General features: G+C 34.8%; 7 protein-coding genes and 1 pseudogene across 14 annotated transcripts; 5 read left to right on the top strand and 3 right to left on the bottom strand.

Moving 5' to 3' along the window:
* The first annotated feature begins 1418 nt into the window (after window positions 1–1418).
* Window positions 1419–6176, top strand: LOC133697669 (proteasome subunit beta type-5-B-like). 4 transcript variants are annotated; one of them, XR_009842906.1, is made up of 10 exons: window positions 1419–1576; window positions 1824–1949; window positions 2053–2182; window positions 2638–2744; window positions 3837–3971; window positions 4051–4154; window positions 5047–5147; window positions 5255–5380; window positions 5830–5880; window positions 5967–6176. XR_009842906.1 is itself a non-coding variant. In XM_062120387.1 (8 exons), exons 2-8 carry the CDS (start codon window positions 1827–1829, stop codon window positions 5377–5379), a joined length of 825 nt encoding a protein of 274 aa, XP_061976371.1. In that variant the 5' UTR covers window positions 1419–1576; window positions 1824–1826; the 3' UTR covers window positions 5380–5538. The 4 variants fall into 4 exon arrangements, 2 of the variants coding, with proteins under 2 accessions (XP_061976371.1, XP_061976372.1); XR_009842905.1 differs by having other exon boundaries at window positions 5826–5880; XM_062120387.1 differs by lacking the exons at window positions 5830–5880; window positions 5967–6176 and having other exon boundaries at window positions 5255–5538.
* A 2218-nt stretch (window positions 6177–8394) lies between these two features.
* LOC133696030 (receptor protein kinase-like protein ZAR1) lies at window positions 8395–14415 on the top strand. Its single transcript, XM_062118045.1, has 2 exons — window positions 8395–10025; window positions 13438–14415. Exons 1-2 carry the CDS (start codon window positions 8516–8518, stop codon window positions 14073–14075), a joined length of 2148 nt encoding a protein of 715 aa, XP_061974029.1. The 5' UTR covers window positions 8395–8515; the 3' UTR covers window positions 14076–14415.
* Window positions 14416–17822: 3407 nt separating this feature from the next.
* Window positions 17823–23227, top strand: LOC133696361 (uncharacterized). Of its 3 annotated transcripts, none has more exons than XM_062118535.1 (6): window positions 17823–18013; window positions 18095–18178; window positions 18255–18361; window positions 20417–20451; window positions 21587–21674; window positions 22921–23227. In XM_062118535.1, the coding sequence occupies exons 2-5, from the start codon at window positions 18176–18178 to the stop codon at window positions 21652–21654; spliced, it is 213 nt and encodes a 70-aa protein (XP_061974519.1). In that variant the 5' UTR covers window positions 17823–18013; window positions 18095–18175; the 3' UTR covers window positions 21655–21674; window positions 22921–23227. The 3 variants fall into 3 exon arrangements, with proteins under 3 accessions (XP_061974519.1, XP_061974518.1, XP_061974517.1); XM_062118534.1 differs by lacking the exon at window positions 22921–23227 and adding an exon at window positions 22478–22911 and having other exon boundaries at window positions 21587–21684; XM_062118533.1 differs by having other exon boundaries at window positions 17824–18013; window positions 21587–21684.
* Window positions 23228–28555: 5328 nt separating this feature from the next.
* LOC133695948 (uncharacterized protein At3g27210-like) lies at window positions 28556–31067 on the top strand. The gene is made up of 3 exons (XM_062117933.1): window positions 28556–29207; window positions 30213–30290; window positions 30420–31067. The coding sequence occupies exons 1-3, from the start codon at window positions 29000–29002 to the stop codon at window positions 30857–30859; spliced, it is 726 nt and encodes a 241-aa protein (XP_061973917.1). The 5' UTR covers window positions 28556–28999; the 3' UTR covers window positions 30860–31067.
* LOC133695949 (receptor-like protein EIX2) lies at window positions 31043–33600 on the bottom strand (annotated as a pseudogene).
* A 1035-nt stretch (window positions 33601–34635) lies between these two features.
* LOC133697625 (mannosyl-oligosaccharide glucosidase GCS1) lies at window positions 34636–43544 on the top strand. The gene is made up of 22 exons (XM_062120315.1): window positions 34636–34961; window positions 35046–35119; window positions 35237–35488; window positions 35658–35832; window positions 36001–36087; window positions 36217–36285; window positions 36362–36458; window positions 36717–36799; window positions 37541–37648; window positions 38320–38441; window positions 38524–38631; window positions 38788–38861; window positions 39254–39379; window positions 39734–39801; window positions 41220–41369; window positions 41456–41506; window positions 41637–41693; window positions 42190–42327; window positions 42492–42583; window positions 42665–42774; window positions 42945–43008; window positions 43137–43544. Exons 1-22 carry the CDS (start codon window positions 34662–34664, stop codon window positions 43273–43275), a joined length of 2544 nt encoding a protein of 847 aa, XP_061976299.1. The 5' UTR covers window positions 34636–34661; the 3' UTR covers window positions 43276–43544.
* Window positions 43545–45023: 1479 nt separating this feature from the next.
* LOC133695835 (nuclear pore complex protein NUP54) lies at window positions 45024–49618 on the bottom strand. Its single transcript, XM_062117795.1, has 9 exons — window positions 48992–49618; window positions 48828–48881; window positions 48566–48625; window positions 48354–48464; window positions 47482–47547; window positions 47319–47405; window positions 46172–46273; window positions 45928–46077; window positions 45024–45583 (listed from the first exon to the last, which is right to left on the bottom strand). Exons 1-9 carry the CDS (start codon window positions 49409–49411, stop codon window positions 45488–45490), a joined length of 1146 nt encoding a protein of 381 aa, XP_061973779.1. The 5' UTR covers window positions 49412–49618; the 3' UTR covers window positions 45024–45487.
* A 4277-nt stretch (window positions 49619–53895) lies between these two features.
* Window positions 53896–57342, bottom strand: LOC133696547 (F-box/kelch-repeat protein At1g67480-like). Of its 3 annotated transcripts, XM_062118765.1 has the most exons (5): window positions 57151–57342; window positions 56581–56667; window positions 56407–56489; window positions 55453–56307; window positions 53896–54712 (listed from the first exon to the last, which is right to left on the bottom strand). In XM_062118765.1, exons 4-5 carry the CDS (start codon window positions 55980–55982, stop codon window positions 54085–54087), a joined length of 1158 nt encoding a protein of 385 aa, XP_061974749.1. In that variant the 5' UTR covers window positions 55983–56307; window positions 56407–56489; window positions 56581–56667; window positions 57151–57342; the 3' UTR covers window positions 53896–54084. The 3 variants fall into 3 exon arrangements, with proteins under 3 accessions (XP_061974749.1, XP_061974748.1, XP_061974750.1); XM_062118764.1 differs by lacking the exon at window positions 56581–56667; XM_062118766.1 differs by lacking the exons at window positions 56581–56667; window positions 57151–57342 and adding an exon at window positions 56966–57136.
* Window positions 57343–60948: the final 3606 nt, after the last annotated feature.

The raw sequence follows: 60948 nt of genomic DNA, 5'->3' as shown, positions 1-60948 counted from the left end.
TGTAACTTGAAAATGCAAATGCCTCTACTTTCAAGTTTCAACTAGGAGCCATCTCCCCCGTTGAGAAAATTGAATTTCCTTATTTATTTATTGGATATAGGGTTTGTTTGTTTACGCGGCTGCAGCTGCGACTGCGTTTTAATTAAAACGCAGCCTACAACTGTTTGGTAACAAAAAATACATAGTTTACTGTGTATGAGCCCCACATGTTTTTTGTGTTTGTCACACAGAAAAGAAAAGGCAGCATTTTGCTGCTTCGTGTTTACTGTACATGCTAATTGCACTGTACTGTACAATGCAATTAGCATGAACAGTATATGCTAATTACACTGCTCCTGTGAACAGTGCAGAAAGTTGCACTGTTCACTCAAAAAACAGTGCAATTCACTGCACTGTTTACAGGAAATTGCACTGTTCACATGAACAGTGCAATAGTTTTTTTTTTAGGGTGTAAATTATTTTAATATTTTTAAAAAAACTAATTTAGATTAAATTACATTCATTCACACTATGATATTAACAATATTTTTTTTGAAAAATTAGTGTAAAGTGAATTAAATTTACTCGCACTGTAATATCAATTTTATACCTGATAATATTTTATATAATTTTATTACATGTATGAAAACTGTAGTTCTTATCAGATGAATTTTATACATATTAAAATTATAAATTGTTTAATAGAATAATAAAAAATATTTTATATATAGTATTATTTATTTTATAATGCAATAGGAGTAATTAATTCTACAATATTTAAATTTAAAACCATCAATATTAATATATATTTTTAAATTATTTTATAACCTCAATTTCAAAAGCATTCTTAACCAAACACATTAAACTAATTTTTTTCAACCTCAATTTTAACTACAGTTTTAACCAAAGACCTATTTTTTCAAACCAATATCAATTAAAAGTATTTTTTATAAAATAACTTTTTTCAAACCACAACCACAACCACAACCACAATACCAAACACACACATAATATGCTACCTATATGTATGTAGTCTGTTTACGTATTTAGAGGAGCACCTGCCTTGATGCTCATGTTTTATTGCGGGCTTGATTATTATTATTGTTTTTTAAAAATAATATTAAACACTAAAATAACATAAAAAATAGCTATAATAAACTTGTAATTTTAATAATCAGGATTAAGTTAATTCTAAATATCCTGTTAAACTAGCGATTCAAATCATAAAATTCAAATAATCCGATAAAAAATTCTAGATTATTGAAGTGCTCCTAGGAATGACAAGCCGATAAACTGAGAAAAGGGTTTTACACTGGAAAGCATAGACTTCTTTCTAAATAATTGGGTGAAAACCCAATTCCAAATTCAAGTCCAAGTCCAAGTCCGCTTAGACTCGGTCCAAAATCTCAAGTTACTGAATTGCAAAAGGCCCAAAGAAAAGCCAGGCTCAGAGTCCCCGCCCTTGCCCTTTGAACAAGAAAAGGTTTCTAGCTTTATAAAACCCAGCAATCTTAGTACTATTAAACTTGAGATCCAGTAATCACTAATCATACTCGATCTCTGCACATATTTCTTCTCTTTCTCGCGAAATCCGAAGGTATGTTACACAAACATGCATCACTTTTTTAGGGTTTTACAAAATCCCAATCACATTTTTTAGCGCCTTTAGCGACATTTAATTCGATAATTCTAAGCTTTATATAGCTTTGATGTGATAAAACAAGAGATTAAAGTTTGCGATCTCATGTTTCTAAATTTGTGCGGTTAATTTTGACGAATTGATTTTTCAGTGACGGGAATTAGGGCTTTTAGTGCTGAAGTTATCGTGTTGCTTGCTTTTTTAGATAATGAAGTTTGATACTAGTGGTCTCGAATCCACTGCCTCGGTCTTTGGAACGGCCGGTATGGAGCTTGTTGGTGGGTTTTCTGCTGCTGCTGCTCCAGCTTTTGAGCTACCCACGACTAAGGATGTAAGTTTTAGTTTTATTTGTTATACTATTCTATGTTTGCGATTTGTGTGGAGAAAGTCAGAATTGTTAGTGGGTTGAGTTTTATTTTGCGTTTTGGTTCCAGTTTGATGGCTTCCAGAAGGAAGCTGTACAGATGGTGAAGCCGGCTAAGGGGACAACTACGCTGGCCTTTATCTTTAAGGAGGGTGTCATTGTTGCAGCTGATTCTCGTGCTAGCATGGGGGGCTATATTTGTATGTTTATTCATTTGTTTGTTTGGATAAAATTCTGGTTTATTGTTTTGTTATATGTATGTGGGGGAGGGTATGTTTGTATGTTTATTCAATTTATGTTTGGGTAAAGTTGTGGTTTACTGTATTGTTATATATATGTGTGGTTGTTTGTGGAATCTTGTTTTTTTTTTTTTTAGATTAAATGCTGCTGGTGTAAAGTGTTCCATCAGATCTACTAGCTTTAGTAATAGGGAAACCTGGACATGTTGCAAATTTTTTTGTAGGATGAACATGCATTCCACTTGGTGTTGGTCATTGTCTTGGTTTATTTCAAGTTATGTTGTGTAGCCATCCTCATTGCTTGCACGCCATTGACATCGCTTGCATGCCATCAATAGATGTTTCCAGCATTAATATTGATCTTCCCATGGTTTCTCCAGTGCTACTTTTTTAATCTTTCCTCGATTTTTTTTCAGCATCTCAGTCAGTTAAAAAAATCATTGAAATCAATCCCTACATGCTTGGTACAATGGCTGGTGGAGCTGCTGATTGCCAGTTTTGGCACAGAAATTTGGGCATTAAGGTTGTATACTTGTGTTTGTTTCTCTACATTTTTCCTACGTCCATGGACCTGTTATCTATTAGTAAGAACTCCTTCAATGCTAGAATTGTTAACTAATAATAGATATTCTCGTGGGCAAGGCAAAACCTCTGGGCATGAAGAATTCATAGGCAAAGTTTTCCTGTTTATAAAGATTTTGGAGTTATGTCTATTGACCTGATAGGAAACAGCATATGTGGTGTTTTAAATCTTTGGTAATAACCAGGCTCTATTGGCCAAGCCACCTCTCCTTTTCTCCTTAATAGATGCATTAAGTACAGCTCACTAGATTGCTTAGTGAAGTTGGTAGTGGTTCATGCTTCACTGGGCTAGTCTTGACAGCTTCATGGCTTTTTATGTGACATTTGCATTATCATATTTTCTCTTGTTTGCACATTCAATGGTCTTACAATTTTGTTACTAAGTTTGTGTTCCTCAGTCACTCAAGGACTGTCAAGACTGTAAAACTAGTTTAAAATATCTTTTGAAATAAGGGTGTCAAATAATAACATCCCAGCTAGATGCTCTCCACACGTAGCCAATCTATGTTAGGAAAAATGGGGAAGGCGGTGGAAAATTTTATTCATTGATCTGATAATGTTGTCAATTTTATCGCAGAAAATTTCTATCAATGCCCCATCCAATGCTTTCAATGTCCAATGCAAATGTAACTAAATTATGCTTAGAAATTTTTAAACTGAAACCTGTTTTATTTCGCTAATACTTTCCTGTTTCATAGTAGATGAAGTGAAGTTGTACGATAAAGATACATGTTTTTCTCTAAGTGAAAACTCCACATTCAATTAAATTATCTATTGAAAACCTTAGGCAAATGATTTGTCAGGCTAGGCATAGGAATATCCTTCCAGAATACTTATTGAGTAGCCAAGTCTAATGAAGTATAGTTACATAATCACAAAGTCGTGGAAAATTAGTTTGAGTGCTTCTATGTGCTTGGATGTATTTGCTTCATAACATTGAATCTGCGTTAGGCTACATAGATTGTTTGATGTTCATTTGTAATTGTGTGCTTTTATGCTCATTGCTTATTGGATTTTTTTGGGTATAATTCAGTGCCGACTACATGAATTGGCAAACAAGCGTAGAATTTCAGTTACAGGGGCATCAAAGCTTCTGGCAAACATTCTGTTCTCTTACCGTGGAATGGGCTTGTCTGTTGGGACAATGATTGCTGGTTGGGATGAAACGGTAATGACATGTGAATGTTACCTTGCCATGTTTTCCTTGAGTAACTTGCATAACCTCTGGTATATTCTCTTTGTTGCAGGGTCCTGGACTATATTATGTGGACAGTGAAGGTGGAAGGCTGAAAGGAACAAGATTCTCTGTTGGATCTGGTTCTCCATATGCATATGGTGTACTGGATAGTGGGTGAGTGCACTTTCCTGTTAATGATTTTTTCTTATTGTTGACTGTCATCTGACAGAAGTATTCCTGGAAAATAAGTTTTTAAGCATTTGTTGATTAGATAACTAGCCTTTAGCTTGAGTCTCTGTCTTGTTCGAACATCTCATGGAAACACTTGGAAAATAGGACAGTGAAGAAGAAAGAAAAGAGCAAGAAGCGCATGCAAATGCTGAAATAAATGTTGAGGATGATTAATACCCCTGTAAAAATTAAGTGTTGGCTAAAAAAAGAAACAACTTATAAGAGATGCTCAAGAATTGAGAAGACAAGATTGTAGGATTGGCTGTGAGAGCGTAAGAAGCATATTGTTCATTGTGGACATTTCACTCATGATTAAAAAAAATGATTGGGAAGTGGATTGTCTATGGTCCAACACATTTCATCCAGTGTTTAGGCGGTTATATATGTATCTTTTTAGCCTCCCTCCCCTTTTCCGCTGAAGAAAATGTTGTTGAGTAAAATGTAAAAAAATTTAAATATGGAGCACATAGGTGTTGGTACAGAAGAAAAGAAACTCAAATATAAGTAGAAAAGTCCTCAGATGCCTCTGGATATCAACTAGAGAAGTGCCTCTAAAGTCTAAAGGCTCCTGCTGCATTACTCTGGTAAGAAGTGAGAAACTATGTGATCCCAACAATAGTTTTTGTGCTTGTGATTTTTGATAATGTATCCTAGATGTTAAATAAGTTGACATGGTGTTGGGTAAGACATGGTGCATGGGACAACAAAACAACACCTTCTATCTTTCTTTCATTGCTTCAGCGGAGCAGTGTTGTTGAAGTTTTATGCCATTTCCCTGCAGTTCTGTAAAATATAGTTCACACTTTTTGTCAACATATTCTTACACTTGTGCCAGGTACCGATTTGATATGTCAATTGAAGAAGCTGCAGAGTTAGGTAGAAGAGCTATTTATCATGCAACGTTCCGTGATGGGGCCAGTGGTGGAGTTGCAAGCGGTACCCCCCCCTCTCGAGTCTCCTCACATTTGTTTGCTTGTGCATGTCTGTGTACATGCATGCTTTCATGAGCTAATTTGTGGTTTCAATTTGTGCTTTGCAAACAGTTTATTATGTGGGAGCAAATGGATGGACGAAACTATCTGGCGATGATGTCTCAGAGCTCCACTACAAGTACTATCCAGTTGTGTCAGCTGAAGCTTCAGAGCCGGACCAGATGGTTGAAGCATAAAGTAGGGGCCTCACTGCTCTTGTTTCCAAAATGTAGCTCTGTTTCTATTTTTTGTCGATCGCATTTCAAATTGTCAAGTAGACTTTCCTCATGGAATCCTGGTATTTTTAAATTCTCGTGTGCTTAAAATCTTGAAAATGAAATATTTTGGATTCGGTACTTGAGGAATGCTATTCTAGATATGCCTTTATACACACTTGAGAAGTTTGTGCTTAGACTGTGGGGGCTCCTCGGCTGGTGTGTGCTATTGTGTGTGCGATGAGTGTTAAACTGAAACCTGTTTTGGGGTAATAAATGGCATCAAAGTTTCTCATGATCACATTGATTAACCAAACCAAGTGCTATTTGAGGGAAAGATTTCATGCCATGCCACATCAATCGCATTCCTTCAATGCAAAGCAAAGGATTCTGTAATCCAATCCTAACTCTATGTTCATGTTCTATAGGCAGGAAATTGCCGTCACGCGCTGTTTACATTTTCGTACTACAGAAAAGAACAAGGTATTTCTGCTTCCTAACTCGAAAGGCAAGCGATTTACTACTATAAATTATTCATCTCTCTTGATGTTCATTTCGTGTGTATGAAGGGACCAGTTGGAGTAAAAATCAACGGCCGGCATATTATTGCTGTATGAGCTATCACTATAATACCTGCCTTCACTTGACATGCAATGCAGATGTGTAAATTATGTCGTATTTATTCTCAAAATCAAGCTCGATCACTCTTGATTTCTTGAAACAAGTCACAAGAAAACAATAATAGGAGCTGGAAAGAGCATCTGTCTTTCTCTTTATTAGCTTCGAAGCATGCTTTCATGATTGAGAGTGGGATATAATCATTCAGCTCCTTCTCGAGAAAAGAATTGTAAAATAATACTAATAATGCCTCTACTGGAAGTTAACAAATCGGACAAGTACATGAAAAATGCGAACCAGGAGTGTCAGTCAAGTTATTATTATCATTACCATGTTAATTTTTTGTTAGTGTGGGGGAGTGGAGGTGGTTACATGAAAGAGATTGATCCGAGGAGGAATTTAGAGATGGAACGGCTTCGTTAATCCTTGGACGGATTGTCAAGGATTATACTTTGATTAGTGGCACAGGAAAATCTTACCAAATGCATGTATTTTTGATAAGAGGCTAGACCAACCATCTACCAATCAAATCAAGTATATTATCTTGTTTCTCATCGACATCCTTTTTTAATGACTCAGTGACACCTAAGGGTTTAGAGAAATTAAAATTCAAAATATATTGGGTTAGTCTATGGGAGTTGGGTTCATTTTGTAAGCAAACTGAGCTCTTTTTCTAGACTTTGTTTATAAAAGTTGGGTCAGGAACATTGACTTATAGGGCATTTGGCACTGTATTTGTGAAGTATTTTAAAAAAAATTTAATTTTTTTTTAATTTTATATTAATATGTTTTTGAATTATTTAGATGTGTTGATTTTAAAAATAATTTTAAAAAAATAAAAAAAGTATTATTGACGTACTTTTCTGAGTGAAAAACCTTTTAAAAAACAATAACAACCAACACACCCGTATATTTTGCGGCATGGACCATACAATACTCCTCTTTATCTATAGTATTTATTATTTTGGATAATACAAAGACAACAACTTAAAACACTGTAAAAACAAAAAAGTAATATGAACAACAGAAACAGTTAGCTAGTCACTATGTTGTATGTTTTCTGTGTTGTTTACGTTGTCTGTCCTCCAAATTTCCAGTATAGTAGTTGCCTACGGATGAAGTATTTGTAACTTGACGAAAAGTCTGTACCTTACAGATCGATCGTAGGTCCCTTTTAGTTACTTGTTAAATCTTGTTTCTTCTCTTCTTGACAAGGATGGGAGCAGATTAGGTAGGTCTCTGTCAAGAAATATAGGCAAAGAGACTCACTACTTGACATGATACAATGCCGTTTATCTCTGCGAAAGAAGACTCCAAAATTCTTGCAGATCCCAAAACTCCACTTGAATAGACAACAAACACTACTTGTTTCTGCCCATTACAATGATACTGGAAACTATGAAGCAGACGTTCAGCGCAAAAAAAACCATTCGATTTAAATCTCTTATGTGTTGCTGATCGCTGCGGGTTTTTTCAAATTATATATATATATATATATATATATATATATATATTTTAGAAATGTATTCTAATAATATATTTTTTAAAATTATTTTTTATTTTAATAAATTAAAATGATATAAAAACATAAAAAATTTAATTTTAAATAAAAAATAATTTTAATTTTTTTTATAAAATATCATTTGAAATTCCCTAAGTTTTTGTATTTATAAAATTATTTTTTAATTAAAAAATATATTAAAATCTTTTTATTTTTATTTTTAATACATGTTTATCAAAATTATTAAAAAACATTGAAAAAATATTTATTTGATTTTTTAAATGAAAAACACTTGAAAAACAAAATAAATCACAAAAACAAACATTTTTAACTTTATAGGTTAAGCTGGCCAACATTAGAAACTTAGTCCAAAATATATTTAAATCCTCTCTCAATTCTCATGAAAATAAACCTTTTTGTGGTTTCTCCATTAAGAGATTAAAATAATTAAGGATCAAACTAATTGGTGATCAAGCAATCAAAAACACCAGCTGGTCATCAAGAATTATCTGTAGTCTCGTAATAATCACCTTCAGCTCGCGAATTCTTTCGGCTAACAAATCACTCGAGAACAGGCCATGATCGGTGCACCCCCATGAGTAGCTCAACAGCAAACTAAAAGCAGGCCTTAAAAATGGCAGAAAGTCACAAAAAAATTATCCAAGGAAATTTCCACCGTTTCCTCCTTCCAGGTCATGGAGACAAGAAGAGAAACATGGACGCATAAAAACATCAGTGTCATGCATGAGACCAAACTCTCTAATCACAAAGCACTTGCGTCATTGCTTTTCTTCTACTCCCCTCGGAAGTCCCTTGTCAGGTGGACCCCATTTTAATCAAAATCTCGTCTTTCTCAAGTCTCTTCCTATCATAAATCTCTCACTACCAACCACCTCCACACCCTCCAGCATCACTTGCCTTTCTTCTCCTTCTTATAGTTTCCACTGTAAGTATATCCCACTCTCTCATTTTACTCCTCTCCGAAACAAAAACGCCGTGATGAAGAGAAACCTCTCGTTAACGCTGCTCTTTCTCTTCTTTCACTTCCTATTCAGCACCAAACCCAGCCACTCCCTCACAGCTGATGGCTTATCCCTCCTGTCCTTAAAATCAGCCGTTGATCAAAGTTCTGCTGGCTCTGCTTTCTCTGACTGGAACGAAGATGACCAAAATCCATGTCGCTGGACTGGCATTTCCTGCATGAACATAACCGGGTTACCGGACCCTCGTGTTGTTGGCATTGCAATCTCCGGCAAGAATCTCCGCGGCTACATTCCATCCGAGCTTGGCACCTTAATTTATCTTCGGAGACTTAATCTCCACAACAACAACTTCTACGGTTCAATACCTGACCAGCTGCTTAACGCTACTTCACTTCACAGTCTTTTTCTCTACGGTAACAATCTTTCTGGTTCTCTCCCTCCTTTCATCTGTAACCTCCCTCGTCTTCAAAACCTTGACCTTTCCAACAACTCGCTGTCGGGTTCTTTGCCTCAAAATTTAAATAGCTGCAAGCAGTTGCAGAGGTTGATCCTAGCGAAAAATAAATTATCCGGTCCAATTCCAGCTGGGATTTGGCCGGAATTGGATAATTTAATGCAGCTTGATCTTTCTGCTAATGATTTCAATGGATCCATTCCTAACGATATGGGAGAGCTTAAGTCTTTGTCCAATACTTTAAATCTTTCTTTCAACCATTTATCGGGTAGGATTCCGAAATCACTGGGAAATTTGCCTGTTACTGTGAGTTTTGATCTGCGAAACAACAATTTCAGCGGCGAGATACCTCAAACAGGGTCTTTTGCTAACCAAGGACCGACTGCTTTCCTCAGCAATCCTTTGCTTTGCGGGTTTCCTCTTCAGAAATCTTGCAAGGACTCAGCACATAGCTCGTCTGAAACTCAGAATTCAGCACCGGTTTCTGATAACAGTCCTAGAAAAGGATTAAGTCCCGGTTTGATAATATTAATCTCAGTAGCTGACGCAGCTGGTGTGGCGTTTCTTGGTCTAGTTATAGTTTATATTTACTGGAAAAAGAAGGATGATTCTAATGGTTGTAGCTGCGCTGGGAAAAGCAAATTTGGTGGCAATGAGAAATCACACTCGTGTTCACTATGTTATTGTGGTAATGGGCTTCGAAACGATGACTCTGAATTGGAAGATCTGGAAAAAGTAGAAAGAGGGAAGCCGGAAGGAGAGCTGGTGGCGATCGATAAAGGTTTTACTTTTGAGCTTGATGAATTGCTAAGAGCATCTGCTTATGTGTTGGGGAAGAGTGGGTTGGGGATAGTGTATAAAGTGGTGCTCGGAAATGGCATTCCGGTAGCGGTGAGGAGGCTTGGCGAGGGAGGAGAGCAGAGGTACAAAGAGTTTGTAACGGAGGCGCAGGCTATTGGGAAGGTTAAGCATCCAAATGTTGTCAAGTTGAGAGCTTATTACTGGGCTCCAGATGAAAAGCTTCTCATCAGTGATTTCATCTCCAATGGCAACTTGGCTAATGCTCTTCGAGGTCTGTATTCCTTTTTCTCTCTGTTCCTTTTACAATATGTCTAAGTTGCATTATCTTTGATCCTTCATGAATTATTCATTGCTAGAGCCTAAAAGCCATTGACTTTTTGTATTAGACCAAACCTTTTCTTTTAACCGAAAGTTGTAACATCAGGTTCAAGTTGGATCACATGTTTCTAACATGTTGTCCAACTTTATTCCGATACCTTTGTTTTTAAACACAATATCTTTAAGACCTTCTGTTTCATGAAAAAAAACCAGCTCGAACTTGAGATTTGTCGATAAACTAATTGACTTGACGGCTAATATAACTGTTGTGGGACGGACGAGGAGGGGAGTTGTAAGCACGAAAAGCTAGAGTCAAGAGGATGTTTGAGAATCAAAGTGGGTGCGTGCGTGTGTATTAAAACTCCCTTTCAAACAGTTAGTAGACAAGGGAGGTACTGGTGCAATAGTTATTGTTCCTTTCAGTAGAGGGAACATTAATTAGGGATCCCATAAATGGGCTTAAATAATGGGAATGGGAATGGCCATTATGACTCGGACATTATTGGGCGTGTGGCCTACCAGTTGGGATGTAAATCACCCACTCACTCCCCCTTGGCCTCGTCTCAAGTAGTCAAGTGCACTGCTTTTTACAGGCCATGCTTTATGTAGGCAGGCAGTGCCTCTCGCTCACTAGTCTCTTTCCCTTTGTTAATGCAATGCCGGGTCTCTCCTTTCCATTCACAAATAAAAGAGAAATACTGTTCCATTGCATTCGAGACTAGTCCCATCTTGCTGGATTTAAACTTGGGAGAGGAATTTAGAGTAAAAAAGGGGTTCGAGGGCTGAGGGTTTTTATTTTTTGTTGTCTATTACCTAAATTTTTCAGTAATCAATGGAATGGGAAGTGACAAATCTTGGATTTAGAATCTCAAAAACTAGTATTTCATATTTGACTTTATGCATTGAGCTAGATGGAATCTAGGAAAGTCAGATCTTCGCTTTTGGCGCTGTGGATCACCGCCATGCTCCCATGGTGCATGCCCTGGGTTTGAACCCGGGTGTTATTGCGGGTGTCTAGCTATTAAGTGTGTGTGTTTTTTTTTAAATAATGTTTTTAAATATTTTAATATGTTAATTTTAAAAATAATTTTTTTAAAATAAAAATATATAATTTTAATGTATTTTTAAATAAAATATATTTTAAAAAACAACTACTACTACACTTCTAAACACCTTAAAAAAGGAGAGAATTTAGGGGAATCCCAAAAAAATGATTAGACTACATTAAATTAAATATAAAGTTAAAAGTCGTGGAGTATTTCCTCACATCATTAGTAATGTTGATTACAATGGTAATTTATATTGTTTTTTTTATCTTTTTTTTCTTTGGTTATTGATTTTTTTAACTTTGTATTTATATTACGTGTGTGATTGAAAATCGAGTTTCATAATTTGTTTTATTTTATTTTCTATGAGATTATCATAATCTTACAAAAAAAAGTTTTAGTATTGGTTTGACACTCAATTTCACGATCGTCTATTTTTGTTATCATATAGTTAAATAAACAATATTTTAGAAAAAAAATAAGTTATTAATTTCAATGGAGTCCATTACCTGGTTTGTGAGTTTACTTATTGACTTGGGTTACCCGATTCATGGGTTTGACGGATTTACCTATCAAATTCGATTTGCTTTATTTTATTTTTTAGTTCTTTAATTTTTTTAATTATTTTTTTATTTAACTCTTTTTCAATATTAGATTGAATGGAAAATAAAATTCATAATTTATTTTTGTTTACTTTTTATAGGGTTATTACAATTTCAAATAAATATTTTTTTTTAAGATTGATGTTTGATTTTGCAAACATCTATTTTTACCATAAAATTAAATAAAAATAATTTTTAAAAATAAAAAAGTTATTAAACTCATTGAAGTCCATGATTCAGGTGGGTGATTGAGGTCAATCCAATCTGGTATCGTCTGAGTATTTTAAAAAAATATCATCTTAAAGTTTTTTTAAAATTATATCATGTTTTTACTGGTTATTCAAGTTTTCTTTAAATCCATTAAATTAATTGATTCATTTTGAATCAGTTCTTATATGATTTAATTGAAAACTTGAACTAGGCATGAAATCGGATTAGCAGATTTTAAAATTAAATTACTTGATTAAATTTAATAATATTATAAAAAATCTCTATACTTTTAATATATATTTTTTTAATTTTTAAAAATTTATTTTGACCCAACATAGCATAAGCAAATTCTCACTATATAATACTAGTATTAGAAAGGATATGATTCTCTCTTCAAGGAGTATTTCCATTTGTCGTGGGTGCGCGGGTTAGGATGACACTGTAGCTTGCCTATGAGATGCACCGAATTGGTAGGTCCCTCATCATTGGCCACGCATTACCTGAAGTGGTTGACGGAGTACCGATGATGGTGGGGGATTTAGCATTCCAATCACAATGCGACGCGTTAGTACAGTTTGACCCCACCGATTCTTCTTTAGGCGAGCATTCACCGAGATTCCATAAATGCTAGCATGCAGTCAAAACTACAGTATGTCCTCCATCTTGTTCCTCCTGTAGGATTTTTTTCAAAGCTCATGTAATTCGAGAAATCAATCTCGACGCCTCAAGTTTCTTTCATAGGTGCATGCTTCAACTTTGTCAAAAGTTCCTTTTTCTCTTCCACTTTTATCTGAATGTTAAACTTTATCCCAAAAGAGTGATCTTTATAATCTTTCTTGTTTTTGCTCCAAACAATTGGTAGAAGTCCCCTTTACTGTAAATTTGTGACTCATGATCATTCTCTGTAGCACCTTCCTGGGTGCTCTGTGCTTGCTGTCAGAAGAAGTAGAAGACATTTAAGATTCTTAACTCTGATCAAGACCCATCAAAATAAATATGCAGTATACCATACATTCAGCTAGTAGTCTGCAATTGCATATGTTGAAGCAGATGGCATTCATGATCCATTACAGATTTATGATATAATATATAGTACCAAACATGGTTTATTTTTTTCCTGTCCTTTTACACTCGAGTTAACAGTGGCTCCTCTGCATCCAGCATCCACATGGGTGATCATTTTTGTTCTTATATTCTTGGCATGGTCCGTAAAGGATAATAAATGTTAGAAAAATGAAGAATAAAAAACTTTAACAAATTAGACATTGATTTTATTTTCTTGATATGGGTCCATGATTGTAAATAAATGCCAGAACAATGGAGAATCTGCATTTCATCTTATCTGGTTTATCTGCTATAGCAGGCATTGATGACACCTTCTCTAGGTGTTTGTTATAGTTTTGATTATTTTGCGTAATCTCTATGTTCTGTAATGATCATTTTCTGAATCCTCACTTACAATTTAACCGTGAAGGTGTAGGCACTAATAAACTGCATTAATTGACAGGGAAAAATGGTCAGCCTTCAACAAGTCTGTCATGGTCAACCAGGCTGAGAATTGCCAAGGGGACAGCCAGGGGCTTAGCCTACCTTCACGAATGCAGCCCGAGAAAATTTGTCCACGGAGACATCAAGCCATCTAATATTCTCCTCGACAACGAATTCCAACCTTACATTTCTGATTTTGGCCTCAACCGACTGATCAGCATCACTGGGAATAATCCCTCCTCTTCCGGCGGCTTTATGGGCGGAGCACTCCCTTACTTAAAATCAGCTCAAACAGAGCGAACAAACAACTACCGTGCTCCAGAGGCTCGTGTTTCGGGCAACAGACCTACCCAAAAATGGGATGTGTATTCATTTGGAATTGTTTTGCTCGAGTTGCTTACTGGAAAATCTCCTGAGCTTTCACCAACCACGTCCACTTCGATAGAAATTCCAGACCTGGTGAGATGGGTGAGAAAGGGATTTGCAGATGAAAACCCTTTATCAGACATGGTTGATCCAATGTTGCTGCAAGAAGTACATGCAAAAAAGGAGGTGCTAGCGGTTTTTCATGTTGCTCTTGCTTGCACCGAAGCTGACTCTGAGGTTCGCCCTAGGATGAAAATTGTATCTGAAAATCTTGAAAGGATCGGAACATAGGAGGAGGAACGCTGCTTTTTCACTCACTAGGTGTCCTATTCTTTGGAAAAAAAAGTTCTTGATTTTGCAACGAGCACTTCATTTTTTGCTAAGGTGAGATTTTGAAAGGTCAGGTGGGTTAAAGATTGCTTCGGATTAGACTCCCATTGACTCCAAAACCTGGCCTAAAATTTTTGGGCAGGTCCAGCAAGATTTCATAGCACAGATGGAATGAGAAATCCAATTTCTTTTCTTTTCTTTTGAGGGAAGTAGCTTAATTTGTAATTTAAAAATTTATATTTCCTGTTTCTACGGGAGATGTTGTAATAAAAAATACCCTAGTCTCTCTCTGTGTTCTTCATTTCCTTGTCTGCTTGGCTCCTGAGTTTCTTTCGGCATTCTCTTGAATGGGTTTTGGTTTAGATCAAGAAAATTCAGTGACTCAAATTAGTCCATGCAAAGCCTTGACAACCAGACGGTGTTCTTGTAATCAGTTGTCGTTTCATATAGGACAGTACTCCATTGTCGGGGCTCAGGATCAACTAAAATTCTCTTTTGCCTTTAGCCTCTGCTTGGCGGCTCCTGGAGCAATTGCAATTTGCAAGTGGACTTGTCGGAGGACAGATTGTCCGTTGGAATTGGAGTCGGAGCGAATATGATGAAAAAGGGATCCGATTCCATTTGTGTCAAGGTTCCAAGTGTTTTTACTGTTTATTTAATAATTTTAAACCTTATTAAGCAAACCTAATTGTTTAACCTTTAATTTTATTTTATAAATAACAAAAACTTGATATATATAATTATTATTTTGATATCATATTTCAAATTCTATAAAAATATCTAAGTTTCTAATTTTAATGTATGATTAAAGTTTAAGATATAATTATAAAAATATAATAATTATATCCATTGATGATTATAAATTATGAATATGTAAAATTACCATGTTGTATTAGTTGATAATAGATATAATATCTATTTGTAACGGGAAAAAAAAACAAAAAACAGAAGGTAAGAACATTGTGGCTAAAGGCTTAGTATATTATTCATTGTGATAGTATAATTATTTTTTTGTTTTTTTAGAAAAATAAATGAATTTTTTTAAGGGTAATTCAGTCTTTACACAAAATTCATTCGTTAGTTATTATAATATTGACTGGGAAATATTTAGTCTTTTCACTTTTTAACTTGGTAAAATTACTTAATTATTTTTTTTAAAAAAAAAACTATCATCCAGGATCATTTTTATTTTTTCTTCTTATTTAACATAGTGAGATGACAATGATACCCTTAAAAAGAAAAAAAAAATGAAACTCTCACCCAGTGGTTATTTTGTTTTTTTGTTATATTTATGTTGACTTAAAGAAAAATTTAGTCTTTTAATATATATAAAATATATAAAAAAAATGGTTGACGCATGCATAGTTCATAGGCACTTCTTCGCTTTCGGGTGATGTGCAAAGGCTTGTGACAGTCAACAATGGATTTTCTTGGTGTGATTGGATTCGTCTCGATAGCCTTTTCCTTTCACATAACTGGATGTGGCTTTCTGAACTCTTGTTTGGCATCGATAAACTTTTGCTCCCCCTTTCTTTTGTCTCTTCACCTTGGTTTTTATGTGTGACACTTTAGAATTTCAAACCAACCTTCAGAGTTTCAAACCAATTCTTTAATTTGTTTTTTCTTCAAATTTGATCTATATTATTTTAATTATTATTTTTTAATTTGAAATGGTTTATACAATTGGATTTGTTTTTCAATTTTATCTTCTTTTAATTTTTTTATCTTTTAGATTTGGATCTTATTCTCTTGATTGTTGCATATTTTATTTTGAATAATTTTTACTTATGATTTCATCATCCCTCAATATTTTTTCCTATGTGAATTGATCCTTCTTGTTTTTTTTTTTGGCAATCCTTTCTGTTTTGGATTTTTTCTTATGATTTCACCCTCCAACATTAAATTGGTTGGGAAATGAGTTTCTTAATTGAATTTAAGTCTAGGATTTTACAGGTTGTAAGTTTGAGGGATTAATCTAGGTTTAGAAAATTCACGTGGGTTTGTGTGGTCCCCCGTTTTTAAGCTAATTTATTTTCAATTTTATCCTTTAAAATTTATTTATTTTTCAATTTTATCTTTCTTTTATTTTTTTTATTTGTTATATTTGGTTCACATTCTTTTAAATGTTATTTGTTTTGTTTTAATGATTTTTAGAATTTTTTTATCCCCCTCCGCTTTTTTCTTATGTAATTTGATTCTCATTCTTCTTCTTCTTTTTTTTTTTGCAATTCTTATTGCTTTAGCAATTTTATATCAATTTAGATTTTTTTTTATAATTTTATCCTCTAACATTAAAATAAGTTGGGAATTGAGTTCTTTCTTAAATTTGAGTGTAGGATTTCATGGGTTACAAGTTGAGATGAATGACCTCGACCTAGGAGGTTCACCCGAGTTAGCTTATTTTTTTAAGCTAATATTTTTTCAGTTTTATTCTTAAACATTTATTTATTTTTAAAACTTTATCTTCATTCTTTAATAAAACTTGAGGTTAGTTTAGACCTAGTCAAGACCTAGCCTGAAAGGGAATAAATGAAGAAAAAGGAAAGATGTAGATTCTCCAATCAGATTAACTCACTATGGTTTTATCCATTACCCAGTTCATCGATTTTTCAGGTTATATAGGTCAACTTCATGTGTTACCGTCTTTTCATTTCACTCCCTGATTTTATTTTTTTTGCGATATAAGCTTTTGACAATTCATTGTTTTACATTTGCACTAGAGTTAGGTAATGGTTAAAACAACGACAACATTGAGAATTGTCGAGATGATGTTGACAATTGTTAAAAGGGAGTTAAATACGAGTGTTGTAACGATTCAACATACTATGAAGAAGAATTATGGGCATGGAGTATTTTAACTCTAGCTTGGGTTAAAATAATGACGATATTGAGAATTTGTTATCTAAGTGGCTTGGTTTGACAACCCTATGTAAGTGTATTGTGGATCAAGACGCAATCCATAATATACTTTCATAATGGATTTTCCAAGCTCTAAAGGCTTGGGATGGGGTTAATGTTATTTTTTCATATAAAATTAAATTATTATTTTGTCATTTAGTTGAAAAAATTGAAGCCCTAGTCGTGGAGGTATTTCAGTATTTTTCATTGGCTCATTAGTCATTAAACATTTGAGCAGGGGTATAATAATCTTTTCACGATTATTTGAATAATAAAAGTACTATTCTACCTCAAAGATTAACAAAATTAAAATATGTTATCCAAGGGTTTTTTGACCTTTTACAAATTGTTAAATAATTAAGATACATATTTAGCCTTAGAAAAGAAAATGAATAAACTTTGCATATGATAGTATTTTTGTTCTTTCACACTGTTTTTTGTGTAATTTTCTATAATTATAGGGGTATTTTGCTATCATTTTATTATTTTTAAATTTAAAAAGTTATATCAGACACATGTTTACTTGAGTCTGACAGATAAACCGAATCTAAAGTTTTTAAATCTTGCATGATTGTTTGATCTAAGGAGCTTGAATCTGATATGATTATTAAACCCAAAGCACTTGAATCTGATATTGGTTTCAAACTCAAAATGCTTGAGTTTGACATGATTATTAGACACATATTATCTATCTGGGATTGACAAAAAAAAATTAAGTATATAATATTTTTATATATATATATTTTTTTAAATTATATTGATTCAGTACGAAAGTACATAATATGGGAATGCATGCTAGACACGAATTATTTTTTAAAATATGTTGCTTTACCATTTTTTGAAAACATAAAAACTCCATTCACTTACTGAACTGATATTTCTGCTGCTGATAGCCCGTTCCAACACCTTTTGGCTTTGAATTGAAGCAAGAAAAGCGGTTCCTCGCGGTTTCTTATTAACGACTTTTCTGAAGATCCATAATCTGGAAAATTTGCTGCAAGGTAATCCTAACTGAAATATCTCTGTCGCAAAGCCCTAATCTAATCTGCCCAAACATTGATGCTCTTCGTTCATTGATTTAGTTTGCTAGGCAGCTGCACTGTAACTTTTAGATTTGAAGGAAGAAAAGCCATCAGCGTCAGTTCAAAAATAAGAAGCCAGACATGGTAAATTAAATCAAATTTTGTTATTGTTAACCTGTTATTTCTGTTTTCCTGACGTGGGTTTTCTTTCTTTTTTCAGTCTGCACTGTTCAATTTCCATTCGTTTCTGACAGTGGTGCTGTTGGGGATTTGTACATGCACATTTGTGAAGATGCACTTTCCAGCAATCCTTGAACAGAGAAATGGGTATGCCCATTTTTTTCACTTTTTTTATTTTATTTTGTGGGTTTATTAAATGTGTAGGGGATGATTGAAGAGTGTTTTGCTGATTGCTCGTTAACTCTAAAAATTAGTTGCATTGCATTGCAACGTTGTCTAGCTATGTATGTAGTTTAGAAAACTTATATTATGTAAAGTTTGGTTTTGTCGGCTGTTTTTTCCCTCTTTCTTTTCAACATTTTTTAGAAATCTAAGATTATGCATATACTTTTGTTTTGGTTTTTTAATGAAAATTTCTCTTTTTGATAACTAGTTTCAAGTGGGTGGCACTAACCTCCTGAATTCTATCAATTTTCACCATCAAATAGTACTAGGTTTCCATCAGTCATTTTTTATGCTGTATAAAATAGATGCACATATAACTGAACTTCTCCTAGCTTTGGACACTCTTATCTGCTAAATCTTCTCATTTAGCATGTGATAAGATTTGCAGAAATGTAGTGGCACCAGTCTTTTGTGTAGTTGGAGCATAACCCAAACCAATGATAGCTTAACAAAGATGAACTGAAAGTCCATTGGATCTTCCAAACTCAATAATGTTACTGGATTTACAATTTAACCATCCCCATCTTGAAACTGTTATGCTGTTATATACTCTTGCTCTGCTATTAGGTTTTACATTTTCATAATGGTCTTCTAAGTCCACAGTAATTATTTCAGGCATGTTAGCATCCAGCAAAAACGATAAGGTTTGAAGAGGAAGTTTCAATCAGCTAAAACTACACCTCTTGAAATGCCAATCACTATAGCTTGTAGTGTCTGCACAAAATAAATGTTGAGCCTTGGTGATGCAGGTTCTATGAGGGCACTGCCCAAGGGACTTCTAGGGTCTAGGATTCACTGAGACTTTAGATCTATAGCATCAGTTTGAAAGCATAACGCCTGCTCAGTGCTATTTCTTAAGTCGTGCTATGTTGTCCTCAGTGAAACATGTTTAATAGCAGTGCCCAACCTGCTGATTATCTGTTCTTGTGGTGAACATTTTAAATTGAGTCTCTTCGGTAGGGTAAATTTCAGTGAGTGGAACATGAGAATCCCCATTACTTCCTTTCCACCAGTCAATGGGACATGACAAAATAAGTGGGGTTGTTAACATGTTGGGAATCATTGGAGATGGCTCTGGCATCTATGCCTCAGCTAATAATTTTGTTTAATCCCTGCTCCTGGTGCTGTGAAATTGGCTGGTATCCAATCCAAAACAAGAGGTGAAGTAGGAAAAGACACTTCTTTTTTAAAGCACTGTAAATTAATTTGTTCTGTTCAAGTTCATTCATGTAATAACATTGTATGAAAATGGGAGCACTTGATATATAACACCCGATTCCTTGAGCTTAAAAGTCTACCAATGACCATGATAAAAAAGAAAAAGAAAAAGAAAATTATAAATGACAACTTCGACAACCATCACAGATACCATAGCTAATAATATGCTGAACACGACCCTGTTTCACACGAAACAAGATGGTTTGGTTATTTTAGAATCTGTTACAAGAGATTAGAGAACTGCAACTGTAAACAAAGCGACAACCAAGAGAGCAGATCTTATGTACTTCCAATTTTCTGTCATCATCAAATGATCATAGCATTTGGAACCTCATAATCAAGCATAGGTCATGGGCATGAATGAATGATTAGTCTTGCTTGAAGTTAAAGTAATTGCCATCCTTGCTTAGCCTGGGAAAACTTATGCCCAGTCCTCTCCACATAAAACAGCAAGGAGGGCCCTCCAAAATCTCTGGAATATTACCACCCCTAGAAAAAAAGTATCTTCTTTATCTACATGCTTAACTGATCGTATTATCCTAGAACTTTGTGAAATCAGTTATCTCTAATCCTCCAGGTCATCATTTGTTCTCGTTTCACCCAAAATACATGTGATTATACAATCGATATATTCTTTTTCTATGTATGGTGCGAGTTAGCATTGTAAAGAGATAATTGTATTCACAGGAGTTTTGTTGGTGCGTTGCTAATGTGTATCGATGATTATGAAACTAACCAGTGTAATATACTTTTTGACAGATTTCGTGGTTTCTTTTGGAAGGCAGCTAGAATAGGTAGGCTTCCTTACCAAGATTCCTTACCATCAATTAGTGGAATATTCTTTTGCTTTCTTTGGGCATAACATCTCATTATTTTTCTCCATTTTCAATTAGTTAACAGTATGGATTTAATTTTTCAAGAAGCCTTTTATATATATAACGAAGTATATAAAGAGATTAATGTTGTTCTATATTATTCTAACAGAGATGAAGTGTCATATGGAACATTTGCATATTGGACTTTGGATGCAAAAACAAAGTTCCCTAACAACATTTTTTATAAGGGGAAATGACCCAGCCTGTTCTTATTTATGGGGCAGGAGAGGAAGAAGGGGTAGAGGGAACAAATAAGAAGAAGAGAAAAGAAGAAAAAAATGGGTTTGGTGCTTGTTCTTGGCTGGATCATGCAACAGATCACACCTGATGATTTTACTAGAAAAAAAGTCATCATAAAGATAGATTGGAAACTCACTTAATATATAAGGACATAATTGGCTCATTTAGTATATAATGACAGATTAGGCACTTACCCCATTATATAAGGATAGGCTGGGCCATTTCCCTTTTTAAAAATTAAGAAAGTGCAAGCAAGATAAAAATAATAATTTTATTATCAATAAATAAAATGAGGGAAATTAATCATGTAGAGGGTTAAAGTATCGAGGTATTGGTTCACCTTGTAAAAGTTGGGTGCGAATAGGGATAGGACTCATAGTAAGGAGATAGAGATACAAGCAATTGTAATTTGATGATTCTGGTAGGGGGATGAAGGAGTATTGGAGTGAAAAAGAATGGAAGGGAATCTTGATAATTGGATCTCTTAGCAGTTGGTGTTAATCAAAGTGGGTTTCTGGCACGGTTACTAAAACTTTTCAAGTTCACAGCATTTGGATTTGGATTAGGATTAAAAATCAAGTGTAAATGTTTTAACTTTTAAGTTAGTTACTTTGAAGTTGTACATTTAATTGTTAAAACTGTGGAGCAATATTACAAAAATCCTTATTTAGTTGGTGTTGCTGTGAAACTAATGATCATGCAAACCATGAAGAAGAAAATTAGAACGGCAAATAAATCGTTATAGGTCTTTGGCAATTCAGGATGTGATCAACTATCTGACATTCTGGTGCTTTCTTCGGTGATGCTGAAATAGGTGAACGTTTGAGCCCCTGGGTTGCTGTAGGATGCTTCACGATGGGCGTGTCGATAATCTTTTTCTGAGATAGAAATTTGTTGCCTCTGTATGTGGAAGTAAGCTCCATCTTTCTTTCTTGTGGGTAAAATGTCACCCATGTGATGAAATTGTTTATGTGATAAAATTGAATGATAAAAACTGTTTGGCATCATTTTATAAACTTGTTTTCATGGCTTTTTTTTGGTAAATGTCTATTGATGGTACATTCTCTTTCATAACTGATTGATCGCCAGATTCTGAAGCACTTTCTGCTAAAATTAGTTATAGAAAAGCATCGATGTATGCCATATCACCTTGGGCTCTTTCTTTTATTTTGTTGAAATTATGTCATGCCTTGAGCAGTGGGAGGGGATTTTAGAAAGTGATTTCACCTGAAAATTTTAACTTCTAGTGCTGTTAGGTATGTGATAACTTGTGTATGTTACCCAAAAGTAGTATGAGACTTGCTCTCACTCACTGAACGATGTTTATGTGTGGATTTTTTCTTTCTTTCTTTCCCTTTTTTTCCCAGACTTCTTTCATCTATACATCAATGATCGAGAGAGGCTGCTGCTAATGAATAGAGGAACCCTGTTTTCTGCACGTGTTGAGAAATTAGAGATTCTGTATTGATGTTTGCATTACATGCATAATATATATATTTTATGCAAACAGTATAGTTTTGAAGAAGACAAGGCTGAGAATACTGGATTTAAACTGAAATTAGGGCCGTAGGGGGCTTAAAGCTGACAGGCATACAAGCTATGATATAAACCTGGATCTTATGCTTGAATTTCCTCAGTACTAGAACCTTCCCTTCACCCCAATGAATTACTGATATGATCATCCTCTTTATGGGTTTCTTCTCAGTTTCCTTGTTTGTGGCACCGATCATCTCTTCGTTGGTTGTCTCATCTTCTGCTCCATGATAAAGAGGATAGCTTCTCAAAAATGCCCTTCTGTTGCTATAATCTTCATCACGGAAGCTCCTTGTCCTCATCTCCGTCCCATTTTCCTCCATATCCTTGCAATCCATGCTTATGATGTTACTGATTGCAAAGCTGGCTTTTATAGGATTGCGTTGAGAAATAATGAGTAGGGTGGCTGGGGGAGAGGGGGAGAATTGTCAACAGAGGGCAGGATGATTCTGGGAGTAGAGACATAGGAGTACGATTAATTAATTCACAGTGAAAATGATTTTGGGGTGTTGTATTTGGCTTTTAATATAGTCCAGATGAATAGTCTCTCTTCAAATATATTTTATCATTAATATTGCTCTTTGGTTATGATATTTTGTTTGGGTGTCCTCGCAGAATTTCTTGATTGAAAGGTTTTCCTCGCGCAAGGTGTTGATGACATTCTTGGACTGCCTGCATGCTGCTTAACCGAGCTTGTCACCATGCACAGCAGTATGCTATAGCAACAACTCTTAAATTATTTCTTTATTTTTTCTGCCATGGATCATATCAGTTGAATATGCTCCTCATTTTCTTTATATTTTTTTTTTGTCTGCAATGGATTTTATCTTGTTTTAATCCAAGAAATATGGCGTGGAAATTGAACAGAGTAGAAGGTTTGAGGTGACAATTTGGAAAGTATTAAGTATTTTCACAATTTAAATATTTGCGGTGAAATTTTTTGCTGCATCGCATAAAGTTCATCCGTAAACTCATTTAGATTACTCAACACTTAATTAGCACGCACACGGCCACAAGACAACCTAACCCTATCATGGTTAGGAAAGTGTAGATTGTCTCTGTTGGTGTATATTGCTATCAAAACTACTGCAAAACATATAGACAATCATATCTGCCATATTCAGTACTATTCTTTATATCGTTTCATCCTTTATTTATTGTTTCCTGAAAGCTATGATGCCTGTAGAAGACAGAATAGATAGTTTGCCGTTAGGGGGATCTACATCCATATGAACTTTCATTTTCAAGTTACTGCACAGGAATACTGATATCCCCGTGAAGGCACGTCAAAAGCAAAGACAGAGTACCGAAAGGACAGAAGAGGTGAAATTGTTGATGAAACGATGTTGATTTGGTCGAGGTTTAGCAATGAAACATGAAAAGGACTTGTATTATTTTGATTACTTAGTTTCGAGAAATGCTTGTGGCATCTTATTGCTATCATAGCATCTCTTTGTTCTGGTCATGGATTTTGAGATTGTTTGGAAATATGGGTTAGCTTGTGTTTTTAAAAAACTCAATTTTTTTTATGCAAAAAGTTAAAAATTTTTTTTGTATGTTTTGAATCGTTTTGATGCGTTGATTTTAAAAATAATTTTTTAAAAATAAAAAAAAATATTATTTTGATGCATTTTGGTAAGAAAAACACTTTGAAAAGTAATCGCAATTATACTTCTAAACATGCCCAGTTGTGTGCTCAGTCCGGTTTGTTTTTGCATTTCAAAAGTGTTTTTGAAAAAATTTGAATTTCATTTTATTTTTTTTCTTTACTTTAAATTAATATTTTTTTAGTGTTTTAAATTATTTTAATTCATTGATATCAAAAATAATTTTAAAAAAATAAAAAAAATGATTTTGATGTATTTTTAAGCAAAATATTTTAAAAAACAATCACAATCATACTCCCACTAAACAGCTTTCCTGAGCTAAAAGTTTGTTGCATGGAAAATAAAAATTTTGTTATTTTGTTTTATACATGTTTCTTAATTCATTTAATGATTACATAAGTTTTTCAATTTATATTTAATTTTTATGCCAAAAAACACACAAGCTTATATATCCAAAAACTTTATTGAAAGAAAAAAAATACAAAAGTAACTAGTAGGAGTATTCAATTGGGGGTGAAGATTCTGTTTATTTTTTCCTTATAATAAAAAAAAAGTATTTCATAAGGCATACATACATTATTATTTTTACATTATAATTATAAAAAGGTAACAAATATGAGAGTTGAATCTAGCTATTTAAAAAGGTCTTGACAACTCCATCAGTGAAAATTAGAGAAAACAACTACTATTGCTTAATTATATATAGTTTTAATATGAACCTAGACTTTATTAAGAGCAGCTCACACCCTTCCATTGTAATTTTACATGCTTAGTGTTTACTTTAATCATATATCAATAACTTCTTTTTCAATCCACCTTTAAACTAGTTTATTTCCAAGGATTTGCTCCATATTGATTTTGACGAAAGATATTTAAAAAATTAGGAAATACAAGTATTCGGAAGTCATAATATAATAAATATTAATAATCCAGCCTATCATTTAATTATTATTATTATTATTTGATTAATATGAGTATCTGGGCCAGCTTGTACGAACCTCGACTAATTCTACGAGTCCTAAAATTAACAATTATGTAAGTCTATAGTAGCTATGAGATTTGTGAGACTCGAACTGCTAACAAACTTAAAACTTGATCAAATAAACTATATTTTTCAGGGTTTTATTATTATTATTATTATTAAATTATTATTAGTAATAGTAACGGTGGTAGAGGTAGCGCCGTCGAAAAATAAATTTCACTATTTTAATTTAAGCAGATCTAATGGACCGGTTGTTTGACATAAAAGTCCAAAACCAAAGCCTAAAACGTGGGGCTAGGCCCAGAATAATCCAAGGGACATGAAAAAAGAGGCCCAAAGAAAGAAAAACCTATCAATTTATTAATTAATAATAAAAACCCTAAATCGGCAGGCGGGCAATTTTGATCGACGGGGACGCCAGAGGCTTCCGGAGAGGGAGGCTTCATCTCCGCTTTTGACTATTCGATGGTATACCTCCGCCAGAGAGAGGATCCTTTGAATTCCGTCATCGCCGCCGCGGCCACGGGAGGCTTTCTCTCCATGCGGAAAGACTCGGCGCCTCCGCTCGCTCAGCTGTATTTGGTGCGTTCTTTTGGCTCTAATAAAAGAAGCTGGGGTTATGCTTAATAAGGTTATGAGTGATCAACAGAGTATGCCTATGATGATTGACGAAGACCCACACACACACACACACACACGCACACATATTGCATCAATATAATGCATTAGCAATTTTTTTTTTAAATTTAATTGTTAATCAGGGGTTTTTTTATCTTATGAGATAGCATCTTGCAGATGGGGGCAAAAGGTCTTTCTGTTTTATTATCTCATTCACTCTCTCTGTTTTTTTTTTTGTTCGTACCATTGATTTGCTTATGCAATTTGGATGCATGTTTCTCTATGAGCTTGAATGAATGCTTTCTTTAGTAGCTTTCCGTCTGGTTTGTGCATTGCCATGCATATTAGGGCTTTAATATGACAATGAGAATGTGTTTGTGGTTTAAAAGTTAATTCTCTTTTTTTATAGTTTAGGCTTGATTTCATTTGCTGTAAACCAGTGGATTTTGTGTTTCCTATACTAGGTTTGGTGCTGCCATTTTCTTCATTGAATGAGGACTAGATTAGCAAAGAGAAGTGTGATAATTTGCCCCAAGGATTAGCGTCTGCTTTAGGATATTAAAAATCGTGGTTTCTGTTGCACCAACTTGTGCCTAAGTGTCTGAAATTTAGCTCGTGGAATGTTTTACAGCGTTTTAATCTAGCAAGATGATGGTATGGATCAAAAATCAAGGTTTTGCAAAACTAAGCACCGGACTTCCACTATTGGGTGCCTCTCTGACAAGTGCTCAATTGGCTAATTGCCAAGAGGAGGCAGAAAAGGTTGGAATTTCCGCTGAATTAGGGCCCATGGCCTCAAAGCTGATCTGGAGCTTATGCTTTCCGCAGCAACAGAACCTTTCCTTCACTCCAGTTTATCCTCGTCATGGGTTTATTCTCAGTGTTCTTGTTAGTGGCGCTGACCATCTCTTCAGTGATTATCTCGTCTGCTGCTCCACAATGAAGAGGATAGCTCCTCAAGAATACCCTTCTGTTATTGTAGTCTTCATGGTGGACACTCCTCATCTTCAACCCATTTTCTACTATTTTTTTGCAATCCATACTTTCAGAAGCACTAGTGATTTCTGCAGAGTGGTGGCTTTTATGGGATTGTTTTGAGGAGAAAGTTGGGATAGTGTGGTTGGGGGAGAGGGAGAGAGATATCAGTAGAGGACAAGATGATCCTCGGAGACTGGAAGTAGAGACTAAAGAGTAAGAATAATTTGTTCTGTTGTTGAAAATGATGAATATGAATTATTGTATTTGGCATTTTATATGGTTCATCTGAATAGACTCTTCAATTACATTTTCAGCATTGATAGTTGTTTGTAAATGCTCTATGGTTCTGGTATTTTGGTAAGGTCTCCACTCTAAATTTCTTGATTAGTAGATTTTACTTGCACAAGGTGCTGATGACATCCTAGGACCTGCATGTTGCTTCACTGTGCACAGCAGTACGCCATAGCAACAACTCCCAAATTATTTCTTTAGTTTGTCTGTGATGGAAGTTTCTGCTGAGTAATGCTCCCTTTTTCTCCCCAAAAAAGCCAAGAGAGTGATTTTTGAATCTAAGAAATATAGGGCGACTAAGTGGCTGGTTTTAGGTGACAATTTGCGAAGTGCTATGTATTCTATAATTTAAATGATCGTCCCAATTACCATATTCTAAATGAAATTTTGGGTTATTTAGGTTCATACAGAACCTTATTGAAAATCAGGGAAGTTGCTTTTCTACACATTAGAAGCCTCTTTCCACAAGTGACAAGCTCTCCTATCATGGTAACGAAGGTGTAGAAGTGCGTTGGTATCCGTTATTGAATGGTAGGAATTATTGAACTTAGAAAAGCTTCTTCTCTTTTCAGAATTTTTTACTGTGATGGTACTTCGTTTTCTTAGGCTGCGCCTTGAAAGCACAGATATCTATAGAAGACAACACTGAAACAGAGAGTTTGGTGACACAAGAATCCAGATCCAAACAAACTTTTCATTTCGAAATTTATGCATAGGAACCCAGTTGTCGGCAAATCAGTAAAACAACAAATTCATTGTTTTGAATCTTTTGATAGCTTAGTTTGGAGCATTACTTGTAAGTTTAAGGATCATAATTCCTAGTTGACTATACATGCAGTTATCATTACTTTTTTGTTCATGTTGTTGGATCTGTAAACTCAATCCAAATGGAGCTTTGCTAGAGTGGCCCAACAGGGTTCATGATGTTTCTAAAGAGAAACTAAATATGAAATTAGCTGCGAGTGAATATAGGAGTTTGACTAACTTAGATTTGGAATTTTCCGACTGGCATAACACTAACTCCACATGATGGAACTGCATAAGATCTCTGTTAGCATGCAAATGTTGTATCCTGTCTGAAAACTTCCACTAATTGGAACAAATTGTTGATCTAGCAGTTCACTCAAAATATGTTTACATGCCACATGCTCCAATCTCCATGCACCAACCCTCCTTTCCAAAGCGACCCAAAAGAAGAAAAGGAAAGAGAAGTGGACGATATTGGGACCAAAATTGGCTGATAACAGAAGAGGGATAGCAAACGTCAATTTCATCTCATAAGTTGAAGTTATCTTTTCCACCAGAAAGAAATGACATAATTACTTTCTTGCGTGTTTTTAAATTTCCTGTCCTTCTGTGACATCACCCAGGATTAAATTTGCAGACCAGGTGAAGGTAAGATAAATCTACCTCAATAATGAAGCACCCATATATTATTAATTCATCCTTCCTTTGTCATGAAAGATACGGTTGCATCGCATCAGTGCTCAACTCTTGAACAGTTAAGATCTGCCATCACCGCTACAGACATTATTAGGTATGTATTTAGAACTATACCCAGCAAGGCAATAAAAGCTCACACCAACTGTATATAATAGGAGATTCAATGGTAAGATTTTAAAACTGAGGTTATTTTCTATTTTATTTCATATTTAAGCCTTGTAATTGTTAATATATAAAATTAATTAAAATATATATAAGTTTACCTGAATATCTATATTAATCAATAAAATAAAAGCTAAAGAAAATGATTCTTTGGATGGAGCCTTGTAACAGGGAAATTGTGGGGGTGATCTTGGGATTTCTGAATGCCTTGTTCATTTATTTAAAGTTCAGCTAGCTAATTATTTTCATTTTCAAATCCACTTGATTTTGAAGTCAATAAACATCCAATGATAGAACACCAAAAAAGATCAGTAGTAGCAAAAGGGTCTATTCATTTCAAAGTAAAAATCATGGGAACCACCCAAAAAGCAGCTTTTCTCCCCTTGTCTTGCAGCTGCCACTAACAATTAGTAGTAGTGGTACAAAGGAAAACAAGAACAGGAAACTTCAAGAAAGGGGAGGGGGTCCCTCTGCAAATGCCATTACTTCGCTTTCAAGACCAATCAACTTCTTTCCCAGATTTTAGTTGGAGAGAGACCAACCTTTCCCCCAAACAACATTAAGTCGAAGTAATGCTTGTTCAGTAACGGATTGATAGATTATAGTTGCAGACATGGGCAATTGTGCTTCAGTTCGTAAGAAAACCGGCCCTGCTATGAAATTCAGTTGCCCCATTGATTCTCGAGGAAACTGTATCCATATTGAATCACCAGTGAAGGGCAGCAGCAAAGTATACGGTGATCACTCCATGACTGAAAAACTCAATTCCAAGCCCCAGTCCTTGTCTCCAACGCCTTGTCAAGCCAGTTTTCATGACATGGGTACGATTCTAACTTTATTTTATCATGTAAAATGTCCATCTTTTGTGGGCCATTATTACCTCCTGTCCTTTATTTATCCTTTTTTCTAATTTGCTTTCCAGTTGAAAGGTTTGTGGATGTCAAATGTTGAATAGATGTTAATCCTGTAAATGTTGAAATGGAATGCAAACGATGTCCCTCGTTAGGCTGCAACCTAAATTTCGATGAATGTAGCTGGCTGCATCTTGGTTATTGGATGAAATTCTTATCTGCCATGAAATTCGTTGATCTACCTCTGATCATCTATCTGATGATGAAAATGAAAAGGGACGTTTCAGCTGCAAATAACAAGTTCTTCCTATATAAGAAATATATATGAATTGTCCTCATGATAATGGTTGGGTTCTGGAGTTTGCTCTTGCTTAATTCTAAGTAGGTCTTCCAATAATACTTCAGTTGTCTTGTCTATCCTAGCTATTAGGTTAAGTTCTATGTGAGTATTCCATTTAACAATCTGAGTAGACGCCAGGCAGTCTTTTTGAAATCTCCATGATGTCTGCAAAGCATTCAACAAACTGCAGTTTTGGTTTATGAATTAATCTTAAGAAGCATGAAATATATGATAACTTAATCGGATAAAACTCCATATGATTCTGGAACTTCATGCTTGTAGATAGTCGTTTAAGGCCATGGCATCTTAAGGACGTTGTCCTTAACAAACCTCTGGTTAATATGAACATCCTGAGGATCTTCCATTAATCTACGCCCTATTTTTGTCTTGAACATGAAACACTGATCATCCATATTCGACTAGCATATAAAATTGAAAATTGTGCATGTTTACTCATCAAGATGTAATCTAGCATCATTGAAGATCATTTTACTTAAGGTCCTCAAGTGATGTGCTAACTCCTGCAGTTTTCGTATCGAGTTTCAGACTGCGTCTGAATTTATGTCGCTGTTCCTCTTAATCTGCTCTCTAAACCCGTTGAGCATTTGTCTTAAGTATGCCTCTTACTTGTTCAGGTAACCAAGAGGATATGTTTTTTGATTCTCATCCCTGGATAGAGTCTGATTGTGAAGATTACCTCAGTGTTGATGGTGGTGAGTTTTCCTTAAATTTCTTTCGGTGGCTTAATTTCTTCCAAGAAACTCCTACTTTTAACATAAATCATTGTTGAGATTTCTATGCGTACATCTTTGGTTTTCAATTAGGTTAACTCATTTATTCAGATTTTACTCCATCACGTGGCACTACTCCTATTCACCAAGGCAGCTATATAGAAACCCCTCCACGTGAAGAATCTCTCTGTATTATCACTTCAGCCAGGTCAATAGCTGAACCTTCTCCAGCTGATATGAAGAAGCAACTAATCGAGCTCTTTCGAGAGAACATCATTAGCGATCTGGCTAATAACAACCAAAGTTTCCAAGACAAAGTCAATGGCAATCCTATAGCTGCTTACCTCTCTCCGAAATGTACAAGTAGAAGTCCATATCAGTCTGCAGAAAGCTCTGTCCGCAGCAGTGAAACAACTCCACACAGAGATTCCAAATCTGGGAAAGAGAAACCAACTCATTCTGCACACTGCTGCCTTCCAAATGTTGTGCGGAGCCTGAGCTTCACTGAGAGGAAGAGGAGGCTGAGCCATGCCTATGGTGGTGGACAGTAATAAGCTTTTCCCCAGTCAACTTTTTTCTGTTCTTGAAAGCAGAACTGTATGGGCACACTGCAAGGAATGGAAACTAGAATACTTTCTCAACTATACTTGTCTTTATTCTGAAGAAAGCAATTTGCGAACTGGGTTCTATATATTAATATATTGTGCAAGAGCTTGTTGAGCTTTTCCAAAATCAAGAAAAACGAAAATGATTCCTTTCGTTTGCCTGTGCTTGTATTGTTATATGACCTTGATCCATAGACTAAGAAAATAGCTAATGTTCAATAATATAGTTTCGTCTGCAGCTATTTGAACAGAAAAAGAATGACAAATGTAAGATTTTTGTTTATCAGATGACACCGAGAGATGAGCTAGACATGGCGCAACTAGTGAAAACAAAATGTGAACAAATCTCCTCTCCAGGTCTTATGGAAAATCGGAGTAGACATGAAGAGATATTCCATTAGAGACTCTTGGATTTTGTTTCCTCCATGGTTCCTCATGTTTAGCCAATGAACTGCATTGACTGCGTTGCCACAATAACCGTGAATGTTAGAACATAAAATGCAAAGTGAAAATTTTAGAAAAGAAAAGCAAAATAAAAATGGCATATGTTACCTTTGTACTTATTAGCAGGAGCTCATCATCTCGTGCTCTATCTTCTTAAACGAGCTACATGCACAGCAATGGCCACAAAGATTTTGTCTTTCGTTTCGCCTACGAACTGGAAATAGACACGTTTCCATGACTTCATTATCAATGTCCCACAAACAACCCAAAACCCTAGGGAAAATCCTGCTGCCATGCCTAAGTAAAACCACAGCATTTTACCATCATCTCCATCCTCGACCTCATCATCCTTGAATTCTGGTACTGAACAATTGGTTGGTAATGGAGACCCGCGAAGCTGAGAGTTACCTTCGTATATAGATGGATCATCGAAGGTTTGGAATTGGTTGGTTGGTGGAATTGGTCCTGATAAGTTAGTGTATGACAAATTCAAGTGATTCAAGAAGGTCATGGTAGACATGCTTGGAGGAATCGGACCTGAAAGATGGTTATTTGAGAGATCAAGAGTTTCTAACCGTTGTAGGCTTCCAATCTTGTCAGGAATCTTTCCGGTCAATTGATTCCAAGACAAATTCAAGGTACCCAGGTATGTGAGATTAATTATCTCTTCTGGGATTTCTCCCTTCAAATTATTGCTTGACAGGTCTAAGACATTTACAATGCCAAGTGTGAGGTTGTACTCAAGTTGTCTTCCCTTCACGATCAAATCCGTACTCTGACGATAGGAAACAGTGAAGTCTGGAGGATCCTGCTCATAAAAAGATGGAGCTTGCAAGCCACTTAAATTGCCAAGACACGTTGGAATGAAACTGGATAAATGATTATGAGCTAGATCTAAGATATGGAGATGAGGGAGGCGACATAGTTGCCCAGGAATGTTTCCACTGAACATGCTGCCTCTTAGTCCTAACGCTGACATTATAGATAGATTATCCCCAACCCACTCTGTTATACTTCCAGACAACCTGTTTTCCCCAACATCTAAAAGGATCAAACCTGTGCAGTTTTGTAAGGACGGGGAGAGTTCTCCAGAGAAGTTGTTGCCGAGCAATTTCAAAACTTGAAGGTAGGGTGAAAAACAAATTGAATCAGGAATGTCCCCAAACAGATTGTTTCTGGACAGGTCAAGGTGACTCAAACTCATTTCCTCCCAAGGAATATTGATATTTCCAGACAAAAGATTATTTGAAAGAACAAGTGTTCCCAAATTCTTTAGGCTGGTTATGAATGGGGGAATGTTTCCATTAAGTGAGTTACCAGAAAGGTTTAGGCCCGTTAACGATGACATTTCTTGACAGAAATTCAGAGAGATGGGACCTGACAACAAATTACTCTTTAAATTTAGTACACTCACATTATACCAAATTGGGAGGGAGAACCCTCCAAGAAATTGGAACTCAAATCAACCCAAGAACTTGATCTAAATTCTAATGAACTGGGGATTTCCACCAAATTGATTACCAGAGAGATCCAGCAAAAAACGTTGAGGAGATAATTTCCCAAGCCAATTAGGAATCTTGCCTGAAATTGCTGCATTTTTCAAGGTCGGAATGGAAAGGCGTTTCCGAGTGCTTGGTAGGAATCAGTATTATCAATAACAGATGATTGGTAGGAATCAGAATACAGATTTAGATAACGGAGGTTTGACAGATTTCCAAGATGAGGGGGAACTAGTCCAGAAAACGATGCACCAGAGAGATCAAGATAACTCAACTCACTGAGTGAACCAATGTATTCTGGGATTGTTTTTCCTTGGAAATCGTTCCAACTTAAATCCAGGTGATTTAAGTACTTGAGCTCAAGCAAAGAAAGGCTTATCTTACCGCTTAAGCATGAAAACTTAAAACCCGCTAACTCTGTTGAATCACCAGGATCAATAAAGGTAGAATTGTATGGATTTTGAAGATGAAGCTTAATGACATGTCCTGTCTGCTCGCTGCAGCCTAGCCCGGACCATCACAGCAATCTTTGCCAACCCAAGATGAAGCTCATTGACATGTCCTGTCTTTAAGACCTTGTTTGAACCTAAGAAGTGCTTTCCTCTCAAGCTCAACGCATCCGGCAGCGTCGGAAATGCTGGAATTGGGACTCAGTTTAGTAGCTTCGAGGGAAACAAACTTCGAAAACAAGGAAAGGAAAATCAGAAATGAAAGCTGGAAGCAGGTTCTCTCTTTCGCCATAAACGTTCTGACACAAAGACCTCTCAATGCAAATGTTTTTATAGATTATGACGACGAGGAAGGTGGCGTCTGGTATGCACATAGATGAGTTAAGCTGTCAGCATTTACGCACTCCATAAGTCAACAACGAAGTGAAGATGACTATTACAAGTGTATGACCGTTGAAAAACAGTACATCAGTCGAGTAATGGCAATGATACTATTATTTATACGTAGAAAAATCAAGAAAATCATTATAATCCGTAAGATCTGGCCTTTCAAATCATATAAAAGGGAGGCTTGAACTGTGCTTTATAATTGGACTAGTTGTACTTTTTTTTTATTAAAAAAAACTTACCAGATCATATTCTGTTAACATAAAAAAAATGAAAATTGTATACTAACTGTTCCAAATTTATTGATTTAGGATAAGCAATTAGACTTTAGGAAAAGAGTGTGCGCGTGGGCACATTTGATTGTTTCAATTATATTAAGCAATATAACCATATAATAGGGAGCCAGTTAAAAGAATTTGAAACTAAAGGATTTGCTTCCTTGTAATTTTATGTTCGAACTTTATGGTTATTAATATAATAGTCACTGGAGACTTACATGATTGTTAACTTCAGTACCCGTAAGATTAGTCGAGTGCACCAAGCTGACCCAAACATCCACGTTAATAAAAAAAAAAGTATATTAAGTATACTAATTGTTTCAAATTATAAATACAATTAAATTAATGCACATACTAATTGTTCCAAACAATCAAGTGTATATATATATATATTCTAATTTTATGTAAATAAATAAAATTTTATACACAAAATTTCATGGATACATAAACAATATTTTATGTAAAGTCGTAGTTGATAAAAGCATAATGCAACGTCATAAATGGAAATCTTTCATATCCCTGGGCTTATAAATCTTTTTAGATGATGGGCCTACACTCTTGGTCAGTCCATATCCATTTTCCTTTGACCCAGGGCCCAGGCCTTTACTTTCAGGACTGAACTGAACTGACTTCAATATAAGCCAGTGGAAAAAAAGAGAGAAAAAAACAGAAGACGAAGAAGAAGCAGAAAATGACTCCAGGCAGTAGCCGGAGGAATGCGCGAAGCAGAACGTCGTCCTCCACCGAACCAAACGACGGAGGCGACAATTTTTTTGGAAACACGAAACCTAGACGGAGAGATAGAAATAAAAACCAGAATTCAATTCGGATTTTGAACGTTGACATCAAAATCATGCTAGGAATTAGCGTATTGGCTTTCTTCGTAATTTTTTTGTTGATTAATAATATTATTATAAAGCCTGCTGGAAAAGCACTAAGACCTAGGGTTATCACTCCATTTCCTTCTCCTAAACTCATGGACCTTCCTCAAGTAAGTAGTAATTGATTCCTCAACTAATCTCTTTATGTTTTTAATATCCTTTTTGTTGATTAGATTAATTTCTCATGGTTTCAGTTTCAAGGAGAGCACAGAGAGAGCTTATATTGGGGAACTTATCGTCCTCATGTTTATTTTGGAATTCGCGCAAGGTATTCCATTGTGATAATTACTTTCTAATTTATTTAGTTTTTTTTAGCGTTTTAAGGTTATTCCATTGTGCATGCAATTTTCGAATTGGAAATGGTGGATGCGGAATTGGTTGGCAGGACTCCTCGGTCTTTGGTAGCTGGATTGATGTGGGTTGGTATGAAGGATGGGATGTATCATATGCGACATGTGTGTCAAGACTCTGATGAGCTTAGCACGTATGGCTGGACGCAGCATAATGGTCGTGATTTTGGACATCAGGTGTTGGTTGATCAGGGATTGAAGTTAGCTACGAGTTTCTTGAAATCCAAGAGTGAAGGAAGTGGATATGGAGGTGATTGGGCCGTTCAAATTGATGTGCAAACTGATAAGTAATTGGCCTTACTCGTCACTTGAATGATTTCTCTGTTCAATTTGTATGGTGCGTTCTATGTGTGTTTTTTGGCCACTAGGTGGATGGAGTGTTTAAATGAGAAAATTCTGGTAGCTGGTTTTTTAAGCTTCCTGATGCAATTTGTGTTCCTCATGGTGATTTTGTAGATCCGAGTGGGATAATGAAATGCTGAGACATGGGCATTTGTTCTTCTATTTGGCTGATGAAAGTGGACATTTTCTAAATTTGGCAGGAGATACCTTTGACATCGATAAGAATTCTCTTTTAGCATCAGGTTCACGATCTGATATTGGGGATTGGCAGCTACATTTGGAATCCAAGGTAATATGGAAATGGATTGGCACCTATCATCTCTCACCTTGATTTGTGAATTATGCATCACCAATCTTCGTTTTTCCTTGTCATAACATTTGCAACTGTTAATTGTCTAGTGATGTTGTTTCTTTTTATCTTGAGTCTTGATCTGGAGCCAACTTTGTTGTTTTTTAGGATGTTTTGGAGCTCCACTATTCTGGTTTCAGGACACCTCATATTCACAATTTATCTGATCTTGTCCAGCACAATCTCGGAGCCCAAGTATTGCACTGTTTAAGTTTTTATTGAAAAATACCTTGGTGTCTAATATCTTAAAGGAAGTGTGCATGTTTTGAGTTCCTATTCTGGTTTGTCTTGATTTCTCTGTGTTGCTTTGCTGCATCTTGCCAGGTAAGAAAGTTTGGCCAACTGCTTCTATCTGACTCGTCTGAAGATTCTCCGAACATTCTAGTTTTTCAGGTATTGCGTGCTCATCATAATTCTTGTCCTAAAACACAGGGGACTCTACATCACGTTAGAATTCTAAATCTTGCAGATTTCTGCAAGTATTCCTTTCAAAGCAGATATTGTTTTTGTATCTGGAACCAAAGTGAAAACTTCAAAAGTAGAAGAACGTGTGCGCAGGCTTACAGGTTTTGTCCATATCAATTCCATCTCCATAAAAAAAATGTCCTACACTCCTAACCATTGAAGTTTTCTCTTAGTTGTATTATAATTCTTACCACTTCCTCTACGTGATTCTTTGTCCTGACAAACTGGGAAAGTAGAGAATCCCAGTAATGTAGGGTGATCTATTGTCATTGCATAATTATAATTCTTATGGCATCCTTTATTACACATGCCCTCTATATTTGCCATAAAAAATTCTTATTTTTATATGTACTGTTCAGGTGCCCCGCTGACAAGTTTATTACAAGATAGGCAAACAGAGTTTGATATCAAATTTGAGCGCTGCTTTAATGTTGCTGACAAGGTAAATACCTAGGGAAAGTACAACATGTTCTATTTCTCAAATTTTATCATCATGCTCAGCAATGAGTGCTTTGTTACTTACTAGATGTCCTTTTCATTGTCATGTAGGTGATGTGTTATAAGAGTTGTCATGATTCTCTGTTATGATGTACTTCAATTTTGAATACATTTTGGAATAATGAATGTAGGAGTTAAAATGATTCAAATTCAATAACTGAAAAATCTTGTGCAATTTTGGCATCTTGTTTAATTGTGAGTGCTCATGGTGTCGTAAGTGGATGTGGAGCCTATCCAAGACCTTGTTTCCTCTTTCTTAATGGTTTCTTCGTCACTCTTCCTGGAATTTCTTATTTGAGTGGTTTATCTTACTTTCTTCCAAAAGTGACTCTTGAAATGTTGCACATGTCTCTTTCAAATCCTTTCTCCTTCTATAAACTTCAAAGCTTTTACAAGCACATGCTCATCTTTTGGGCTCTTATCACTTATGCAGGAGGACATAATGTTAAAAGAGATATCCTCTGATTTCATTGGATAAATTTGCAAGCGTACAACACTAATTGATGAATACTAAAATGTTATCCTTTGCGCAATAAAGCATGCATTTCACTAGGCTATGGACATTATTCGCTGGCATTGAAGAAGTTTTTTTTTAAGGATTATGATGAAGTGGCAATTGTAAAGTCCCAAATATATGTTTCCTTTGAATTAAAAGAATTCTGACTTCTTCTAATTGTTTGCTCAGCTTGAACCTGAATCCACAATTGTTGGTAAGGCTGCTATTGCTAATATGTTGGGGGGCATTGGCTACTTTTATGGTCAGTCAAAGATTTCATTCCCTGAAAATTCTAATGTAAGTTGTATGCATTTGTTTTTTATTTTCTATTTATAGTGCATCCTATAATCTCTTTAATAAGTGTGTAGTAGTTAAATGCTCAATTTAAAATCCTGTTGTTCATTAATAGCATAAATTCCTACTCTCTGTGTTTTGAGTGCTGATTCATGTCTCAAGTTGAATACTTCTTAAGGTTCCGGTTCTTAGTTGTTTAACTTGGCTACTCCTTTTGCTTTCAGAATTGCTGCAGTTGTTCTAAAAGCACAATTTGATAGGAAAAGGCTTTTGAGAGTGTCACATTTAATCCAAAATTGTGACATAAGGGCACTATTTGATAGGAGAAGTCTTTCACTGTCTTAGAAATGCTAAAATCAGTGCTCATATGGGTCTGACTTATGTGAAGTGTACTTGTTCATGTCTTTTCAGTTAGGATTCCATGTGCCATGTAGTGCGTGGACTGGTAGTAAGAAAGAAATATTAAATTATGAGTAAGCATTATCTATATCAGTTCATTAGATGCCAGGAGCTCTCTTTCTTCTACACTTATCTCGTTAAAGTGATGTTTTTCTGCATTCACAATTCATCCAGCCTGACTGTTTCTTTTCATCCTAACTGTTTCTTTTTTATGTATGATCCGTCATATTTTTTTATGTCTGGAAAAGTCATACAATTGGCCATTTTCCTTGCAGCTTAGAGGACATGATAATTTTATTTCATACTGGCCAGCTGAGCTGTATACAGCTGTTCCAAGCCGACCATTCTTTCCAAGGGGATTTTTATGGGATGAAGGTTTTCATCAACTGTTGATCTGGTCAGGTCTAATTTCCTATTACAGTATGGAGTTAATTTGTATAGCTGTTGGGCTAACTAATAATTTTTTTGGGCATGATCAGGCGATGGGATATCCATATTTGTTTGGATATTATTGGTCACTGGTTAGATTTAATGAACATAGATGGATGGATTCCACGTGAGCAGATTTTGGGTTCTGAAGCTCTAAGGTATCATAATTGTATTGTTCAAATATTTTGAAGTGAATTTAAATCTTAAAGTTTGGCTGTCTCCTTTAAAAAAAATCCTAAAATTTGGCTGGAGAGATTATTTGCCACATTCATCCTTGAAGTAATTTTGCAATGTCTTTTCTGTTGTAATTGCAGTAAGGTTCCAGAGGAATTTGTTGTTCAGTATCCATCTAATGGAAATCCCCCCACCCTATTTTTGGTTATTCGTGGTAAGGCTATTTGCAATTACATTTTCATCACCGTATTGTACAAATTTTGCACGCTTCTTTCTTGTGTGATAGAATTGCTTTAGCTCTGCTAGTCTTAAGGCAGAGAGCAACACCTATCTTTCTAAATAGCAAGAAAAGTCTTCTAATTTAATGAGACGCCATCTTCCTTAAAAGTACAAATCATGTAACTATAAAGAAACTTATTTTCTTCTGTCTCGTTTGCTAAATCTTGGGGTGGTTCAAACAACTTCATTTCACTTTCTTATAATTTATGATGTGCATGTTCTTTCAAATACTTGCCAAAGATTAAATTATTTGGTAAATGTTTTTCTATGTGCACTTATAGTCAAATTGTTTAAAGATGATTGCAAATGTGGTGTTGCCATCTCCAGATCTACTTGATGGGATGGAGAAAAATAAGTTCACTGCCACTGAAAGAAATGGGATCACTTCCTTCCTTGAACGGGCTTTTGTTCGCTTGGAAGCTTGGTTCCAGTGGTACAACACAACGCAGAAAGGTATTCCATTTTTCTACAGCTATCAATTCTGCACTGTATTAATTTATGTCAGAGTTTTAAATAGGTTTAAGCAGCTGGAGGTTTTTTGTGAGTGTTAACTGTAAATCAAAAATCAGCTGTCAGATCATGAGAGAGATTAGCACACAACCAAAAAAGTTTGGCATAAGGATTTGTTATTTACTTTCTCCCCTGCCCAGCTAACTATAAGAACAATTACATGCTTCTATAAATTGCTGCTCAGCTTAGTTGTTGATGGAAAAGAAAGATAAATATGCCCTTAGCCTGAAATGTATACTAACACACTTTTTCAAAATTAAGGTGCTTCCTTTACTTGTTTTATCTTTGTGGATGCAGGGAAAGAGATGGGCAGCTATTATTGGCATGGGAGAGACAACAAAGTAACTCGGGAACTAAACCCGAAGGTGAGTTTACAGTTTCCTACTTTTCAAAAACTTTGAAAAGTACAAATAAGCCCTAAAGATTATAGTGGTGCCATGGTGGTGACAGTTGGATTTTTAGAAGAATTCAATTGGGCCCCTATTTCCTAGTAGTTTCAATTATGCTCTTATGTTCAACTTCATTGTAAAAACATGATAACAAATGTTACAACTCATATGCACCGTTAGAAGATGGAGAAATGCTTGCACAGTATCCAATTAATTGGCTGAAAAATGTTGAAAGTGAAAAAAATACAAATTAGAGAAAAGAATTGTTTAAAGTGAATTTTTCTATTTTGTTAAAATTAAATCAGGCAGGAAAATTATTTGAACTTTTCTTTTCAAAAAAACCCTGAATTCTCACACTTCTAGCTTTTACTAGAGGACAATATTATTTCATCTTTTATAAACCAACATGAAAATGTTCTCAATTTGAAGGAATTATATGAAGAGCTAATAACAATTAAACAAAGAATTGCCAAGAGCTAGTCTGACTTCTCTCTGAAAATAGAAATTTGGAAACCATTTGCTCTTCCCTGTCTTTTCAAATTGTCCAACAGATAGCCACTTGTACCATTTACAGAGCCTTTTGCGTTAATGTTTGCAAATGAGATAATTCACTGATGATTGGCTTCCCTTATCCTTGTGTTCTCTTTAAAGTATCTGCAGGAGAAGAATCCATGAAAGAAGTTGGGAAATCATGTTATGGTAAAGGGCTTGTCACACATTAAATTCAAGGGGTAACGGTACACAAGAGATTGAGAATTGTATTAAAAACAAAACTAACAACAGAAAAATCAACAATAGAAACAAACAATAAATAGAAGCATAATGTATGTTAAAAGAAAAGAAAGGGGAACATAAAGCCAAAGAGAAAGCTTGATTTCACTAAAATATCAACAGCAGAAACCATAGATCTGGATTAGAATAAAAGGAGGTAAACTTGATATGTATGGAAGATGAAGACAATAAGAAAATAAGTATTTTTCCTTTTCTTTTAAAAAATGCATAGGTAGGACTTAAAAAGAAATGTTGTCAATAATTTTTAGCTTTAAAGATGTCAAAGAAAGTGATATGGCAGGTGTCTGGCATTTTTGTTCTTAACAGATTGTTAACTGTTACCAATGGAATTGGAAGAGAGAGCTTAATTGAAACCACTAAGAAACTTCGAGGATTTAGGGTTTTCTTTTCCCAGGGCCCTATCTTTTAAGAACTAATGTGTGATTTCCCTACTTTTTCCCTTTGGACTCAAAGAAGTTGAGACTTGAGAGTATGATTGTCAAATTTTATGCAAATATTATGCATGGTGGTTTCTAAATTTACGTGGTATTATTGCTAGTAGCTATGCTGCTGTTTCTTCCCATCAACAACACTGGTAGTCTGACATTATTTCTGTCCTCTAGACACTTTCCTCTGGGCTGGATGATTATCCTCGTGCTTCACACCCAAGTGACGAAGAACGACACTTGGATCTTAGGTGTTGGATGCTTCTCGCCGCAAATTGCATGCAGTCCATTACTCAGTTGTTTAAGAAGGATAATAAGCCTGAAAAGGTATACCTAGGAGACTAGTTATCTGGAACATTGTTAAAACTTAAAATCAAATTCACTCTTTATAGTCGTTGAGCATTTGAATGCAGGAATATGGTTCAACAGCTAAGCTACTTTCAGATTTTGACATGCTGAATCAGGTTTGTATATTGCAGTTCATTCCTTTTCTGTTAATGCTACTCAACTGGTACTGCATAATACTTGTGAGATATTTTTTTTTTTGCTGGGACTTCCTGTTTCTTTATATCCTACATGCTTAATGTTGTACAGATGCACCTTGATCCTTTGGTTGGAGCTTATTTTGATTTTGGGAATCATACAGAAAAGGTACGCTCCTTTGTTTCTGTTTTCTTAGAATTTGGTACCTCTAATGTATGTTCACTGACACACTGGATTACATGTCAATGATGCTCAGATTTGCTTATTGGTGTAGTTATTTATATTCTCCTCAATATATCAGTATCATCTATGTTGTCTATCAAGTTACTCTGAGGATAATATTTAATTAAACTTGAAAAACATCTTGAACTCATCCTCCTGGATGAATGCTCTAATTTTTTATCTTTAAGTCAAATTCTGATTGGTGCCAGACAACAATTTGCTAGTTCTGCCATTATATTTTATGAAGATGTTAAAATTACAGGCTTAGAATTGTAGCATGCTCCCATTGTAATGATTGACTTTAGCTGAATCCTTGGGCATTTTTGTTATGCGAGGTGCATGCCATGTTGGAATCAATATTTTGCTCTTGTACAGTTGAACATGGCATCTCTTTCTTACGAAATTTTCTCACTGATGCTAAACATTGCTTTGAGCATTCTAGGTTCGTTTAAGTTGGAAAGAGACAAGGGTGGGAACTCGAGAGCTTGTTCGTGATGTACTAGAAAGGCCAGTATCAAGACTTGTCCCTCATATTGGTTATGTCAGCCTTTTTCCATTCATGGGGAAAATTATTCCATCTGTAAGTTTCACCTTTCATGGAACGTTGGTCACTGAAAAAAATTGTTTCGCCAGTTTCTGTGACTCACTTGTCTTTGCTTCCTTGCAGCTTGGTGTAGCTATGCCTCTCCTTTGTTCCTTTCCGTTGAGCTTATTGTAGTTTTTCTTGTTTATTTCCTTATGCAGGATTCGTGGATTCTGGAAAAACAGCTTGACCTCATTTCAAACAGTACCATTTTCTGGACAGACTATGGACTCCGTTCTCTTTCCAAAACAAGGTGAATGTTTTATCTCTTTTTGTGGTCGTTTTACTTCTAGATACTGAAATATTTCTGTGACATTAATCTTGTATGCAACAGTTCCATGTACATGAAGCGCAACACAGAGCATGACCCACCTTACTGGAGAGGCCCAATTTGGATGAACATGAATTACATGATTCTATCTGCACTCTACCACTATTCCAAAGGTATCATCCACCGACTCGATCTACTAGGAAAAATGGTCCAATGCAGTTTTTGCATGAAGTTTTGCTCTTGAGACTAGAACAACCGGCGGCCTTTTGGCTGTGAGGTTTTTATTATTATTATTATTTGGCCTCTTAAGGTTCATGCTTATGTTTAATTTAAATTTTTGCAGAGAATGGACCGTATAGTGACAGAGCCAGAGTAATCTATGATGACTTGCGGGGTAATTTGATTAGGTACTGTACACTGCAAAGTGCAAACCCTATGTAACGAGATTGTTGCACCACGTTTTATTTCTCTTTTTTTTTTTGGAAACTATACACAATTGTCACTTTATTCAAGAATTTGTGCCGCCTTGCTGCAGGAATGTGGTTCGCAACTATCACCAAACTGGGTTTTTGTGGGAACAGTATGACCAGAAGAAGGGTAAAGGAAAGGGTGCACGCCTGTTTACTGGCTGGACATCACTTGTCCTCCTAATCATGGCAGAAGCTTATACCTAAACATGTATAATTTTATTTATCCATGGAAGGAACTTAAAATACGAACCCCGAGAAATATGATGTACGATCCATTTGCAAGCAAGGGCTCCCCGAATGTGGTTTCTTGCACAATTTGAGGAGGTTGAATTTTTGGGTAGAGTGGCCATGCACTCTGCAAATGTCTTGTCTTCTTGCTGTACAGCACGCAAATTCCTTCCAACTTTCCTGGTCTTTCGTTTTTGGTTTAACAATAAGGTATTTATTTGTTAATCGAGATTAAGTTTTTTTTCTGGGAGTGTTAATTCTAATAAATTTTTGTAAGTGAAATAGAGTAAACTTGAACCTTTATATAAGTTTTATGGCTTCACAAATCTTCCTATTCTATTTTCTAAGAAAAATCACAAATCCTTGAATTTAATGGGCTAAAAGATACCCGATAGGTGGAAAATGCTATGGACCATGTACTTATTGACAACCCGAACCTGTATTATTTTACCAGATTAGTCGTGGTTTTGGTTCAACAGTATGTCCAGCGAGCCTGGTTTTTCAATCAATGGTGGTGGGTATTTCTATTCCTATCTCCAGGATTTGAGAGGCTGATTTTGTACGACTCTGTGTCAGTATTGAGTTTTCTATTGTGAGGATTCCTTGGGTCCAACATTTTTTTCGAATAACTTTTAGGCTAAAGGCTATATAAGGCTTTCGACTAATTACACAAAAATAATTTTAAATTCTTCGTGCTGATAAATGTTTGGGATATTTAAATTGTCAAAATTAAAGTTGTTTGGTTTGTAAAAATTCCAGTTGTTAAATTATCGCTTATAACTTTTTGTTATTTGCCATTGTACCTTTGTGGCTGAAGCGGGTTTTTTTTTTCATGGAATTGTGTGTCAATATATAAAATTTTGAGCTAACAATTGAGAAATTCAAACAATATTTAAAGAAATTCAAACAATGGCCGAAGGGTAGTTGCTAGTTTACTATTTCGTCCCTCAGCAAAACTACTATATTTTGGATTAGTCGAAACTCAAGTAATCGGATGCACCTTTGGCATGGAATTAGGGGTACTTTGTCCGAAAATCACAACAGGAAGCTATTTGTAGTCATAGCTGCAAGAAAACTCGGAAGCTTAATTTAGCTGGTAAATAGGTTTATTGTCCGCGTTATTATTCAGATTTCGGATATTTGAAGTGGTTAAAAAAAATAATTTTTGAGAATATAATATGATTGATCTGAACGATGCACAAATACTAACCTTAGAACATCTCCTTTTTTCTTAATTATGTCTATAAAAACATATTTGGTAAATTTTTTATATTCAAAGTGCTTATAATTTTAACTTAACAGACGATTAAATTGAGGAAACAATCTATATATCTTCATGTATTCCACGTTTTTTTTTCAAATATACCCTTCAGTATATTCATATTCTATAATCACTCCGTCAATTATTTTATTAAAAATTAACATCACATGAAATGCACATGATAATTTACAATACTGAGAAGCTGAGAGTTTTTATCTTGAGGCAAAGTCTATAATATCCTGAAAATTTCATGTCCATAGTTAGTAACCTTAAAAATATCTAGGAGAGTTAAACATGATGGCGTGGGCACAATGATATCGAACCAATAAGTAATTTCAGTTAAACTGGAGGAATCAAAACCTGGGAGTTCGAATCCTGGTGCCCTCGCCAAATCTTGCAAGTTCTACCATGAATGGCCAGAAACCCGTTGCTGGGTTGAAAACCTAAAACTTCGAAGAAGGACTAGGCTAGAAATCAGTCACGTTACACTAGGCTTGCACATAGTTGAATTACAAACTACTAATCTTTACAACCAGCGAAATAAAGAGCTTATTAGGGAAACTCCTTAAGACCCTTGCTCCCGAGAGCTGCGAGACTCCTTTGATCAATTGAAATCCCCTTTTGACAAATGCAGTAAAAGCTAACAAGATCCATCTCGTACCCTCGCCATCACTGATGGTGGTGTGACGTCACAAGCAGAAACTAACAAAATTTAAGACAAAAAATGGGGTGGATGGGGGAGGGGCGGTGCTAAAAAACACGGACACAACAGGGAGGGGAGAGAATTTTGAGATTAGTTTTATGACAGCTCTTGTCGGAGTTGAATTGTATCAATCACAGATCACTTCTTAATTGAATCAGTAACAAAATGGCAACATGTCCAAGAATCAGCAGGTGCTTGTATCTCTAGTTCAAGTATTGTGTCATTTATGTGTCCTCAGCCATCATAATTTCCATGTCCCTAATATCCCGCTTCAACACATTGCCAAGCCTTGCAATAGCTTCAGTCTGCTGTTGTAAAACCTGCCCACAAAACCAGTCACTTGTTATTTATCATACATATTCCTTTGAAGATCAAAGCAGGTGTACTATAACTGTAATTGCAAACTGTATAGGACCATTTAATTCATCAAAATAGAAAAATGATCATCTCTTCGCACAAAAAACGGTTTTGCTGCAGTGCCATTCCTGCTTTATTTTGAAGGACAATAATTAATAATATTACTCCAGACTAAATGTTTACTATATCATCATGGTTGTAAAATACATCGATGGGTAAAGAGAGAAGCAACGAGCTGGCAATAAGGATCCCAACTGATAAAGTAACGTCTATACCCCACATCACTTCCTATTTGTCCCACTCTTACCTCCTGCATATCAGCAAGACTCTCTTCATGTATTTTGGTTGATCCTGGAAGATAAAGAGAACCGCCGGCACCAATTCCATTCGCTTGAACACGAGATACAGTGAGTAGGTTATGAACTCTCCTTGAAAATTCTGCTCCAGATCCTTTTAGCTGAAATGGTGTCAACTTGTTAATAACATCTCCAGATGCAGGTCAAGTGATAATACTAAGTGTAAAGATGAGGGTGAGGACAAGAAACACCTGCCTGCCTGATTATCGCAACTAACTTCTCAGCCAATTCAGCTTCCCCTTTTGTTAAGGGCAATCGGCAACCCTTGCCCTCCAATGCCTCCATTATTCTCATCACCTTCAAGCATACGATAGGGGAAGGTAGATGTTAGAATAAGTTATCCAGTAATGAATGCATAAATTTCCTACACAATAATGCTTCGGAGCAGAAACAGTTATTATGATACCCCACAGTTTGATTACAATATCACTTTGGACCTTGGGCTTTAAATTTGACGAGTTTAGAATTAAATATAACTTAGTCCCTGTAGTTTATTGGAGTAATTAATTAGTCCCTTTAGTATAAAAATGATTGAATAGTCTATTGACCAAAGTTGACCATCCTCAATTTAAAGAAGGTTTTTGTCCCAACAATACATTCTTTTTCTAATCTCGTGTATCTCTTTTCTTTTTTCTATTTTTCAAAGAAGGAAAAAAAAATTAAATTAAAAAAGAACATGGATTGACAAAAGGACTGAGTTGTTAATGGATTTAAATTCATAGGGATTGAGCAATACTTTTTGAACCACCCTTGAGGACCAATTCATTAATTTCATTAAACTACAACGACCGAGTTGTAATTAACTCGAAAATTTTAATCTTGTAGCAATTATTGATGCAATGTTAACCATCTACAATTCCCATAAAAATAATGGATAGAACAGTGGCATGAAGTTGTGCATTCAAATCAAATAGGATTTCTTGAGAGATTATGGATAAGAGGGCAGTTCAGGGAAACAAGTAGAATCTAATACAAAAAATAAAATATTTCACCGCACCACCTGCTCATGAATCTAGGGAAAGAAAAACCCTTAACCTTTCCTACATTCCTTTCATTTAGTGCATACACTTAACATAAATGTTTGTCTGACTTTGATATACAAGTGTCATGGAACTATTTCATGCACAATTTTAAATTGGAACTCAGGGTTGCAAAATGCATTCTCCCCTTGAATGTTAAAGAAACGTACAAGCCAAAGGGGATTTCAAATTCTGAGAGCTTATCTCACAAGTGCATACTGTTCATGATGAAGAGTAATTCAGAAGATGACAGCCATACAGACCAAGTGGAACAAATAAATTTAATTTTATGGTGCAGAGAGAGAGGGAGCACCCATTCTCACCCTTAAAAGACGCCTTTGAAGACTTTGCTCTTTTTGTCTCATTCTTTCAATCCATGGAAGAGTCTCAGCTTGAAAATGCCTTTGAAGCTGAAAAGAATACTTGCATGTCAAAACAGTATCCAGAAGATATGATGTGTGGAGTGGAAAGGCAGACAGACAGTACCATTTTTACATTGCTTTGGGTCATTCGCAATCTCTCTGCATCTGAAACAATTACTTCATCTTGGAGCTGCATCAAATTAGCAAGAAGCATTCTAATGTTAGAAAATTCAGTTAGCATAGTCCATTAACAGAAAAAACTGACTGCAAGGAGAACTGCAAAATGCATAAAGCCTTCCAAGATAGAACCTTAATTTTTTTCTAGTATATTTTCCTTATACGAGGAATTGCAATATGCAGCGAGTAAAAGTAAGCTACCTAATCCAGCCTGAATTAGACTACACCTTCTGTATATAAATATATGACCTCGTTCTTAGCAGTCCTTAAAATGATGATCTGTGTCAATTTTCCTTCACAAAAACATTTCTTGAGCTACTTTAGCCACTCTTTCAACTGGAAAGTTGTGTTTCAACAGTTCTTCAATAACAGGTGTGTGGTCATCTGATTACCTAAATTTTTTATACTATCAAGCATATAGATAGGTATACAATCATTGATTGAGATTGGTAGGTAGAAACCAATCTGAGAACCTTAAACCAACTAAGTTACATCATTTGAACTCAAAATCCTCTTCAAGTCATAAAGGACCAAGGAACTTCATAAAACATACAGCATATTCTTAGTAGCACAATCTAAGTTGGCAGAGCAAATCAAATGATAACTATCACTAACCGCATTAAAAAAGTAAAAAAAAATCTAAAAGATATGACCTTCTAAGCTCTAACTTCTAGCTTTTAGAACTCCTCCAAAATTGATACTTATGAATCTTAAAGAAGTTGATGGCCAATTGTTAATCACTCACAAGACAAACTGCTGAATAAAAAATCCTATTCATAAAAAAAAATACAACAACGCCTCAAATTAAGAACAAACTACCTTCAGGCGGTTAGAAAGATCTTTGAAACCTTGAGCAAGCTGAGGCCAGAGGCGTTCTCTATCTGCACTGTCCATACCCTCTAGCTTTGCCATAGCCTCCGCCCACATGATCTAGCAAAAGCAAACTATTCTCCAAACTTAGCCAAACATAAAATCAACGAGAGCCACAAAGCAGTGATAAAAGCAAACTAAAATTAAAGTGATAGACTCACTTCTGATACACCAGCAGGCTTCACTCTATGCTGTGGATCAGTTACACTTAACAGCAAATACTGCCAACACAACCATGTCAACCTCCAAAAATCTAATTCCTTAATCAGACAGGCCACTTTGAAACAGCAAGAAAATTACCAATCGGATTCAAGAGAAAAAAAAAGGCACAGAATTCTATACCTAGAAAGCATGCATTTTAATTATCCTTTACTTTCTATGCAACCAAACACATAAGGTCATAAAAAAAAAAACGAAATGCACCTTGAATGCATATTTAGGGTTCCCAGGCTCCTCCTTGTAAGCATCCACAATTGCCTACGATCAAAACTCACAATTATATCTATATTAAAAAAGAAAAAGAAAAAACAAAGAGAAACCGATCTAAATTAGGGTTTTAGGCAAAAGAAAAGAAAGGGAAAACAAACCTGAATGTCGCGATCGGCGAGAGAGAAAGGAAGAGGAGCAACCGGAGCCATCTGAGTAGTCAATTGAGGAGTAGGGAACGGTGTCATTTGAAGTGGCGTAGCGAACGGAGTCTGCTGCTGTTGCTGCTGAAATCCGAAACCAGTAGCAGAAGGTTGTTGAAAAAACGGAGTTTGTTGTTGCTGCTGCTGCTGCTGCTGTTGAGTTTGAGAAGTAAATGGAGTAGAGAACAAAGAAGAGCCGAATCCTCCAGAAGCGAAAGCCGGCGTTGAAGGAGTGCCGAATGCTGGTGTGGAAGATGGGGTGCCGAATGCTGGTGTGGAAGATGGGGTGCCGAATAAGGGAGTAGAAGAGGGGGTGCCGAATGCCGGAGTGGAAGACGGCGTGCCAAAGGCAGGAGTGGAAGACGGAGTACCGAACATTATTGTCGTTGGGAGAGAACGGAGAGGAGAGGAAATATTTGATTGATGGTGATTTTCAAGTCATGTAATGACAGTACCAGTGCCTTATGGAGCTCAAGTGTTTGACTCTTTGCCGCTTTGAGTTTTTTTTTTTTTTTTTTTAATTTTCGAGTCAAGAAGAATTGATGTTTAGGTTTGTGGAGTTTGGTTTTACGGAGAAGGGATCCTCTAAGGACAGCGGAGCGGGTTGTTAAGAACTAACTAGTTTTTTTAGGATAGAAAAAAAGTTTGAATTTCAAATAAATCTATAAAATTTGAAATAATTCGAAATTAATTTTGATAAATATTGAATTGACAAATAATTAAAAAAAATAATGTGAATCTTGGCTATTTGTAGCTGAGAAAATATTTTTAAAAATAAACTTTGGTGCATATTTAAATTTCAATGCTATATTATATAAATATTTTTAAAGCAATATATTTTTAAAGCAATACCTCATAGATTAATAAGTTTTGAAAATAAAAAATCTCAATTCATCTATAATTTTATTGTTTTTAATGTGTTTTTAACACATTTTAATAATAAAAAAATCATTATATTTATATTTAGTAATATATTCCAAGCTGTGTAAAAACCATAACATAATCTTAAAATTATATATCACTAAAGATAAATAAAATATAATATCATAAATTTATATAAAAAAAAATAGAGTCTATGAATTAAATGTAGAGCCTCAACCTTCGGCATCGTTTGGTTCACATACAGCCACAAATATTGTTGTTTGGTAAATACTCCTACCACAATTTTACACTAGTAGGTCCCATCATTAACTATGGCACAGCCACAAGTTTATAAGAAGCAGCTCGTTGTTGTTTCATATGATGAGAAAACTCATGAATTGTTCATGGGTTGTTTATAATGAATAGTAGAGTATGGCTCTATTGTTCCAGTCGAATCGGTCCGGTTTAACATTAAAAATACATTGAACCAAGTCCGAACCTACAAAATAAAATATATATATTTTTAATTGTATTTTATTTAAAAAAACTAGTGTTAAACATTATTCAATGACTACATAAATTAGATGGAGATCGCTTGATGACACCGCATTTACAGAATTTGATCGCAATCTCAATTTTGTTCCTGATTATATTTTACCTGATGTTATTGCGCTCTTAAGAAATTTGTGAAAATTGTAATCCTTGTCAGATGTATTTCATACGTGATGGAATTGTAGATAGTTTAATGGAACAATAAAAAAAATATTTTATATAAAGTATTATTTATTTCATGATGTAATGACAATAGTTAAATCTACAATATTTAAATTAAAAACCATCAATATTAATATATATATATATATATATATATTTAAAATTATTTTATAACCTTAATATCAAAAACATTATTAACCAAACATGTTAAACTATTTTTTGTTCAACTTCAATTTCAACTACAGTTTTAACCAAACATCTATTTTTTTAAACTAACCTTAACTAAAAGTATTTTTTATAAAAATAATTTTTTTCAAACCACAACCACAACAGCTACCACAATGACAAACACAACATGTTAAAAAAAAAGACCTCTTATAAAGAAATAATAAAAAACTAAATACATCGAAAAATGAAAAATGAAATAAAGCATGTTGCCTCTGCCCCCGGGCCAAGCTTAAGAGGCCCACTTTAATCTTTTTAAAAATCAGCAACCGATGCTTCATTCTTTAACCAGTTATATGATATTTTTTAAAATATTATTTATTTAAAATTATATTAAAATATAAAAAAATAATAAAAAACTAAATACATCGAAAAAAGAAAAATGAAATAAAACATGTTGCCTCTGCCCCCGGGCCAAGCTTAATACACCCACTTTAATCTTTTTAAAAATCAGCAACCGATGATTCATTCTTAAAACAGTTATATGATATTTTTAAAAATATTATTTATTTAAAATTATATTAAAATATTTTATTTTTTTATATTAAAAAAAATTAATTCTTTTTTTATATTTTTAAAATATCTAAAAACAAAAGTAATTTTAGTGTCAAACACATCCAAATAACATTTTGAATTCTTTTTATATTGTCTATTTGTTATTATTAAATTACTAAAAATAAATAAGATTTTTTTTTCATTCTAACTACAGTACTACATAATAAAACTATCAAAATATTTTAGGAAGCAAAAAAAATTAAACTGACATTAAGAGGTATTTTTCATATTTTCAATTTGGCTTTTTGTATTATTATAATATTAGATGAAGAGAAATTTGATATTTTACCAGATATTAAGAATAATAAACAATTAAAAATTATAGTGAAATGACCAAAATATCTTTAAAAGCAAAAATTTTTAAACTAGGGTCAAATGACATTTTTGTATTTTCATAGTGATTTTTTGTTATTATAATATCAACTCAGGGACAATTTGATATTTAACTAAATAAATAAAATAAAAATAAGTGCATACACAACACAAGAGACTTGTGAGAGGCGCCGCACATTTTGGGCGGCGTCTATAAATGCATTTTCATTGTGTCATTAGAAAAGTTATTGTGTACACTTCCTTGTGGTGCAACACTTGTTTTGTTTCATGGTCTGATTTGTTGTCAAAGAGTTTTTCTTTTCTTTTCTCTGTTCTCTTTGAAAATTATAGTTTGACCATTTTTATTGTTGGTATTTCAACTACGATCCTTGTCCCTTTTATTTTTATATTTTGTTATTGATACTTTTATAAAAGTTTTATTTGTTTTCAATTTCATCTTTCAATACCAATTTAATTTTTCAATTTAATGCTTATTTTTTTATTTATAATTTTGTTCTTTGACTCTTTTGTAAAAGTTTTATTAGCTTTTAATTTCATTCTTCAATCCAAATTGATGGCATTATATTTTTTAATTTGGTCCTAATTTTTTTTTCTAATTTTTTTTTCTTGATCTTTTTGTAAAAATTATTATGCTTTTCGATTTCACCCTTCAATCAAAATTTTCTTTTTACTTTTCATGTTAATTTTGATTCTCATTCTTTTGATTTTTTTGGATTTACTAAATTGATTTTTCTTTTCAATTTCACCATTAAATATAATATAAAATTTATTTTGTATTTCAATCTTAATCATTGTTCTTTTAATTGCTATTTTTTCTTAATCCTTTGGTATAATTGAAATTATTTTTTCAATTTCATCATTTAATATTTGATTGGTTAAGAATTGAACTTCATGGTCTTTCCAAATAGAGTGCTTCGGGTCTAATGATTTAAGTCACGAGATTAAAAAGTTAACACGTTTTTTTTTTAAAAGAGCAATGTAATTCTTTTTATTTTTCTTAATATGTTATTCCAATCTTATTATATGGGCCGCGGGTTTGACGAGATATCTCGGGCTAGCTAGTCTTGATTACCGGAGTTATAGATTTTTCACACTAATTCAGGTTGATTATAACTTCTTTTTTTTTTCATTCTAATTCAGGTTAATTAAAACTTGTCTTTTTATGTTCTTTTTTTTTTAATCTTATTTTGTTCTTCTGTATTTAATGGGTTGTAAATTAAGATACATGGTTTATCTTTTTTTGAAAAAAATTCTTCTCATGTTATCTCAATTACTTTTCTTTTTAAATTTGATTTATCTATTGTTGTTTTTTTATTTTTTTTATTTAATTAAAATAAAGTTAATTTATGGGACTCGGTCCGATTTACAACTCAATCCGTATATTTTTTTTAAATAAAAATATAATTACAGCACCTAAATATCATTTTTTTTATGTAAAAAAAGACGGAGGCAAATGGTAACTATACTTTCTAAGTTACAAAACAGGACGATAATGTTTTTCAATATAAAGAAGAAAATATACCTTCAAGTAATTATATAAATTGCTCCAAGCCTACTATTCTACTCGCCCAATGAACTTCTGAACGGAAGTGTGCTGGTCGTGAACGATCATCAAAGCCTTTGATGGTTCCCTATACAAATCTTCACTAAATGTTTCATTCAAAAAGGCATTAGAGACATCTAATGGTGGAAAATTGAATTGGGTGTGGACTGTGGAGGGTTCATAGGCTATGTTCCTGCTGCCTGGTGATGGTGTAAATATGTTTCATCTGTGAGAGCGCAGGACTTTTGAATCATCACACTGGTCCGTTCTGAAATCTACTACTGGATCATGGAGGCGTTTTCCAAACCTAAAGATAATTCTTGGTGGCGTGCTGGTGTTTCTAAAGCAGCTGCCTCATCGATTGAACATAGACCCATTTTAACTTTAGACCGCTAAGGTGCCGTCCAATTACCATTAATCTCATTGCCTAAGCTCACGTTATGCTCTATGCTCTACCGGTAACTTGTAACTTCAGTTATGGTCTGCCTCCACCTGAAAAACTAGGAATACACGAAAACAAACTACCACCTCGGAGGTTGGCAGCTAGCGCAGAATCCCTAATCTGGAAGTTGTAGCAAGATTCAGGGATTATACGTCGTCTAATGACAATATGAGTTCTCAGGGGCTGGGATTAGTCGAGAGTTTAAATGACCTTAGGCACATCAATGGCAAAATACAGACAGCATATAGCAACACAGCCGTCTCTGTAATTTTCACAAGAGAAAAAAAAAAGTATTTGCAGAAATAAAAAAGAAATAGAAACCACAAATCCCTGCCTGTCTGGTTATATGTACAGACCCGTCCTCATCGATGCACTCTGTCACGCCTTAATGGTCACACAGCACAAGCAGCGTGCGGATGGCTTTATCTCAGAAGTGCACCATTCGGAACCTGGAGAAGCATTAGGATCGTACAAAAGAGTACGATAACCTGGCTCCTTCTCCAGCGAGAATAATAGAAGTTTTCCATCAAGGATTCCAAACCGGAAATTAATGATTGAGTTCCCAGCCAACGGAACTGGTACCGTTTCCCATGAATTGTCCTCTGGATTGAATATTGATAATTTCCGCTGGTTCTTCCACTCCATACAGAAGAGCTTCTTTCCCAGAACAGCATGGGCAGTAACCATCACACGACCATTCTTCATCTCACACCAGGTGTGCTTCTCTGGATTGTACACCTCCACTAACCTTGAATTGCCTATAGTGAAGGTTGACCTTCCTCCCATGACATAAAGCTTTCCCTCAAAGCCACAGGCAAAGCAACCCCATCTCGGGCGGCGAAGACTTTCTATCAGGGTCCATCTGCCAGTCTCAGGATCATACATCTCAACACTGGAGAGACTATCTCTATCCGTTCCATACCCCCCAGCAGCATAAACCTTGCCATTAACCTCTGCACAGGCAAAATCATACCGAGCAACATTCATGCTTGACAATTTGCTCCAACTGCAATTACAAAGAAAATGTTTTAATGAAGAGTTCCAACTATAGAAAGGTAATGCATTACAACAATCAGGGCACAGACACAGACAAAGCACTGCAAAAGAAGGTAATGGACCATTTGGCCCAACTAGTATTCTGGGACCAGTTACATGCCAACCACCCTGGCCCTGCCGACATTTACAGTGTAAATCTCAGACTGAAGTCTGCAGAGGTGGCCTTAAACGAAATCGCTTGCTGTAACAGTGCTCGGAAATAAATTTAATATGTGACTGGCCCTTAACCCTGACATGAATTATATCAACTTCTTTGGTGCGTCCTACTTCTATAGTTACTTTAATTAGAACAGCCAGATAAAGGTGACATATCTCATTTTCAAGCACATGAAAAAGGCTCTGTAAATTGTACAAGTTTCCTGTTTGATTTGAACAGGCAGTTTCTCCAAAAATTAATAAAATCACTGACCCTGTTGATAAATCTGTGTGCCTGTGTGTGTGGAGGGTCCCAGTTCACAAGGTTACAGAAATGACTATAGGCTTCATTTAGATTTCCCTGTGAGCCAAACATTTCATAAACCCACCTAACTAAGATTTCAGAAATATCAAACAAAAAGATTTTGCCTCCTAGCTAGCAAATTAGAACAATCCACTAGGCCGAGATGTCAGTTAGAGAGAAAAAAATCCAAATCAATCTGACAATAATTCCAAGAGGTAGAGAGAGATTCCCATGCTTGACAGAAAACAAACCTGTTGAGGTAACAATCATATTCGTAAACATCTGCTGAGGCAGTGCCAGTCCCTTCAATCACTGAATAGCCAGCCATGACAAGAAGCTTTCCATTTAGAACAACTACCCCAAACCCAGCCTTTGTAGAACCAGGCATGGGTGGAAGAAGCTGACGTTTGTGTCCCAAACAATCCAAAACCACCCAGTGGCTTTCTTTTCCTTTAGAATCCATAGTTAATACAAAAAACCATTCTTCAAGCAAGCCAGCTAATTTTCGCACAGTGATGAACTCTTTGGTTTTAAGAAACGACCTCCATTTCTTGCAAACAGCACCCATAGCTGGGAGGTAGCGGCGAGGAACAAGTGCAAGGCAATGCTTTGCCACATCATCAGGCAATCCAGGTAGAATGGAGCTATCAATATCATCAGCAACCCGCGAAGCTAGTAGAAGGTTGCTTTTTGAATACACTTGATGATTTTCATGTGTGATCAAAGTGGAGAAAGACATGCTTGTGTCTAAGAATCTCTTCTTACTCGTAAAACCAGACATTTTCTATAATTGAATGGAGATGGAGATGATTCATGTAGTTTATTATATCTCCCTAGAATCTAGCAGAACCTTGGAAACAATGTATTAGTACTTGATTAAATAAATTCACGTTAACTATCCCCTATAGGGATTTTAAGTGAAAAGAGCACAGAAGAAGCTGCAGATCGAATCACTTGAGCGGTAAATGCCAAGGATTTCCTGTGTTTTGCCCAGTTTGATTCCATACAAAAAGTTCTTCTCTTGTAGCAGTTTCTTTCAGATGTCTTATGTAGAGTTTTTCGTAAGCCTCAAAAAAAGTCTCTTCTCCCAAACATTTCCCAAATCCCTGCGGATGAAGAGGAGAAAAAACACTAAAAACACAACATTCATCCATGGAATCAAAAGTTCGAAATCCAAGTACATGCATATCTATATTTATACATACCAGTCATTACTCAGGAACCATAAAACTTAGGAAGTCTCAGCCTGCTGCGACTTCAATTGTTATTGAAGTTGATAATTAATTACCTGGATCACATGAAAAAGAACATTAGTTGATTAAAAAATTACCGAACATGAACTATTATAGTGAAGAAAAGATGATGGTAATAATCAGCACCTAAAACCAAGCTTCTCAATGCAAACACCACAATCGAAACAAGCAGGTTGGATTTCAAAATAAAAATCTACACCGGACCCCTGATTTCTACAGAATCACAGTAACCAATCATTCAGTCATGAAAGAAAAGAAAAATTAACAAACAGGAGAAACATTTAGGCAGTATGAACAGAGATCTAAATATACATCGTTAATTGCCGAAAACCCACAAAGCAGAAGCTTAAAGATCAAGGTCAATAGCTAGAAGATGATAAATACAGAGCATGAATTAAAAGCAAACCAAAGAATTCAAATCCTAGAGTAAACTCACAGAAGAACGGAGAGATGGCAATAAGCAAGACATGCAGAGAGTGAAAATGGGGTGACGAAAACAGGTTATCATTACCTTACGTTAATAAATTATAACAGGATACCACAACTTAGAATGAGAAAGAAGACAGGCAGTAAAACATCATCAGGATTAAACAAAAGAAAAACTATGATGGATACTAATGCTGGCAGATCGAAGCCAAGAAAACTGGAGCCAGAAGTTTATGTAAACAGGTTTTAAGAGTGAGAGAGAGAATTAACCTGGCTAAGAAAGGAAAAAATAGGAAATTCGCGTGGAGAAGTGGACAAGGGAGCTGGTATGGATACAGAGATTTAGTCTATGAGAGAAGCATAAATAAGGCTTTTTATAGAGACACGCCCGGATTGCCAGTTTTCAAGATAAAACTGACAGGGCGCGCCACCACGTCAGGATTAGATTTCTGATTTCTATTCCTCGGAGTGAATGCCACCGGTAAGTATTAAGAAAGGACAGCTACTATTCTTTAGTATTATTACTATGCGTGTGACTGATTATTACATGGATTTCTTTTTAAATGCGTCCTAAGACCATGGGTTATTTAGATTTTATCACTAAGAAACCGTTTGGGAAGTTCCTAAAAAATTTAATTTTTTTTCTAAAATTTCATATGATTTGTATGTTTTGGATCGTTTTAATATGCTGATATCAAAAATAATTTTTTAAAAATAAAATAATATCATTAATATGTATTTCAATACGAAAAGTTATTTGAAAAACAACCACTATTATACTATCAAAAACACTTTAAGATTTTTAGATTTTCTTACACTACTAGTTATGTGAAGCTCTTGTCACAGGATCTGCTGAAAATAGGATAACCAACTCTTAACCCACATGTATTATTGGATTAATATTGAATATAGAAAAAAAAGTGTTCAAAGGAGTAAAGAAAGATTTTTATATTTCAATTTTTGTATTGATTTTATTCTTTTAGTATTAAAAAAATATATATTTATTTTGAATTTAGTTTATTTTTGAAATAGTTGAAAAAAACTCTTTTTTATTAAAATATAATTATGATAAGGTTGATTTTCAAAATATTTTTTAATTAAAAAAATATTAAATATTATTTTATATATTAATATATTAAAATAATCTAAAAATATTTTTTTAAAAAAAACCTAGTAATTTGATATGAGGTGAGGTAGTTACCGGTTACCGCTAAAGTGTGATAAGAGAGAGAGAGATAGAGACGACTGACCGATTACACTTTGTATGGCATCATCATTTTCACCCTAGATTCCTTTGCTGGCCACAGGATATCTGTTACCTTCTGTTCAAATTTCTCACATCAGCCACAACGGCATTTCATAAAAATTTAGTTTTTTTTATTTTTTCTATTGTTTTAATATACTAATATTAAAAATAATTTTTTAAAAAGTAAAAAATAATATTATTTTAATCTATTATTTAACAAAAAAAAAACATTGTCAGATAATCGTTAATATAAATCCAAACACGCCGTACTAGGAGATAAATATTGGTGGACTTGGACAAGAGAGATCAAGGTGCAGTGGTGTTGTAAGTGTCGTGGACCACGACTAGGATTTGTGGAATCGTTGGCTAAAGCTGTCAATTTAAGTGGGATCCATCATCATCCATGGACGTTGTAATTAGTTGAATGTAACCTACGGAGGTTGCACTTTTCAACGTCAGTGACGACGTGTCTGGTCAAGGATTAATTCCGCAATGGCCTAGCTGCTGTGGTCAACCGTGTGACTTGTTTCGTTCCCATCCCGGGTTTGATCCTTTATGTGCACGCCTGTTACCCCCGCGGTGCCTAACCTGCCCCTGGGCTTGCAGGATGTCCAGTGGGCCATGGGGAATAGTCGTGGTGCGCGCAAGCTGGCCAGGACACCCATGTAAATAAAAAAAAAAAAAAGGATTAATTCCGCAATGCGGTAAGCTGGAGATATTGCTGGGGAAGTCCGTGGCTTCTACCTTAATGGTCACAGACAAAGGACAAATCCATGTAATAACAACTTTTTGGTTGATAAATCAACTGGTGGCTACGAATCGGGGACAGATACCTTGAGTTCCCATTGGTTCATGACATGTTTATTTTTTATTTTTATTTTAAAAGTATTTTTAAAAAATATCCAATAACTTGTAAATACGATTGCAATTAATCCATGTATATTTTTTAATTGCAATCCACTGGTGTATGACTTTGGAAAGCTATCTTTGTTGTTGCGTAGTCCAAAAAATAATTTTCAACATTTTTTTTTTTTGAAAGACTTAATTCCCATTCCAAGGGTTTGTCACTTGTCAATTGATTAGTTTTTTCAATGTTGTTTGGTTATTGTCAATACTGCTGGAACTAGTGGTGGGTGCGCTGGCGGCGGGGGTAAATAGGTTGAATTTACGACTATTTTTTTATTTTAAAAATATTTGTAAAAAGAAATTAAAATTGTTTATATTTTTTTTCAAATTAAGTTTTTTATATATGTTTTTAAGTTATTTTGATGTGACGTGTCAAAAATAAAATAAAAATATTATTCTAATATATTTTTTAAAAAACAATACTTTAAATTAAAAACATTTATTATAACAATACAAATCTATTTGTTGAGGTCAAAATGTGGAGTCGAGTAGAAGTTGACGGCTGGAACATGGGCTATTCCTATCTCCTCGTATTAAGGCAGCGTTCGGGAATGCGTCTACAGCTGTGTTTTTAAAACATTTAAATTTTTTTTATTAAAATTTAATATATTTTATTTGTTTTAGATTGTTTTAATATGCTGATGTCAAAAATAATTTTTAAAAAATTAAAAAATATTATTAACATGTATTTTAATACGAAAAATTATTTGAAAAGCACATGCAACTACACTATCAAATGCTCTGAATCTTGAATCTTGGGGAAGACGAGGGAAATAACGTGGAATAATGGTTGGTGACTAGCTTGGCCTTCCCGTTAGGTATGGCAGATTTTATTTTTTCTGTATTTTCAAGGAAATAGAGAGCAGCGTGCGTGCGTGGCATGTAAAGTATAAACCCCGTGAATTGATCGAGGACTAAATATTTAGCTCCATTGACGGAGTCTATGGTGTGACTATTGCAAAGTTGTTGCAATTTGGAAAAAGCAAGAAGTCGACTCTTTTTCTTCAACAACTCTATAAAGGGTACCTTGAGCAACAAGTCCATCCATCGTTCACCTGAAATTTAATATCATAGTTTTAAAATTATATAATAATATAGAAAATTAATTTATTGTATCGTCAACAAAGAAGACAAAGATGATAAAATACACCAACTATTATCAAAAGAAAAATATAAAAAACTATTTTTTGTTTAGCAATAAAGGTATTCTCAGATCCATTTGCTTGTTAACCCATCTAAGTTTCTCCTCAAATAATTTTAAGAACGTGTTTCTCACATTGATTTGGCGTAATAAAAGAATTTAAACATTGATTGCAAAATTTAAATTTATAAAACTAAGTAAAAGAAGAAATTAATCATGTGTGGACAGATGATGAGTTATTTTGTAAATTTTATTTTAAAAATAAACAAAAATAAAATAAAACCATGTAGAGATTTACAAAATATTTTATGCCAACTCATAGAAGAAATCATGTGTGGATAAATCTTGATAGTCCGGGTCAGTTTACGCGCCTCAATTAATTTTTTAAAATTCTAAAATTAACACTATATAAATTTTAATGATTATAAAATTTTTATAACACTCAACTTATTAACTTCTAGAAAAACAAACTTATAATCTAATTAATGAGGTTACACCTATCAAATTTATCGAAATCCTTCTTGGGAAGCTGAGTCATTGCAATATGAATGGTATTCCTCGTGAAGGTAATTAATTAATGGATAAGATTGGATATAGTCAAATGGGTGTACAGAAAGCTATGCGAGCTGATTCTCATGGTTAATTTCTTAAGGAACCGTCCGCACCGTCCAACATGCCAAGCTACAGTGATTATAAGATATGGAAGAATATGGGCAAGGGTTGAATTAAGTGAATGACTCTAATCCATATATAGTCTATTCAATATATATATATA

The sequence above is a fragment of the Populus nigra genome, chromosome 6, assembly GCF_951802175.1.
Source record: "Populus nigra chromosome 6, ddPopNigr1.1, whole genome shotgun sequence".
Lineage (NCBI taxonomy): Eukaryota > Viridiplantae > Streptophyta > Magnoliopsida > Malpighiales > Salicaceae > Populus > Populus nigra.
This window is presented reverse-complemented; position numbering and strand designations above follow the sequence as displayed.

Coding starts and splice junctions, on each gene's coding strand:
- LOC133697669 (XM_062120387.1), top strand. CDS start 1,827: ATGAAGTTTGATACTAGTGGTCTCGAATCCACTGCCTCGGTCTTTGGA. Junction 2,745..3,836: donor ACAGAAATTTGGGCATTAAG/GTTGTATACTTG, acceptor GGTATAATTCAG/TGCCGACTACATGAATTGGC. Junction 4,155..5,046: donor TATGGTGTACTGGATAGTGG/GTGAGTGCACTT, acceptor CACTTGTGCCAG/GTACCGATTTGATATGTCAA.
- LOC133696030 (XM_062118045.1), top strand. CDS start 8,516: ATGAAGAGAAACCTCTCGTTAACGCTGCTCTTTCTCTTCTTTCACTTC. Junction 10,026..13,437: donor CTTGGCTAATGCTCTTCGAG/GTCTGTATTCCT, acceptor ATTAATTGACAG/GGAAAAATGGTCAGCCTTCA.
- LOC133696361 (XM_062118535.1), top strand. Junction 18,362..20,416: donor ATCCTTGAACAGAGAAATGG/GTATGCCCATTT, acceptor ACTTTTTGACAG/ATTTCGTGGTTTCTTTTGGA. Junction 20,452..21,586: donor TTGGAAGGCAGCTAGAATAG/GTAGGCTTCCTT, acceptor ATGCTGAAATAG/GTGAACGTTTGAGCCCCTGG.
- LOC133695948 (XM_062117933.1), top strand. CDS start 29,000: ATGGGCAATTGTGCTTCAGTTCGTAAGAAAACCGGCCCTGCTATGAAA. Junction 29,208..30,212: donor AGCCAGTTTTCATGACATGG/GTACGATTCTAA, acceptor TTACTTGTTCAG/GTAACCAAGAGGATATGTTT. Junction 30,291..30,419: donor TTACCTCAGTGTTGATGGTG/GTGAGTTTTCCT, acceptor TCATTTATTCAG/ATTTTACTCCATCACGTGGC.
- LOC133697625 (XM_062120315.1), top strand. CDS start 34,662: ATGACTCCAGGCAGTAGCCGGAGGAATGCGCGAAGCAGAACGTCGTCC. Junction 35,833..36,000: donor AGCTACATTTGGAATCCAAG/GTAATATGGAAA, acceptor GTTGTTTTTTAG/GATGTTTTGGAGCTCCACTA. Junction 38,862..39,253: donor CCTATTTTTGGTTATTCGTG/GTAAGGCTATTT, acceptor TGCCATCTCCAG/ATCTACTTGATGGGATGGAG.
- LOC133695835 (XM_062117795.1), bottom strand. CDS start 49,411: ATGTTCGGTACTCCGTCTTCCACTCCTGCCTTTGGCACGCCGTCTTCC. Junction 48,465..48,565: donor AGCCTGCTGGTGTATCAGAA/GTGAGTCTATCA, acceptor TGCTTTTGCTAG/ATCATGTGGGCGGAGGCTAT. Junction 47,406..47,481: donor CCCAAAGCAATGTAAAAATG/GTACTGTCTGTC, acceptor TATTCTTTTCAG/CTTCAAAGGCATTTTCAAGC.
- LOC133696547 (XM_062118765.1), bottom strand. CDS start 55,982: ATGTCTGGTTTTACGAGTAAGAAGAGATTCTTAGACACAAGCATGTCT. Junction 54,713..55,452: donor TATGATTGTTACCTCAACAG/GTTTGTTTTCTG, acceptor TTGTAATTGCAG/TTGGAGCAAATTGTCAAGCA.